At 43.0% G+C, this 72,089-nt stretch overlaps 2 protein-coding genes across 2 annotated transcripts; one reads left to right on the top strand and one right to left on the bottom strand.

The window, feature by feature from the left end:
• Nucleotides 1-27,701: 27,701 nt before the first annotated feature.
• Nucleotides 27,702-28,520, bottom strand: LOC125554802 (protein NEN4-like). The gene has a single exon (XM_048718214.1). It carries the CDS (start codon nt 28,518-28,520, stop codon nt 27,702-27,704), a length of 819 nt encoding a protein of 272 aa, XP_048574171.1.
• Nucleotides 28,521-32,705: 4,185 nt separating this feature from the next.
• On the top strand, nt 32,706-37,035 carry LOC125552057 (jasmonate-induced oxygenase 2-like). The gene is made up of 3 exons (XM_048715522.1): nt 32,706-33,257; nt 33,367-33,700; nt 36,531-37,035. The coding sequence occupies exons 1-3, from the start codon at nt 32,749-32,751 to the stop codon at nt 36,792-36,794; spliced, it is 1,107 nt and encodes a 368-aa protein (XP_048571479.1). The 5' UTR covers nt 32,706-32,748; the 3' UTR covers nt 36,795-37,035.
• Nucleotides 37,036-72,089: the final 35,054 nt, after the last annotated feature.

The raw sequence follows: 72,089 nt of genomic DNA, 5'->3' as shown, positions 1-72,089 counted from the left end.
CGATGGTAACAGGAGACAGGGGACACGATTTTTTACCCAGGTTTGGGCCCTCTCGATGGAGATAATACCCTACATCCTGCTTGATTGATCTTGATGAGTATGAGGATTAGAAGAGTTGATCTACCACGAGATCGTTGTGGCTAAACCCTAGAAGTCTAGCCTGTATGATTGTGATTGATTCTAAGGACTAAACCCTTCGGTTTATATAGACACCGGAGGGGCCTAGGGTTATACTAATTCGGTTACAGAGAAAGGAAATAATACATCCGGACGCCTAGCTTGCCTTCCACACAAAGGATAGTCCCATCCAGACACGGGAGGAAGTCTTCTATCTTGTATTTTCATGGCCCAATAGTCCGGCCCATGTCACACAGGCCAGACGCCCGAGGACCCCTTAATCCAGGACTCCCTCAGATCTCACGAAGGTTTTGTTAAGTTTTGTGTGATTGAAGTTTTTAAGTTTTGGGTGAGATCACAATGGATGAAGGAATAAGGAGTGAAAAGAGCCTAAGCTTCGGGATGCCCATGGCACTCCAAGGTAATATTTAAGGAGTACCAAGCAACTAAGCTTGTGGGTGCCCCGGAAGGCATCCCCTCTTTCTTCTAACGACTATCGATAATTTTACTTGGAGCTATATTTTTATTCGTCAGACATCATGAGTTTTGGTTGGAGCGTCTTGTATTATATGAGTCTTTGGTTGTTTTTATTTTTAGTTTGTAAAAATCATTGTTGCAGGATACACCTACTTGAGAGAGCCATAATGATGTTATGATTTGTTAGAATTGCTCTATGTGCTTCACTTCAATTTTTTTGAGCTATGGAATTGCTCTAGTACTTCGCTTATATCTTTTTGAGCATGGTGGTGGTTTAATTTTTTAAGAAATAATATCATGCTTCACTTAGATTATTTTGAGGGTTGGTTAAATTTTTAAGAAATGCTCTCATGCTTCACTTATATTATCTTGAGAGTTAGAAAATTTTGAATAAATATCCTCTCATGCTTCACTTATATTATTTTGAGAGATGAAAATTTTGAAGAAATATTTATGCTCATGTGCTTCACTTAAATTTATTTGAGAGCTTGTTATTAGCAATGGTAATTTTCTGAAGATATGAATTTGGTCCCAAAGTGATAGATATTCAAGAGGGATATAATAAAAACTTTCATAGAGATCATTCAATATTAAAACTTGATTCCTTGCAATAGTTTTTTGATATGAACATAGTAATATGTGAGTCATGTTGGTGAATAATTATGCTTCGGGAAGAATATTGATGTTAAGGTTTGTGATTGCCTATGCAAGCACGAAAGTCAATAGTTATACAACGAAGTTAGATCCTACTTGTGGTGCATTATTCAGTGTTAGTTATGTTCAATGCTTGTTTATGATCATTTTTTTGTTTTTTGGTTGGTTGTTTCTCAATCTATTTGCTAGCCTTCCCTTGTACTAAGCAGGAATACTGCTTGTGCATCCAAATCCTAAACCAAGTTGTGCAAAATGAGTCCACTACGTACCTATATGCAGTATTTTCATGCCGTTCCAAGTAAATCTCTATGTGCAAACTCTAATTTTCAAAATGAATTTCCTTTTGGTGTGCCCGTACCGCTCATGAAGCGGCAGGGGGTGGCCAATATTTTCTATGGTAGGTAAGTTATTCTCAAGATGAGTGTTTATTCACTTTTCGTTGCACGAGAGTGTGGCAGGTAATAGGGATGCCTAGTCCCAAAATGATTTTTTATATATGTTGTTCATAATAAATTCCTTGGAAAGTGTTGGTATGGAGGCCACCAATGGATACGACTAGTCATGGATTGTGAAAGAATGGTGGAAAAGGAAATAAACTTTATTTTATGTTTGGGAACCGCCTATGATTTACCTACCATGCATGGAAGATATTGGGAATTCTCGGTCATTTTTTTACAAGAAAATCATGCCTCTGAAAACAATTTTATCTCTCAATTTAAGCTTTGAGCTCTAGCACCTCTACAAATCTCTGATTCCTCTGCAAAGGGCCTATCTATTTACTTTTATGAAATTTTTATTTTTGTTGAGTCTCCATCTTCTCTTATAAAGCACCAAACTAGGGAACAATATTATCATACTTGTGCATTGGATGTAGCTAATATTTGAGTGTGTTTCATGAATGGATCAATGATTGAGAATAATGGGCTAGGGATAGCTTTCTTTAGCGTTGATATTTCGAGAGACATGGTTGCTCGTTGATATGCTTGAGTATTGATGTCTTCATGTAAAATTATAGACTATTGCTTTGAATCACTTAAAGTCCAAATGTCCATGCTATAAAAGAAAAGAATATATGATGATTATGATATGTAGAATTCAACACCAAAAATTCTGTTTTTACCATTTACCTACTTGAGCACGAGCAGGAATTAAGCTTGGGGATGCTTGATATGTATCCAACGTATCTATAATTTTTTATTGTTCTATGCTATTAAAATATAAATCTTGGATGTTTCATAAACATTTACTAACAACTTTATATCATTTTTGGGACTAACCTATTAACATAATGCCCAGTGCCATTTGTTGTTTTGTGCTTGTTTTTTTTACTTTGCAGAATATCAATACCAAACGAAGTCCATTTGCCAAAAAACGTTTTGGAGATTTTTTTCTGGTGATAAGAGACCCTGGAAGGTTCTGGAGTACAAGAGAGGAGGCCTGTGGGGCCCACTAGACACCAGGGCGCCAGGGGCCTGTAGCACCCTGATGGGTAGTGGGGACCATAGGCTTGACCTACCTTTACCTCTACAAATACTCTAAAATCCCAAAAAAAACCTATGGGAGTCGACAAGATACTTTTTTCGCTACCGCAAGTTCCAAAACCACGAGATCCAAAGTAGAGGCCTTTTCCGGCACTCTGCCAGAGGGGGCAATGATCATGGAGGGGTTCTTCATCATCCGTGTTGCCCCTCTGATGATGGGTGAGTAGTGTACCATAGACCTATGGGTCCGTAATTAGTAGCTAGATGGCTTCTTCTCACGTTTTGATCTTCAATACAATGTTCTGCTGATGTTCTTGGAGATCTGTTTGATGTAACTTTTTTGGCGGTGTGTTTGTTGGGATCTAATGAATTGTGAGTTTATTATCAGATCTATCCATGAATATTATTTGAGTCTTCTTTGAACTCTTTATACATGATTGTTATAGCCTCATATTTATTCTCCAATTTATTAGTTTGGTTTAGCCAACTAGATTAATTTATGTTGCCATGAGAAGAGGTACTTTGTGATGGGTTCGATCTTGCGGTGCTCAATTTCAGTGACAGAAAGAGACATGAAAAGCATCTATAGTTTCTATTAAGGGTAAAAAGATGGGGTTTATTCAGACGTTAGTTTATCTTGTCTACATCATGTCATCTTGCCTAATGCATTACTCCATTTTTCCATGAACTTAATACACTAGATGTATGCTAGATAGCGGTCGATGTATGGAGTAATAGTAGTAGATGCAGAATCATGTCAGTTTACTAATCTTGGATGTGATGCCTATATACATGATTATTGCCTTGGATAATTAACTGCTTTTCTATCAATTTCCCAATAGTAATTTTCTTGCCCACCGTATGCTATTTTCTCGAGAGAAGCCTCTAGTGAAAACTATGGCCCCCGAGACTATTTTGTATCATATATAAAAACCAAAAATACCTTGCTGCAATTTTCTTTTATTTATATTATTTTGTGTTTTAGTTAGATCTATTTATCAAATCTCATACAATTTAATCTATCTCAATATTGTTGAGGGATTGACAAGCCCTTTACGCGTTGTGTTGCAAGTATTTGTTGTTTGTGTGCAAGTGTTGTTTACATAGTGTTGCTTCGTTCTCCTACTGGATTGATAACTTTGGTTTCATAACTGAGCAAAATATTTACCTCTTTTATGCTGCATCATCCCCTCCTCTTCGGGGCAATACCAAGGCATATTACAAGTAGCAATAAACCCCGTATTTTCACCCTTAATAGCAATGATACATGTGTGTCATGTCCCCTTTTGTCACTGTGATTGAGCACCGCAAGATTGGACCCACTACAAAGCACCTCTCCCATTGCAAGAAAAATCAATCTTGTTGGCCGAACCAAATCAATAGATCAGAGAGAAATACAAAGCTATAGTAATCATGCATAAAAGAGTTTAGAGAAAACTCAAATAATATTCATGGATAGATCTGATCATAAACTCACAATTCATCTCATCCCAACAAAAACACCACAAAAAGTCATTACATCGAATGGATCTCCAACAACATCGAGGAGAACATTATATTGAGGATCAAATAGAGCGAAGAAGCCATCTAGCTACTAACTATGGACCCATAGGTCCGGTGTAAACTACTCACGCATCATCGAAGGGCCAACAATGATGATGTAGAGCCCCTTCGCGATCGAATCCCCCTCCGACAAAGTGCCGAAAAAGGCCTCCAGATGGGATTTCTGGTTCTGGAACTTGCGGCAGAGAAAAGAGTATTTCGTGGACTCCTCTGTTGGTTTCACGATTTTAGAGAATTTATAGAGGCAGAGTTAGGTCAAACGGAGCATCATGGGCGCCACAAAGTGCCAAAGCACGCATACCCCCGTGGGCGTGCCCTGGTGCCTCGTGGGCCCACGGTTCATCATATGGCCCTATCCTGAAGCTTATAGTGTCTCTTTTGTCCAAAAAATTCGCTAAAAAGTTCTATGGCATTTGGACTTCGTTTGGTACTGATATTCTGCAAACCAAAAGCAAGCAAAAAAACAACAACTGGCACTGGGCACTAAGTTAATAGGTTAGTCCCAAAAAATGATATATAATTGCTTGAAAGTGTATATAGAACAACCAAGATTGAAAATATGATAGCATGGGACGATAAAAAATTATAGATACTTTGGAGACATATCAAGCACCCCCAAACTTAATCCATGCTCGTCCTCGACTAGGTAAATGATAAAAATAGAATTTTTGATTTGGAATGCTTCCTAAAATATTCATCATATATTCCTTTCTTTTGTAGAATGGATATTTGGACGTGAATGATTCAAAGCAATAGTCTATGATTTGACATGAAGACATCAATACACAAGCATACTAACAAGCAACCATGTCTTTCAAAATATCAACACTAAAGAAAGTTATCCCTAGCCCGTTATGCTCAATCATTGATCCATTAGTGAAACACACTCAACATTAGCTACATCCAATGCAAAAGTATGAAAATAGTGCTTTCTAGTTGGTGCTTTATAAGAGAATATGGAGACTCAAATTTAAAATAAAAATTGCATAAAAGTAAATAGATAGGCCCTTCGCAGACGGAAGCAGAGATTTGCAGAGGTGCGAGAGCTCAAAGCTTAAATTAGAGATAAAATTATTTTGAGAGGCATGCTTTTCTTATCGGCGAAAACGACCAAGAATTCCGAATATTTTCCATGCTAGAAAAATTATTGGTGGTTCCCAAACAGAAAATAAAGTTTATTTCCTTTCCAACATTCTTGCGCAATTCATGGTTAGCTGTATCCACGAGTGCCTTCCATATCAACATTTTTCAAGGAATTTATTATTCTCATCATATTATTTATTTTCATTTCGGGACTGGGCATCCCTATTACATGCCACACTCTCGTGCAATGAAAAGTGAATAAACACTCATCGTGTGAATAAAATACTTAGCATGGAAAATGTTGGCCACCCTCGGGAGCTTCATGAGCGGTACAGGCACAAAAACGTAAACTCATTTTGAAAAATTAGAGTTGGCACATGCAAATTTACTTTGAACGACATGGAAATACCGCATATAGGTAGATATCATGGACTCATTTGGCACAACTTTGGGTTTATGGAGTTGGATGCACAAGCAGCATTCCCGGTTATTACAAATGAAGGCTAGCAAACAGATTGAGAAGCGACCAACCAAAAAGCAAAAACGGTCATAAGCATGCATTAAAAATAACTAACACTGAATAATGCACCATAAGTAGGATATAACTTTGTTGCATAACTATTGACTTTATGTGCATGCATAGGGGAACACAAACCTTAATAGAAATATTCTTACTAAAGCATATTTACTCACCAACATGACTCACATATTACTATCTCCATATTGCAAAACTATTGCAAGGAATCAAGTTTATCATATCCAATGATCTATATGAAAGTTTTTATTATATACATCTTGCATACCCATCACTTTAGGAACAAATTCATACCTTGTGCAAATTACCTTTGCTACTATAAACTCTCAAAAAGATATAAGTCAAGCATGAGAGTGCAAATATTTCTTCAAAAGTTCATCTTACCAACTCACAAAATAATATAAGTGAAGGATGAGAGTGTATTTCTCTATAATTTAATCTTATGAACTCTCAAAGTAATATAAGTGAAGCATGAGAGTTTATGTATCTCTTTAAAATATAACCACCGTTGTGCTCACAAATATACAAGTGAAGCACTAGAGCAAAAGCCTAGCTCAAAAGATTTAAGTGAAGCACATAAAGTATTCTAGCAAATCATGATAAGTGTGTGGCTCTCTCAATTAAGTGTGTTTAGCAAGGATGATTGTGACAAACTAAAAGGAAAACAAAGCAAAGGCTCATATAATACATGACGCTCCAAGCAAAAGTCATGATATGTGACGAATAAATATATAGCTCTGAGTAAAATTACCGATAGTTGGTTGAAGAAAGAGGGGATGCCTCTGGGGCATCCCCAAGCTTAGTTTCTTGGGATTCCTTGAATATTATCTTGGGGTGCCTCGGGCATCCCCAAGCTTGGGATCTTCCCACTCCTTATTCCTTCATCCATCGTGATCTCACCCAAAACATGAAAACTTCAATCACATAAAGCTCAAAAAACCCTCATGAGAACCGTTAGTATAATAAAGCAAATCACTACGTTAAGTACTGTTACAACCCCATTCATATTTTGTTTCTGCATTATATCTATTGTATTCTAACTTCTCCATGGCTTACACCCCCTATACAATCCATAGTTTTATCAAAACAATGCATCAAAAACAAAATCTTTCCAAAACAGAACAGTTTCTAGTGATCTGAACATTGACCATACTTCTGTAACTCCAAAAATTCTGAAAACTTAGTACAACATGGGAAATTCGTATATAAATCATGTGTAAAGAATTCATAAATTTATCACGCTCCAGCAAATCACATAATTCTGCTACTGGACGCAAAAGTTTTTGTTTTTGTACATAATCAAAGCAACTATCAACCAAATCATCCCAAAGGCTTTGCTTGGCACAAGCACTAATTAAAACGGTAAAAACACAATAATAACAGTAGCATAATTGTGTGCTTATTGAAAAATAGAAAAGTTACAAAAAATTAAAAGATAACTGTTGGGTTGCCTCCCAACTAGCGCTATTGTTTTATGCCCCTAGCTAGGCATAATGCATAGTTTCAAGTGTTGTCGTCTTTGATTTTTGTTCCATAGGTGGCCCTCATGATTGACTCATATCGTGGATTAATTCTAGTTCTAGGGAAGTGCTCCATACCCTTCTTTAATGGAAACTGAAGTTTTAATATTCCCTTCCTTCATGTCAATAACAGCACCTATAGTCCGTAAGAACGGTCTACCAAGTATTATGGGGCAAAAAGGATTCAATCAATATCAAGTACAATTAAATCAACGGGCAAATAGTTCCTATTTGTAAGAATAACAACATCATACATCCTAACCAAAGTCTTTTTAATAGTAGAATCTTCCAAGTGCAAATTAAGAGAACATTCATCCATATTGGTAAAACTTAACACATCACACATAGATTTTGGAATTGTGGAAACACTAGCACCCAAATCACATAAAGCATTGCACTCATAATTTTTAATCTTGACTTTAATGGTGGGTTACCATTTATCATATAATTTTCTCAGAATTGAAATCTCTAATTCTAGTTTTTCTTCTAAAGCTTTCATCATCGCTTCTACAATATGTTTAGTAAAATCTTTATTTTGCTCATAAGCGTTGGGTGAATTTATCATGGATTGTAACAAAGAAATGTATTCACTCAAAGAACAAATATCATAATTAATGTCTTTGTAATCCAAGAGAGTGGGCATATCACTAGTTAGAGTTTTTACCTCTCCAACCCCACTTTTATCACATTTTTCAACAAGATTTTCACCCTCTGAATTATGGAGACACCTTCTAGCTAAAGTTGACTCTTCTTTAGTCCACTTTCCATCAATTTTTATATTGCTAAACAAGGAATCAATAGATGAAACACCAATCATTTTAATATCTTCATCATCACTACAAAAGAAACCAAGAGGAATCGCTTTTTCTAAAAATTCTCGTTTAGCTCTTAGCGTAGCGGTTCTATCCTTACTCTCATACATAGAGACATATAAAGCTTTAATTGACTAATTAATATCAATCCTGGGTGGCAAAATTTTAGCTTTAAGATTTTCCACATGATGAATAATTCTAGCAATGCTCCTAGACATATCATCAAGTTTACTGAATTTTTCTTCTATCATAGTTTTGAAAACTTTTTGAGTATTGATAAATTATTTAATATTACTTTCAAGATCATAGGCATCATATAATTCTTATTATAGGAATTATCATAGAAATTTCCATAATTATTAGAGGAATTTCCAGGAAACAGACTTGGATTAAAATTACCTCTATAAGCATTACTATTAAAATTGTTTCGCGAGACAAAATTCACATCTATGGGATCATTATCTCTCTCAATCAAAGTGGACAAAGGTACATCATTAGGATCAATAGGAGAATTTTTACTAGCAACCAATTTCATAAGTGCATCAACTTTATCACTCAAAATACTAATTTCAACAGAATTCACTTTTTTACTAGTAGGAGCTCTTTCAGTATGCCATTTTGAATAATTTGCCATAATATCATCAAGAAATCGAGTAGCTTCACCCAATGTAATTTCCATAAAAGTACCACCTGCGGCGGAATCTAAAAGATTTCTAGAAAGAAAATTAAATCTCGCATAAAAAAATTATATGATCATCCACAAATTTAAACCATGAGTAGGGAAATTTCTTATCGTTAATTTCATCCTTTCCCAAGATTGGGCAACATGTTCATGCTAAAGTTTCTTGAAATTCATAATTTGATTTCTAAGGGAAATAATTATCGTGGGAGGAAAATATTTAGTAATAAAAGCATCTTTGCATCTACCCCAAGAATCAATACTATTTCATGGCAAAGATGAAAACCAAATTTTTGCACGATCCCGCAAAGAAAAAGAAAATAATTTTAATTTCAAATATCATTGTCCACATCTTTTTTCTTTTGCATACCGCACAATTCTACATAAGTGTTTAGATGGGACGCGACATCTTCACTAGGACTACTAGAAAATTGTTCTTTCATGACAAGATTTAGTAAAGCAGCATCAATATCACAAGTCACTGCAATAGCGGCGGGAGGAGCAATCAGAGTACTAATAAAATCATTATTATTAGTATTGGAAAAATCACACAATTTTGTATTTTCTTGAGACATCAGGACTATGCAAACAAGATTACATGCAAGCAAAGAAGCAAACAAGAAAAAGGCAAACAGAAATATTTTTGTAAAAAACTTTTTAGAAGTGGGGGAGATGAAAGCGAGAGGCAAATGGCAAATAGTGTAAATGCATGGAGATGAAAGCTTATGCGTAGGTACTTGATAGCTGTTGATGATGTGTCCACGACAACGGCACTGGAAATTCTTCCTGCTACTTGTGAGTTGCGTTGGGTTTTCCTCGAAGAGAAGAGGATGATGCAGTACAGTAGAGATAAGTATTTCCCTTAGTTAAGAACCAAGGTTATCAATCCAGTAGGAGAACCAAGCAATGACTCATTAACAACACCTGCACAGAAACAACAAATACTTGCAACCCAACGCGAACAAGGGGATGTTAATCCCTTGACGGTTACGAGAAATATTAAATTGTATAGTTTTTGATAGATAGAACGGAAAAATACAAAATAAAAGAAAAACGTAGCAAGGTATTTTTATTTTAATATATGATAAAAGATAGACCCGGGGCCATAGTTTTCACTAGAGGCTTCTCTTGAGAAAATAACATGCGGTGGGTAAGCAAATTATTATTTGGAAATTGATAGAAAAGAAAATAATTATGATGATATCCAAGGCAATTATCACATATAGGCATCACATCTGAGACAAGTAGACCGAAATGATTCTACAACTACAACTATTACTCCACACATCGACCGCTAGCCATCATGCATCTAGTGTATTAAGTTCATGGAAAAACGGAGTAATGCCTTAAGCAAGATCACATGATGTAGACAAGATAAACTCATGTACGGATAAACCCCATCTTTATACCCTTAATAGAAACGATACATGCGTGTCATGTCCCCTTCTATTACTGGGATTGAGCATGGCAAGATCGAACCCATTACAAAGCTCCCCTCCCGTTGCAAGAAAAATCAATCTAGTTGGCCAAACCAAATCAATAGATCAGAGAGAAATACAAAGGTATAGTAATCATGCATAAAAGAGTTTAGAGGAAACTCAAATAATATTCATGGATAGATCTGATCATAAACTCACAATTCATCGCAAGCCAACAAACACACCGCAAGAAGTCATTATATCAAATAGATCTCCAATAACATCGATGAGAACATTATATTGAAGATCAAATAGAGATAAGAAGCCATCTAGATACTAACTGTGGACCCATAGGTCCGTGGTAAACTACACATGAATCATCGAGGGGCGGCAAGGATGATGTAGAGCCCCTCCGTGATCAAATCCCCCTGTGATAGAGTGCCGAAAAAGGCCTCCATATGGGATCTCGTTGTTCTGGAACTTGCGGCAGCAGAAAAGGTATTTCGTAGACTCTGTTGGTTTCACAATTTTATAGAATTTAAAGAGGCGGAGTTAGGTGATAACCCACAAGTATAGGGGATCGCAACAGTTTTCGAGGGTAGAGTATTCAACCCAAAATTATTGATTCGACACAAGGGGAGCCAAATAATATTCTCAAGTATTAGCAGCTGAGTTGTCAATTCAACCACACCTGGAAACTTAATATCTGCAGCAAAGTATTTAGTAGCAAAGTAATATGATAGTAGTGGTAACGGTAGCAAAAGGTAATGATAACAAAAGTAATGTTTTTGGTATTTTGTAGTGATTGTAACAATAGCAACGGAAAAGTAAATAAGCGGAGAACAATATATGGAAAGCTCGTAGGCAATGGATCGGTGATAGAGAATTATGCTGGATGCGGTTCATCATGTAATAGTCATAACATAGGGTGACACAGAACTAGCTCCGATTCATCAATGTAATGTAGGCATGTATTCTGAATATAGTCATACGAGCTTATGGAAAAGAACTTGCATGACATCTTTTGTCCTACCCTCCCGTGGCAGCGGGGTCCTAGCGGAAACTAAGGGATATTAAGGCTTCCTTTTAATAGAGTACCGGACCAAAGCATTAACACATAGTGAATACACGAACTCCTCAAACTACGGTCATCACCGGGAGTGGTCCCGATTATTGTCACTTCGGGCTTGCTGGATCATAACACATAGTAGGTGACTATAGACTTGCAAGATAGGATCAAGAACTCTCATATATTGATGAAAACATAATAGGTTCAGATCTGAAACCATGGCACTCGGGCCCTAGTGACAAGCATTAAGCATACCAAAGTCATAGCAACATCCATCTCAGAACACAGTGGATACTAGGGATCAAACCCTAACAAAACTAACTCGATTACATGATAAATCTCATCCAACCCATCACCGTCCAGCAAGCCTACGATGGAATTACTCACGCACGGGGGTGAGCATCATGAAATTGGTGATGGAGGATGGTTGATGATGATGATGGCGATGGATTCCCCTCTTCGGAGCGCCGAACGAACTCCGGATCAGCCCTCCCGAGAGGTTTTAGGGCTTGGCGGCGGCTCCGTATCGTAAAACGTGATGATTTCTTCTCCTTTATTTTTTTCTCCCTGAAAGTGAATATATAGAGTTGGGGTTGAGGTCAGAGGAGCTCCAGGGGGCCCATGAGGTAGGGGGCGCACCCCCCACCCTCGTGGCTAGGGTGTGGGCCCCCTGGCCTTCATCTTTTGCCAGTATTTTTTATTATTTCCAAAAAGACGCTCCATGAAGTTTCAGGTCATTCCGAGAACTTTTGTTTCTGCACATAAATAACACCATGGCAATTCTGCTGAAAACAGCGTCAGTCCGGGTTAGTTCCATTTAAATCATGCAAGTTAGAGTCCAAAACAAGGGCAAAAGTGTTTGGAAAAGGAGATGCGACGGAGACGTATCAACTCCCCCAAGCTTAAACCTTTTTTTGTCCTCAACCAATTCAGTTGACAAACTGAAAGTGATAAAGAAAAACTTTTACAAACTCTGTTTGCTCTTGTTGTTGTAAATATGTAAAGCCAGCATTCAAGTTTTCAGCAAAGATTATGAACTAACCATATTCACAATAACGCTTAGGTCTCATGTTTACTTATATCAATGGCATAATCAACTAGCCAGCAATAATAATAAATCATGGATGACAACACTTTCTCAAAACAATCATAATATGATATGACAAGATGGTATCTCGCTAGCCCTTTCTGAGACCGCAAAACATAAATGCAGAGCACCTTTAAAGATCAAGGACTAACTAGACATTGTAATTCATGGTAAAAGAGATCCAGTCAAGTCATACTCAATGTAAACTAACAGTAATGAATGCAAATGACAGCGGTGCTCTCCAACTGGTGATTTTTAATAAGAGGATGATGACTCAACATAAAAGTAAATACATAGGCCCTTCGCAGAGGGAAGCAGGGATTTGTAGAGGTGCCAGAGCTCGGTTTTGAAATAGAGGTGAATAATGTTTTGAGTGGTATACTTTCATTGTCAACATAACAACCAAGAGATGGCGATATCTTCCATGCTACACACATTATAGGCGGTTCCCAATGAGAATGGAAAAGTTTATACTCCCCTCCACCAACAAGCATCAATCATGGCTTTCTCAAAACAACGAGTGCCTCCAACTAACAAGAGTCCCAGGGGGGTTTGTTTGCAATTATTTTGATTTAGTTTGCATAAAGCATGGGACTGGGCATCCCGGTGACTAGCCATTTTCTCGTGAGTGAGGAGCGGAGTCCACTCCTCTTGAGAATAACCCGCCTAACATGGAAGATACGGACAGCCCTAGTTGATACATGAGCTATTCGAGCATGCAAAACAGGATATTTATTTGATGGTTTAGAGTTGGGCACATACAAATTTACTTGGAACGGCAGGTAGATACCGTATATAGGTAGGTATGGTGGACTCATACGGAATAACTTTGGGGTTTATGGAGTTGGATGCACAAGCAGTATTCCCGCTTAGTAGAGGTGAAGGCTAGAAAGAGACTGGGAAGCGACCAGCTAGAGAGCGACAACAGTCATGAACATGCATTAAAATTAATCGACACCAAATGCAAGCATGAGTAGGATATAATGCACCATGAACATAAATATCGTAGAGGCTATGTTGATTTTGTTTCAACTACATGCGTGAACATGTGCCAAGTCAAGCCACTCGAATCATTCAAAAGAGGATACCACCCTATCATACCACATCACAACCATTTTAATAGCATGTTGGCACGCAAGGTAAACCATTATAAGCTCCTAGCTAATTAAGAATGGCATAAGCAACTATAATCTCTAATTGTCATTGCAAACATGTTTATTCATAATAGGCTGAATCAGGAACGATGAACTAATCATATTTACAAAAACAAGAGAGGTCGAGTTCATACCAGCTTTTCTCATCTCAGTCAGTCCATCAAATATCGTCATAATTGCCTTTCACTTGCACGACCGAATGATGTGAATAATAATAATAGTGCATGTGCATTGGACTAAGCTGGAATCTGCAAGCATTCAATAAACAGGAGAAGACAAGGCAATATGGGCTCTTTTGTCAGATCAACAATAATGCATATAAGGGCCACTTCAACAATTTAATTATGGTCTTCTCCTATCGACCCCCAAAGAAAAGAAATAAAACTATTTACATGGGAAAGCTCCCAACAAGCAAAAGAAGAACAAGAAATCTTTTTGGGTTTTCTTTTTAATTACTACTACAAGTATGGAAATTAAAAGTAGCTAAAAGCTACAACTAATTTTTTTTGTTTTTCTTAAGGTTTATTAAGCACACAAGAAGAAAGCATAAAAAATAAAATAAACTAGCATGGATGTTACAATGAAAAAGTATGAGCACCGACATCTAGCAATGAGTGTGTGAACATAAATATAATGTCGGTGGGAAATACGTACTCCCCCAAGCTTAGGCTTTTCGCCTAAGTTGGTCTACGGCCACGGTTGGCCTGGCGGATATCCAAAGTAATAGTTGGGGTCGTACTGCGAAGAAGACGACTCTGATTGCCGCTGGGTGGCAATCATCTCCAGATCCCACTGGTAATTAGACTGTCGTTGAGGATCAACTTGTGGTTCCGACTCTGGCTCTGTGGATGATGTAGGGTTCCGGTAAGCGTGAATGTCCTCCGGTGAGACGAGGTACTGGCCTGTAGATAAATCAAACAAGGAAGGAGCAGGCAATTTGATAGTCTCAGGATGACGTTTATGAAAGAAAAATTTGTATATAAGCTCCCCTTCCCTATTCTTTATAATAAAATCATGCGCTACCATACTCTTATAATCTAAATAAACAGTAAGCAGCAATTTTTCTTCTTTTTCAAAGTGCCTAATGGGTATGTTATAATATGCAGCAAGGCGTGAAGCATAGATACCACCAAAGATGGGGCCCTTTGTACGGTTCAGACTTAACCGTTTAGCAATAATACCGCCCATACTAACAGAGTCGTCACGGAATAAACCATGGAACAAAATAAAAATATCAGGAACACTAAGGTTTCCACAGTTTCCGTGACCAATTAAGCAACGACTAGCAAATATTGCAAAGTAGCGTAAAACAGGAAAATGTATGCTAGTGATTCTTGCATCGGAAACCCTCCTAGTTTCTCCTACAGTGATAGTGTCAATAAACCCATCCACGTATTTACGATGTGGTTCCTCTAAGCTACCCTCAAAAGGTATTTTGCAAACTCTGCAAAATTCATATGGTGACATCTTCTTAACCACATCATATAAATGAAACTCTACTGGAGGAGGTGATTCCCTAGGGTAATAGTAGAAGTTTTGCACAAAAGTATCGGTGAGTAAGAGATACTATTCACGTTGGTCGCGGAGGAAGTCGGTGAGGCCTGCATTCTAAGCCAATTCATAAAAATCCTCATAAATCCCGGTTGCTCTCAAGAAAGCATCGGAGGGCCATTCACACGGCTGAACCTCCGCGGTGCGAGGCGGATTATATTTGGGCTTCTTTGCTTCTTCATTTTGCTTTTCCTTCGAGCTTCGGCTCAATGAGCCCCTCAAAAATCTCTTCATTATTTTCTGAAAAATTCTGAAATTTTTAGTAACTTCAAAATAAAAGTGAACCAAACCCAACAAAATTGATAGCAACTACTCCTACAAGTGCCTAGAGCTCATATCATGCATTAGAACTACTTGGAACCATATAAATTTGACATGCAAGCTCGAGAACAGGGTCACCTAAGCAGCAAAAATATGCAATGAATAAAGCACTAGAACAAACACTAATTGGACTAATGGAGGAGTCACATACCAAGGAATAATCCCCCCAAGCAGTTTTGTGAGAGGTGCTTTGAGCAAGGAGATCGAAAATGGCAGCAAAATGAGCTTGGACTCGGGTTTGAACTGGATAATGGTGTTTGTGGGAGGAAGAAGGAGTGTGTGGGTGCAGGAATAAGTGGAGGAGGTCCACCGTGGGCCCACGAGGCAGGGGGCGCGCCCTCCACCCTCATGGCCAGGTGGATGCCCCCCTGCTATGTTCTAAGTGCCAACTATTCTCAAATATTTCAGAAAAAATCATATTTAAATTACAGGGCATTTGGAGAACTTTTATTTTCGGGGTATTTTTATATTGCACGGATAATTCAGATAACAGACAGAAAATACTATTTTTATTTTATTTAATATAAATAACAGAAAGTAAGAGGAGGGTACAGAGAGTTGTGTTTTCTAAATTCATCCATCTCATGATCATCAAAAGGAATCCATTAACAAGGTTGATCAAGTCTTGTTAACAAACTCATTCCGAATAACATGGAACCGGAGAATTTTCGAATAACACTAGGTTACCTCAACGGGGATATGCACATCCCCAACAATTAGAATATCATATTTCTTCTTGACAGTAGGAAGAGGAAATTCAAAACCTCCAAAAACAATCGATGGAATTTTTCCAATAGAATTGATACTGTGGACTTGAGGTTGTTTCCTCGGAAAGTGTACCGTATGATCATTACCATTAACATGAAAAGTGACATTGCCTTTGTTGCAATCAATAACAGCCCCTGCCGTATTCAAAAAGGGTCTTCCAAGAATAATGGACATACTATCGTCCTCGGGAATATCAAGAATAACAAAGTCCGTTAAAATAGTAACGTTTGCAACCACAACAGGCACATCCTCACAAATACCGACAGGTATAGCAGTTGATTTATTAGCCATTTGCAAAGATATTTCTGTAGGTGTCAACTCATTCAAATCAAGTCTACGATATAAAGAGAGAGGCATAACACTAACACCGGCTCCAAGATCACATAAAGCAGTTTTAACATAGTTTCTTTTAATAGAGCATGGTATAGTGGGTACTCCTGGATCTCCAAGTTTCTTTGGTATTCCACCCTTAAAAGTATAATTAGCAAGCATGGTGGAAATTTCAGCTTCCGATATCTTTCTTTTATTAGCAACAATTTCTTTCATGTACTTAGCATAAGGATTCATTTTAAGCATATCAGTTAATCGCATACCCAAAAAGATAGGTGTAATCATTTCAGCAAAGCACTCAAAATCCTCATCATCCTTTTTCTTGGATGGTTTGGGAGGAAAAGGCATGGGTTTCTGAACCCATGGTTCTCTTTCTTTACCATGTTTCCTAGCAACAAAGTCTTCTTTATCTTAACGTTGATTCTTTGATTGTGGGTTATCAAGATCAACAGCAGGTTCAATTTCTATATCATTATCATTACTAGGTTGAGCATCAACATGAACATTATCATTAACATTATCTCTAGTTTCAGGTTCATTACCAGATTGTGTTTCAGCATCAGAAATAGAAATATCATTTGGATTCTCAGGTGTTTCAGTAATAGGTTCACTAGAAGCATGCAAAGTCCTATCATTCTTCTTTTTCTTCCTTTTAGAAGGACTATGTGCATCTATATTATTTCTCTGAGAATCTTGCTCAATTCTCTTAGGGTGGCCTTCAGGATACAAAGGTTCCTGAGTCATTTTACCAGTTCTAGTAGCCACTCTAACAGCAAAATCATTATTCTTACTATTCAATTCATTGAGAAAATCATTTTGAGCTTGAAGTACTTGTTCTACTTGAGTGGTAACTATAGAAGCATGTTTACTAATAAGTTTAAGTTCACCTTTGACATTAGCCATATAATCACCCAAGTGTTCAATCATATCAGCACTGCGTTTTAATTCTCTACCAAAATAAGCATTGAAGCCTTCTTGATTAACCATAAACTTATCAAACTCATCTAAGCATGGGCTAGCAAACTTAGTAAATGGGATTTCAGCTTTATCATATCTATAGAGAGAATTTACCTCTACTACCTGTGTCAGGTTATCAAGACCATGTATTTCTTCAATAGGCGATGGATTAAAATTATGCATTTCTTCGACAGGCGGTAAATTAAGACCATGTATTTCTTCAATAGGAGGTAAATTCTTAACATCTTCAGCTTTAATACCCTTTTCTTTCATGGATTTCTTTGCCTCTTGCATATATTCAGGACTAAGAAATAGAATACCCCTCTTCTTCGGAGTTGGTTTAGCAATATGATCAGGAGTTGGCTCAGGAAGTGTCCAATTATTTTCATTAGTCAACATATTATTCAATAGAATTTCAGCTTCATCCGGTGTTCTTTCCCTGAAAACAGAACCAGCACAACTATCCAGGTAATATCTGGAAGCATCGTTTAGTCCATTATAAAAGATATCAAGTATTTCATTTTTCTTAAGAGGATGATCAGACAAAGCATTAAGTAATTGGAGAAGCCTCCCCCAAGCTTGTGGGAGACTCTCTTCTTCAATTTGCACAAAATTATATATATCCCTTAAAGTAGCTTGTTTCTTATGAGCAGGGAAATATTTAGCAGAGAAGTAATAAATCATATCCTAGGGACTACGCACACAACCAGGATCAAGAGAATTAAACCATATCTTAGCATCACCCTTTAATGAGAACAGAAATATTTTCAGGATATAAAACTAACGAGTTCTCTCATCATTAGTGAACAGGGCTATATCATTTAATTTAGTAAGATGTGCCACAACAGTTTCAGATTCATAGCCATAAAAAGGATCAGATTCAACCAAACTAATTATATCAGGATCAATAGGGAAATCATAATCCTTATCAGTAACACAGGTAGGTGAAGTAGCAAAAGCAGGGTCAGGTTTCATTCTAGCATTAAGGGATTGCTGCTTCCATTTAGCTAATAACCACTTTAGATCATATCTATCATTGGAAGCAATAATAGCTCTAGCAGATTCTTCATCCATTACATAACCCTCAGGAACAACACGCAATTCATATTTATTAGGGGAGAGTCTTCATCATCACTTTCATCAATATTATCAGTTTCAATAATTTCATTCTCTCTAACCCTGGAAAGTTGTTCATCAAGAAATTCACCAAGTGGCACAGTAGTATCAAGCATAGAAGTAGTTTCATCATAAGTATCATGCATAGGAGAAGTGGCATCATCAATAACATGCGACATATTAGAATGAATAGCAGAAGCAGGTTTAGGTGTCGCAAGCTTATTCACAACAGAAGGTGAATCAAGTGCAGAGCTAGATGGCAGTTCCTTACCTCCCCTCGTAGTTGAGGGATAAATCTTGGTTTTTGGATCTCTCAAGTTCTTCATAATGATAAACAGATATAAATCCCAAGTGACTCAAGGAATAGAGCTATGCTCCCCGGCAACGCCACCAGAAAATAGTCTTGATAACCCACAAGTATAGGGGATCGCAACAGTTTTCAAGGGTAGAGTATTCAACCCAAATTTATTGATTCGACACAAGGGGAGCCAAATAATATTCTCAAGTATTAGCAGCTGAGTTGTCAATTCAACCACACCTGGAAACTTAATATCTGCAGCAAAGTATTTAGTAGCAAAGTAGTATGATAGTAGTGGTAACGGTAGCAAAAGGTAATGATAACAAAAGTAATGTTTTTGGTATTTTGTAGTGATTGTAACAATAGCAACGGAAAAGTAAATAAGCGGAGAACAATATATGGAAAGCTCGTGGGCAATGGATCGGTGATAGAGAATTATGTCGGATGCGGTTCATCATGTAACAGTCATAACATAGGGTGACACAGAACTAGCTCCAATTCATCAATGTAATGTAGGCATGTATTCCAAATATAGTCATACGTGCTTATGGAAAAGAACTTGCATGGCATCTTTTGTCCTACCCTCCCGTGGTAGTGGGGTCCTAGCAGAAACTAAGGGATATTAAGGCCTCCTTTTAATAGAGTACCGGACCAAAGCATTAACACATAGTGAATACATGAACTCCTCAAACTACGGTCATCACCGGGAGTGGTCCCGATTATTGTCACTTCGAGGTTGCCGGATCATAACACATAGTAGGTGACTATAGACTTGCAATATAGGATCAAGAACTCTCATATATTGATGAAAACATAATAGGTTCAGATCTGAAATCATGGCACTCGGGCCCTAGTGACAAGCATTAAGCATAGCAAAGTCATAGCAACATCAATCTCAGAACATAGTGGATACTAGGGATCAAACCCTAACAAAACTAACTCAACTACATGATAAATCGCATCCAACCCATCACCGTCCAGCAAGCCTACGATGGAATTACTCACGCACGGCGGTGAGCATCATGAAATTGGTGATGGAGGATGGTTGATGATGACGATGGCGACGGATTCCCCTCTCCGGAGCCCCGAACGGACTCCAGATCAGCCCTCCCGAGAGGTTTTAGCGCTTGGCGGCGGCTCCGTATCGTAAAACATGATGAATCCTTCTCATTTATTTTTTTCTCCCTGGAAGTGAATATATAGAGTTGGGGTTGAGGTCGGAGGAGCTCTAGGGGGCCCACGAGGTAGGGGGCGCACCCAGGGGCAGGCGCGCACCCTGCCCTCGTGGCTAGGGTGTGGGCCCCCTGGCCTTCATCTTTTGCCGGTATTTTTATTATTTCCAAAAGGACGCTCCGTGAAGTTTCAGGTCATTCTGAGAACTTTTGTTTTTGCACATAAATAACACCATGGCAATTCTACTGAAAACAGCGTCAGTCCGGGTTAGTTCCATTCAAATCATGCAAGTTAGAGTCCAAAACAAGGGCAAAAGTGTTTGGAAAAGCAGATACGACGGAGACGTATCATTAGGTCAAACGAAGCCTTGTGGGGCCCACAAGCCACCAGGGCATGCCTTGGTGCCTCGTGAGCCCACCATTCATCATATGGTCTTCTCCCGAAGCTTCTAGTGTCTCTTTTGTCCAGAAAAAAATCTCCAAAAAAGTTACATGGCATTTGGACTTCGTTTTCTACTAATATTCTGCAAAATCAAAAAAGCAAAAAACAACAACTAGCACTACGCACTACGTTAATAGGTTATTCCCCAAAAATGATATATAATTGCTTGAAAGTGTATATAAAACATCCAAAATTGTTAATATAATATAATGGAATAATAAAAAATTATAGATACGTTGGAGACGTATCAGTGAACAAATTACTGTTGGGTAATTGATAGAAAAGCGCATAGTTATGACGATATTCAAAGCAATGATCACGTATATAGGCATGATGTTCGAGACAAGTAGACTGACTCCTGCTTGCATCTACTACTATTGGTCCACCAATCGACCGCTATCCAACATGCATCTATGGTATTAAGTATAAAAAAGAGTAATGTCTTAAGCAAGACGACATGATATAGACAAAGTAAACCCAATCAATATGAATAAATCCCGTCATTTTACCCTTAATGTCAACAATACAAATATGTGTCTTGGCCCTTTCTACCACTGAGATATAGAGAACCGCGAGATTGAGCCCATCACAAAGCACCTCTCCCACAAAAGATAAATCAATCTAGTTGGCCAAACCAAACAGATAGATCGGAGAAAAATACAAAGCTATAACAATCATGCATAATAAAATTCAGAGAATAATCAATTAATATTAATAATCTGGTCATAAACCCACGATTCATCGGATCCCAACAAACACACCGCAAAAGAAGATTACATCTGATAGAACTCCAAGAACATCGAGGAGAACGTTGTATTGAAGATCAAAGAGGGAGAAGAAGCCATCTAGCTACTAGCTATGGACCCGTAGGTCTGTGGTGAACTACTCACGCATTATTGGAAGGTAGCAAGGATGGTGTAGAAGCCCTTCGTGATCGATTCCCCCTCCGAAAGAGTACCGGAAAAGGCCTTCAGACGGGATCGCGGAAGAAGAGAAACTTACAGTGGAGAAAAAATATTTTGGGTGGTTGTCTGTTGGTTTTCCGATTTTAGAGATTTTATAGAGGTGGAATTAGGTTGGACGGAGCCAGGAGGAGCCCACAAGGCATTAGGATGCGCCTACCCCCTGGGCATGCCCTGTTGCCTTGTCGTCTCCCCATTTCCCTTCTGGTCTCCTCCTGAAGCTTCTACGGTCTCTCTTGTCCATAAAACATTCGTCAAAAAGTTTCATAGCAGATGGATTCCGTTTGGTACTGATTTCCTGGAAACCCCAAAACAGGCAAAAACAGCAACTGGCACTAGGCACTGGGTTAATACTTTAGCCCCAAAAAATAATATAAAATAGCATATAATTGAATGTAAAACATCCAAGATTGACACTATAATAGCTTGGAACAATCAAACTTATAGATACGTTGGAGACTTATCAGTCCTCGCAAGATCTCTAATTATAAACCCGGTCTGGAGTCGGCTGAGTGGATTGAGAGCTATGAGTTACTAATGGATATGCTGGAAGTCAGTGATGTGGTATGTGCTCGTTATCTGACCATGATGTTAGGGGGGCCAGCACGCACGTGGTTGAAAAACTCCCGCCCCCCCCAACTCAATCAACACCTGGGAAGAGCTGAAGGAGCGTTTTATCAAGAATTTCCAGGGAACATGCAAACGCCCAACAATGATTGTTGATCTAGAGCACGGCGATCAGCATGACGAGTGCACACCGTTGGTCTCATCGTGTTGCAGATATTATTCATTCTTTATACAGCATCACAGTTGCTCAAGCTATCCTTATTCTGGAGAAGAATTGTCGTTTCCAGCCTTTGGTTCAGAAACTCAGACGTTTTAAGCGGAAGGTGAAAGATATGGGTGATCTCATGGATGTTTTGACTCGATATGCAGCAACAGTCAAATTCCTCGAGAAGTTGATTTTCGCTTGGGGTACCCACGCAACATTATCACTGACATGTAATTTCCTTGCTATTCTAGGGAACACTATGGAGCCTTGTCAATAAGTTCTTGGCGTAATACTATCTTGCCATAACTCCTTGATGTACTACTTGTACTTGTTTCCTTGTGGTTACATATTAAGAAATCCTTGCTCTAGTCTTTGTCAAAATTTAAACTTGCTATATTGCTTATTTGTTTGCCCGTGACACCTCGAATGTGAATGGAACACTCACAATAACACTCGCATGTGCACTTTACACTAGTGCAGAATCGGGATTTAGCACTGGTTCGTAAGGGCCTTTAGTGCCGATTCTGTAACCGGCACTAATGGGTGGGGACTAAAGGTCCCCCCCCTTAGTACCGGTTCGGCACGAACCGCCACTAAAGTGCCACCACGTGGCATGAGCCAGGCCCGGGTCCGCGGCGAGCATTAGTACCGGTTGGTAACACCAACCGGTACTAAATGTTTGGGGGGTTTTGGTTTTATTTTTATTTTTCCTTTAATTTTGTGTTTTCAATTTAATTTATAGATTGTTTTTACATTATAATGAGTTTTTAAATCATTAGGTGAAAGTACCGCAGATTAGTTTCAACTGGATGGATCCTAGCTAATTAAGTGATCAAGTATATGCCACTCGATATGGCATATACTTGATCACTTAATTAGCTAGGATCCATCCAGTTGAAACTAATCTGCGGTTTCTTTCATAAATGATATAATAATTCATCATCATCATATTAATATAAAAACTCTTAACATCATATCATCACCAACAACAGTATAGTAGCTAGCTAGCTAAAAATCATCATAGTCGTCATTACCACCATTTAATCATCATAGTCATTACCGCTATTAGCACTAGCTTAAATAAGAAACATTCACTTGTACCAGAAGCAAAGATATCATCGAGTTCAACATGATCATGACATTATAATTAAGCATTCATAAGACCACAAAAGCAAATCGCTCTTTGAGATTAAGTTCAGGACAAAGAACACAGACATGAGAGGACAAGTACTAAGAGCATGAGCTAGCTAGCTAATCACTCCTGCTGCTCTCTCTTAGGTAAAATAGCATAGAACATGTATAGCTCTCCTGATTCATCATATTGGAGCATGCAGATGAACATGTCTCCTAATCGTGGGTTGCGCTTCTGATTGCTTCCCCCTAGTACTTCTCTGCGATCGTTAACAATTTTGCTCCAATATTTCACTATTAAGCATTCCTCGCTTTTAGAAATCCTGAATGCACTCATGTGCATTGTAGGATGTCTTGGCCGTAAGCTAACCATTGGCATACGACCTTTAGTACCGATCCACTGAGGCACAACTGTCATCGGGAGTCCCTATTGAAGAACATCGTATAGTAACATTACTTACCAACATGAAGTTTAGCTTGAAAAATAATGTATGCAAAAGATGCACTAAGGACAAGTAGTAAAAATCTTACCATCTTTCCTAAATAGAGGTGACTGTGGTTCAATACGATCACTATTGTTCGCACATTTTGAGTACTAAGATTTTCAAATTCAGGAAAATAATTTGTCTTGACAGCATCAAGATCCTCAATCCATGAAACATAATGACTTATCTGCTCGCAGTTTAGTTCAGCCCCGGGACAGTGGACAGTCCTGTCTACCAAGCGCCGGACATGTTTGCTTGAATGGAAATAAGTTGTCAATAGAAATTAGTTGTAAACTATTTTTGAATAAACAATATCGAATACATAAATATGGTTGAGAAACTCACATAATGGTAGAACTGGAGGCGTCTGCACATCGACCCAAATGTCTCTATTACCTTCAATATCATCTTCGGAACGAATATCGAAGGTGATAAACATATCAGGCTCAAATGCATAAGCTTTGCATAGTGCTTGCCAAGTTTTGCTTTCAAAATAGGTGTAGATGTCTCCATTATATAATTTGACGTTGAAGGTATAACTATGCTCGGTCTTCAAGTAAACTTTCTTTACCTCCATAGTTTTGTTAGGACTGAAACGTATCTTATCCAAGACAAAAATTCTTGCATGGCAGGGGATACGCTAGTAGAATAGTGAAAATTTAAAATTATAAGTTGAAGCACTTGAAGCATAAGTCATGCTTAATTACGAAAGAAGGCTTGTCATTGTGACTTACTGTATCCACTTCGAAGTTCTCATCCAGCTTGATGCTGAAGTGCCTATCATCAACTAGGAAATTTCTGTCGCACAGGCCGCGCTGGTCTTCGCAGTATTCGCACATAATGAAATCGTGTTCGTCGTCAGACGACATTCCTATGTTCATAGGTGAAACATTAAACACTTATTAGTTCTATTAATTCAACTAATTCAACTAGTTCTATTAATTCAACTAGTTCAGCTAATTAATTCAACTAATTCAACTAAGCACTTACTAAAAAATATACCTAAATAAAGTAGCTCAACTAATTCAACTAACTAGTTAAACTAATTAATTCAACTAAACTAGTTCTATTAATTTTCTTACTAAAAATAAAGTAGTTAGTTCTATATAGTAAAATTTTAATTAGATGATCAAATCTCATATAACTAAATTAAATATATATCGAACATATAATTTCTATCTAATTCATCTAACATTTGACATTAATATCTAACATATATTTCTATATATCTAATTCTTCATCTAACATTTATATAAAATAAAAGTATAATGAACTAAAAAACAGAAAACAGGAAAAAAATATGTTGTTTACTTTGTGTGTGTACTGTGTGTGTGTTACCGGGGCGGCGCGACGACGACATACGGGCCGGGGCGGCGATGACGAGGGGGCGACGCGGGTGCGGGCGGCGACGACGGCGAGGGGCTGGGGCGACGATGACGGGGGCGGGGACGACGGCGTGACGGGCCGGGACGGTGCGCGACGCTCGCGGGCGGGCGATGATGGCGACGGGCTGGGCGGCGATGACGGGGGCGGCGACGACGGCGATGGGATGGGGGCGGCGATGACGGGGCGGCGACGTGGGCGGCACAGGGACAGGCGCGCAACGAAGACGGCAACTAACTGAAAATTTTCGTAAGCGTTGTTTATATAGGAGAGGCCTTTAGTACCAGTTGGAGCCACAAACTAGTACTAAAGGTCAAAATTGGCAGCCCGAGCGGCGGGAACCGCACCCTCTTTAGTACCGGTACAAGGCTCCAGCCGGTACTAAAGACCCCCCCCTTTATTACCGGTTGGAGCCACGAACCGGTACTAAAGAGGGTGCGCTCCCGTTCCGCGGTGCACAAAGTTTAGTCCCACCTTGCCGAGCGAAGGGCAGCCGCACTGGTTTATAAAGCCAGCTGCGGCAGCTCCTTCGAGGTCCTCTCTAAAGCAGGCTTCTGGGCCTAACTTTCCCGCGCTTCCTTGTGAGCCTGCTCGGCCTTATGGGCCTGCATATCCACGCCCAAGGCCGAGCAGGCCCACTGGGCAGCGCCGAAATAATTTTTTATATAGTTATTTTCTTTTCTGCTTTATATATTTTCTTCTATTTATTTCTAAGTAGTTTTTTGTTGTATTTATAGTTTCTTTGTGAATACTTTAAATAGTTTAAATTTGAATTATTTGAAATTTTTGTGAATCACTAATTTGTGAATAACTTAACTTTAAAAATAGTTTTTCAATGATTATTTTTTCTTATGTTTAATAGTAGTGTGTTTTATCATTATATTCAAATTGATAATACGTCCGGAGTTGTAATACCATGCCAAGTTCCAATCTTTTCAAAGTTCATTTGTAGAGCTTTTCAATTTCGGGGCCATTTAACTCAAAACAAATCTGTAAATGCATAAAAAATAGCAAATTGTGTCAGAAAGGGTTGAAAGTTGATGACGTGGCTTTGAATGGTGCATGCTGAATGCAAAAAACGTCCGGAGTTGTAATAAGTTATTAACAATTTGAATTGTCGGTGTAACAGATGAGTTTTCGTCCGAAACCCTGATACTTCGAAAGAGATTGTCCAGTTTGTACACGAAGTGCATCCAGTTTTTGTCGTGACCCTCTCTACTTTTTTGCACATGCTATGCGGGTGAAATGATGATATCATGCCAAGTTTCAATCTTTTCAGAGTTCATTTGTAGAGCTTTTCAATTTCAGGGTCATTTAGCTCAAAACAAATCAGTAAGTGCATGAAAAAAACAAATTATGTCAGAAAGGGTTGAAAGTTGATGACGTGGCTTTGAATGGTGCATGCTGAATGCAAAAAACGCCCGGAGTTGTAATGAGTTAATAAAATTTTGAATTGCCGGTGTAACAAATGAATTTTCGTCTAAAACTCTGATACTTCGAAAGAGATTGTTCAGTTTGTACACGAAGTGCATCCAGTTTTTGCCGTGGCATCTCTACTTTTTTGCACATGCTATGCGGGTGAAATGATGATACCATGTCAAGTTTCAACCTTTTCAGAGTTCATTTGTAGAGCTTTTCAATTTCATGGTCATTTAGCTTAAAACAAATTAGTAAATGCATGAAAAATAGCAAATTATGTCAGAAAGAGTTGAAAGTTGATGACGTGACTTTGAATGGTGCATGCTGAATGCAAAAAACGTACAGAGTTGTAATAAGTTATTAAACTTTTGAATTGCCGGTGTAAACATGTAAAAATATACATAAAAATACATTGATCATTAATGATCTTTTTGTGTACAATCCGAATTGTCAATATGAGTCATCAACGGTTTAGAAACCGGTGAAGACTCATATTGCGACCACAAATTCTACACATAGAGTTCAGTAAAGACCAAGTGCTTGTGATAGTTTCAGAAGTAACATATTTAAGGTGATAAAAACCCTTTTAGGGGAGCGAGGTGGGACTAAAAACAGGCTTTCACAACCTCTTTAGTGCCGGTTCATGCGAAGAATCGGTACTAAAGGGGCTGGTCGGGCCCCAGCATGACGACAACTAGCCACTGCCTCTTTAGTACCAGTTCGTGACATGAACCGGTACTAAAGATTCGCCAAGAACCGATACTAAGAGCATCTCCACCCGTCTTCCCAGGAAGGCCCACAAGAGCACTTTTCCAGCGCCGGCGGTCAAAAAAGTTTCCACTCGCGCCCCCAGGAGCACAAATATCGCCGGATTTGGCCAAAACTACGGCCGACGCTCTCATCCCATTCCCAGGATCCCAGGGGGCAGCTGGGGGAGGAGAGAGACTACTTTAGTTGCTTTGGGCCCATTGTCAGCCTCCCACTCCCTCTCTCTCCTCGCTTTTCCTTCGGGCCCACCCACGTGATCTCTTTTCTATTTCTCTCCCCCACCAACTCCTGCCCGCACAGAACGCCTCGCCGACGACGTCCAGCTGCGCCGGACCCGCCGAGCTTGCCGCCCCGCATCCTCCTCGCGCTTGACCCTCGCTGCCGCCGCCGCTGTCCCCGCGCGGGCGCGGGGGGCCGCCGCCGCCGTGGAAAAAATTCCATTCCTTTGTGGTGTCCCAGCACCTCGAGGCTCACGCGCGCGCCGTCCAGGCACCGGAGCCCCCGCGCCCGCCGCGCGCCGATCCCGAAGTGCTCCGCCAGGGCCGCCGCCTCCTCGTCCTCCTCCTGGCCGTCGTCCCCGGCGGCGGCCGGCCCGAAGCACCCATGCGCGCCCTGCGCGAGGAGCACGTCGAGCGAGTCGACGACACCCACGGGCTCCGGCGCGCCCAGGCCGAAGGCGGCGAAGGCCTCGCGCATGCGCGGGCAGCCGGCGCGCCGGATGCCGTGGCCCGCCCACACGCGGCTGTCCAGCAGCTCGAAGATGTCCGGGAAGACGTCCTCGAACAAGGGTGCGCTGGAGGAGGCGGAGAGGACGCCACCGTCGGCGCCGGCGTCGTCCGGGCGGATGAGGGTGGAGTAGCTGGAGACCTCGACGAGGCGGCGTGGGCAGACGAGGATGGCGGCGAACTCCAGCAGGCTGCACTCGCCGGGCAGCGGCGGGGACTGCGCAGCCTCCACGTCGAAGAACACCATCTCCCTCTTCTTGGTGGTCGCCATTGGTTCCGGCAAGCAACTCGGTGGTGGTTTCTTGGCGATGGAGCTCTGTTTGTTTGTTTCTTACTTGAAGGAATGGAGGAGAGGAGGGATGGGAGAATGGATGATCCCTGTCTTGTCGGAGGAGCCTGTCAATGGAGCTCTGGGGGCGCAACGAGTGGAAAAAATTCCACCCCCAGGCCGAAGTTTTTGCCGGCAGCCCCCCAGGAGGCGGAAAAAATGCCTCCTGGGGAGGACGGCTGGAGATGCTCTAATGAGCGCCGACCGCCTAGCCGTTGGAACCGGCACTAATGGTCACATTAATGTCGGTTCAGTTGCAAACCGGGACTAATGTGCTTCACATTACGCCCTTTTTCTACTAGTGTTACTGGGAACGATGTACAAACTGAGATACTATTTTTCATGAAAGTCTGCTTCGACCAGCTGTGTAAAAAGAGCCAACTTCGGAGCAAGGCAAAGGAGAACCGATGTTGTATTTGGTGAATTCCAAAGGAGCGACGTCAAGATGATCTCTAATGAAGAAGCAACCTGGAAGTCATTCGTCTCGTTGAGATAAGACCTTTGGTTTTTTGGTCATTTTATTAAGTTGTGGTAGTACGTAAAAGTTAATGTCAATATACTTAACCAGCGAGCTTGGGGTAGAGGACAAAACACAAGCTGGGCATTGGTACGACTATACGCAGTCGTATCGCTGCTCGTACCACATGGTAACGACCGTGGAAACGCCCAAATCTTCTCCATACAATCGCCATTTTTGGCACCATTTCATGCGTTTGATAGTGGGAAGATAAGAGACACACTAAAGACCTCAAGAGCACCTACTATCCCTTAGAACAATTTTAAAGCTATAATGGCTGTAAATGTTACGACTGTTAAATTTAGGCAAACGTAAAATATTACGAAAGTTTATTTTCCTAATATTTTATTAAAAGTTAAATTCAGGACTACATTTGTGGGAGATACATCATGCATGACGTTCACAACTCTAGAGAAGTTATTCTTTAATCAGGGAATATACATGTGATAAATCAAATATTGTCCACCCAAATTAGCAAAAGAGAAAATTGTGGGGCTGTATATCGATCTATATACTCCATAGATTTTGATTTTGACATGGAGTACAACATTTACTAAATTTTGCTAGATCCAAAAAAACCTTTATTATTAGACCACGTGGAGGAGAAAGAGAAATCTAACCAAACATCTAGGCTACTGTACAACAAAGGAAAACGATTAATCTCGAGAGGAACAAAAAGTCAGCAATCAGTTCATGTGCCTGCCTAAATTAACCTAGTTTTTTCTTGAGGGAATAAATCAACCTAGTTGAATATTGTTGCATTGTCAGTGTCTGCAAACGAAAGCATCTTATTAGCACACACGATGCCTATGACATGTGTAGCAGTATAGCTACTCTCTTCAAAGAACAATTCAAGGCCACATGTGTTACTCGTCTTTGAAGGCACTAGCTGTGCTGGGACAAGAAAAAAGGTTGCTAGATTAAACTGATTACTGCACTAGCGTTATTTGCGGGTGGAGTGATGATCTCCCCGGTGTGGAAGGTAAAATATTTATAAGAAGTACAAAGGCCTCAAACTTAACAAAAACTACATCAAGGGCTCTAGACCGTCGAATGACCACTACCGTCGCCAGAACGAGTCATCGACGTGTCGCTATCACCGCTCCCCTACCAGAGGCAGCTTAACCTTGTCGATGACAACTAGGAAGTCTTGGAGCACGTGCCCTAAGGACCAGCCCCTGGAGTCGTAGTCGTCGTCGTTCAACCCTTGAATATATCTGAAGCAACTAACACCAAATCTCGTCATCGCACACGCACAACGAGAAACACTAACCTCGCCGCCCCAAGGATGCGACAGGAATCTACGCCGGAGGTCCATCGAATATGTCCAGATGGACGAACTCAAGGAGGGTCCGAGCCTGGAAGACAATCTCAAACAAGAAGCACTGCGATCCGCCCGAGCAGCGCACCTGCAAGGATTAAGAAACCCTAACCTAAAGTACTAACAGGAGGGGAGGCACTAGGATTCCCCTCCCCGCAACGGGCCATCGGAGTGGCAGGTAGAGGGGAGGCGAATAGAAGGGCTCGTCAGCGAAGTATGGAGGGGATGCCTTCTCAAGAACATGAAAGAAAGATGAAGATCTAACACACTAGTATCGCAGGAGGTGGATTTGCTAGTGTGTCCTATCTCGTATTTTGTCCTTTGAATAAAATTTTGTTGCTTTCTACTACATGATTGGAGGGATGTTATTTGTACAAAGGGAATAGGTAAATACATAGGTTATTTTCGGTTGCTTCCTACGTGGGTTATTTACGCTGGACCAAATGAAGTACTGACTGTTGTTTAAAGGGGTGTGTATATGATTGAAGTGGCTGGCCAGGAAGGTTTCACCAACAATGGGTGACATCATAATCTACTGATAGGGGTTCACCACCTCCATCGACATAGACATCGTGTCGGTAACATATAACTAAAATGTTGCCCATCTATCATTCATATCCTTCTTCTTTTAAATTGTTGATTCTGGATGTGTGCATCTTAATTATGCAGATGCCTGGTGTCACTCATCAAGTTCTGCATCTGCTTGATGCTACGCATTAAGTTTTTTTTGGAAAAGGAGGTTAACCCCCTACCTCTGCATCAGATTGATGCATGCAACCATAATATGAAAACAAGTACGAACACAAGTCTGTAGTGCAAGTCTGACTCACAAATGGAGCAAAGCAAAATGAAATAAAAAGATGCCACATCCAGCGAAAATAGCCAAAGGCCACGATGCCTACACACCTAGTGCCTACACACCTAGTCTATTAGTAGCTCGCCATCCAAGCGACTGTCTCCCATCGGTTGCACGCAGTATTCAAACGCTCCTTGGAATCCGCATGGATGAGTAACGACCACGTACGGATCCAAGCAGTAGCTTTATGGATAACCTGCAAAAAGTTGATAAAGTTTTTCCGGTTAAGATTATGTCATTCCTAATGTTCCAGATAGCCCATAATAACGCGCATACTCCTATCCAAATATGACTCATTATGTTTGAATCCACTCCATTTAACCACGTTCCAAATAATGTGTTCATACAACTTGGAGGGTACACATTAAGTTAATAAAAATGTTCTCGCAAAAAAGTTAATAAAAATGTATATTATTAAAAAATTAAAATAAAAGATAAATACATAGGTCGCGGTGTGCAACAATCAATTGCAGAGTCCACCGTTGTACTCTCTATTGAAATGAATCTATACTTTTAAGGATCCCGCTAGTTGGCGAACGGTCTCCGGCTAGGGGTGGGCATGCGAACAACCTGAGTGTCATTTTATGTATATAGGGTTGGCAGTTTTGAAAACTGTCATGCCAGTTCCTACTTTTAGTCTCTCTTTTTTTTTGCGGATTACTTTTAGTCTCTTTAGGGTATTTCTTGTAGAAAACGGCCACCCTTAGATCCAAATGGAAGGGCTCCGGGGGCGTTCGCCAGAAATTGCTCCCTGGGACGTCAGCCAGATAAGATTGCCGATTTTTAATAATAGAAAAGTTTATCTTTTGGCCAGTATCCGCATCCGAGAGGCATGCAACCAACGGTTGGCTTCCTAGCTACTACCGTATACATATATACATGCGCGGGAAAAATTGTATACTAACGATTTCTTTTTTCCTTCAAAAAAAGATTAGTCAACACTATACAGATTAATACTAACACACATGTCACAAATAAGCACTGTTATTCATTCTCGATGTGACTTATAGACAATTATATACGTAAGGTATGGTCTTCGAAAGCTGCAAGTGATCAAAGAGAGCTATAGCACGCTCAAATGCTCATGACAAGGCGCAAGAATGCAGAAAACGTGCATTGTTTTGCTCATGATTGTTAAGTTTCACTGACCTAGCTAATAAAAGTAGTATATATAATATAGGATGGGTATAGAGTCCACAAAAGCACTAGCATAAAGTATGTCCACACAAGAACCCTAGCCACACAAAACAATATATACTACTGTACTAGTTAATGTTAATCCCATGCTGTAGCTACTTTTAATCTTTGCAACACGTGTTTGTATTATCCTATATACGTTGCTTTCATGCCCTAGCAAAGCACTAGCTCAATTGGCTCAATAATGACTATCTCTCCCTTATCCTCTGCTTCCTTTATAAAAGGCGCTTAGTGTTGGAGCGCCTTAACACTACCCGCCTCAAGCTAGGTACTAGCTCCGATGAGTAGCTGCTTCAACGGTGGCGCCGGCTGGCCGGAGCCCGTGGTGCGCGTGCAGGCCGTGTCGGACACCTGCGGCGAGACAATACCCGAGCGGTACGTCAAGCTGCCGTTGGATCGGCCGTCGGCGACGACCCTCCAACCGGCGGTCTCACATGGCGGCGGCAGCCTAAACATCCCGGTAGTGGACATGTCAATGCCGGACTCGGACGAGACAGTCCGTGCCGTGGACGCCGCGTGCCAGGAGTGGGGGTTCTTCCAGGCGGTGAACCACGGCGTGAGTCCTGAGCTGCTGCGGCGGGCGCGCTCGTCGTGGCGCGGCTTCTTCAGGCAGCCAGCCGAGGTGCGCGAGCGGTACGCCAACTCGCCGGCGACGTATGAGGGCTACGGCAGCCGTCTCGGTACCACCAAGGGTGGACACCTCGACTGGGGCGACTACTACTTCCTGCACCTCCTCCCGCCGTCGATCAAGAGCCACGACAAGTGGCCGTCCCTTCCGTCCACCCTACGGTACGCACACAGGCACCTAGGTCTACCTACACGCACTCGCGTCGCATGCTCGTCGATCCAATTAATTCACAAGTTATTTAGCTGGCCGATGTGTATGCATGCATGGCAGGGAGGCGACGGAGGAGTACGGCGAGGAGGTGGTGAAGCTGTGCCGGAGGGTATCAAAGGTGCTGTCCAAGGGGCTGGGACTCGACGGCGGGAGGCTGCAGGCAGCGTTCGGCGGGGAGGGCGGCGAGGGGGCATGCATGAGGGTTAACTTCTACCCGAGGTGCCCGCAGCCGGAGCTGACGCTGGGCGTGGCGGCGCACTCGGACCCCGGCGGCATGACCATGCTGCTCGTCGACGACCACGTTCGGGGGCTGCAGGTGAAGAAGGATGGCCAGTGGATCACCGTCGACCCGGTCCCTGACGCCTTCATCGTCAACGTCGGAGACCAGATCCAGGTATATACACACTTGCCGCGTACTACGGAAGTACGTTACGTGTATGTGGCAGGGACGCGCATACGTACAGGCGACAGCGTACACATATGGTATACGCACCCGTGAGTTGATAGAACCAAGTAAAATTACCATACCATCCATGCAAACAAAAAGTAAAATATCATTCAAAAAAATACTATTATAGAACCAAGTAAAATTGTAGAAAAGGTGCAACGAAAAGAAAACAAACAAATTAGGCAACCAGTCGTGAATCATTACACGCACCGAAAAGGTACAACATGTACAGTATCTATGTACTACGTGCAATCGTGGTGTACTACGTTGCACTTGCACCTATTCTACTTGAGTGCAACCCGGGAAAAGGCCGGGAACGAAAACAAAACCGGTTGTGGGGGTCCGGGACGGTAGCCTCAGCTGTCGACACGTATCAGTGGAACTGCATTGAAAAATTGGACAAGAAACTGCTTCTCCAAGTAACAAAGCGTAGGCGTATCCTATTGATTGTTTCCCGACATAATGACGAATCCACGTGAAAGATATGTTTCCATCACATGAATTTACCTCATATTTGTTTGTTCTCTTCTTCTGGTGTCTGTGATTCCTGTGTTTTTCTTACATGACATCCAATTCATGGTTTCGGGGATTTTTCTGGATATATGACATCTCAAGTCTCGCGTTTTTTCTATTCCTATGTTTTGAATTCATGTGTTCCTTCCCGCAAAAAGAAAAAAAAAGAAAAAAAGAGAGTTTATGTGTTTGTTATCTGCGAAAATATTCACCAAAAGCATGATATTTCTTTGTACATAGACACGAATCCTGGAGCGAAAATAGGACCAAGGGTTTTAAATTTTGATTTTTTATGACAATTTTGTTAATTTTCAGTTACCTGTTTTTTTAAATCTTAATCATAAAATTTTTGTACACTATTTTGGATTCTTTTTAAGAGTGGTTAAATAGTTATACACTAGTTAACCTAAAAGTACATCATTGAACTTTTTGGTGTATGGTTTATGTCTAGAGTGAGGTGAGATGCGAATGATTGGATATTAGTCCAAGACTAAATATTTCAAAAAAAAATCCAAGACTAAAGAAACTGTTGATAGACAATTTGATTATATAAGGATTACAAATATAGTAATATTACTTTTTGAATATGGTAAAACTAAATATATGCATATCATTTTCACTTTTCCAATCTACATAGTTAGAAATAAAGTTAGTGGTAAGTATAGATTCCATTTTTTTACGTTCATGTGAGTAAGAAGTAACTTTAAGTTGATTACACATATGTCTTTTTTTAACATAGTTCCCACATACACGAACATACATTCATCCCTACTAACACATGCATGCACATTTTATTCGTATGAGCACCTTAGAGATACTATACATCCTGAGGTTGACGAAGCCATCACATCATAGATGTCTCATAGTCGATAAGGAGTATCAGTGCCAAGTGTAGGACTTCAAATCTGATGGGTTGGTTCCATCACAAAGAACCTAACCATCTAAGCTACACTCAGTTTGCTACACATACGTCTTTTGATGTGTAACTCTACTTTGTTGTACTCCCTCCGGTCCTTTTTACTCCGTGAATTAGATTTGTGTCAAATCAAACTTTGCAAAGTTTGACCATATATATATTAAAAAGTATCAACATCCACAATACAAATATATATATATATAGTTATAGTTATAGTTATAGTTATTCTTCATCCCCTCTATTTTACCATCAATGCATCGTAATTTTACGTTCAGTAAGTTTTGTCTTTTCTCCGACGCAAAAAGGGACCGTAAAAAATATATAATCACCGTAAAAAATATTTTTTGTTATGTAAAATTGCAAACGTAAAAACATAGTTTAAAATACACATAAACTATAAATTTTCTTGTCTTATGACCTATATTTTTACTTTCTTATGTCAAATTTTACGTAGTGAATCAATAGGAATGTAACTATTTAAATTCGAAACGTAATTTAATTATGAAATGATCGTAAGATTACCTCGGGTGAAGAATAACTTATTCTGCACCTGGATGATGAATAGTAACAACGAAACTATTTAATAATAAACCTAACAATATTGATTTGACATTGTAAATGTTGATACTACTTTTTTAGATATGTTTGGTCAAAGTAGTTCGGACAAAACTCATATGCAAAAACTAAAAAAGACCGGAGGGAGTCACGTACTACGTGCTAACCTTTGTGAGCACGCTGTGCAATAGCAAAATGAATGAAAAGGTGCTATCTTTGCGAGCACGCGCTTCTATAACGAAAAAATGCTATGAAACAACATTGAAAGTTCAAAGATCGACGTGGAATTATTTCTGTCACACAAGATAGTACTCTCTTGTGTTATTTTCCTTGGCTTCTGGGGTCAATTTGGCTTCTGTAAAAAGGCTACTACTTCTAGCTAGATTTGGACCTTGGGTAGGCGTAGGCACTAACAAGGCGGAAATTCAATTTGATGGTGGAAATGACATATTTCTCTTCTTTCATGTGATATTCCTCTATAGGCATATTAGAAAATGGTTCAGGTGCAAGTGACACCTACTCAGTAGCTATAGCCAGAGGCGTGTCTAATCGGCCTACGCCTTTGATTATTTTGCATTTGATGGTGCCACAGTGCCGGAGCTATCACCCATCAAGTCTATTCCGCACCTGAGCTCCCTCAACGTGTGACACCAATAGCCTCTCGATCGAATTGATTGTAAATGGTGTATTGTTTACGACTCGGAAATGAACTGCAAAAACGTCTTATATTAACGTATAGAGAAAATATATAAATGGTGTACTACTCTTAACTCTGTGTGCTTACGTACGCAGGTGCTGAGCAACGCGGCGTACAAGAGCGTGGAGCACCGGGTGACAGTGAGTGCAGCGGAGGAGCGGCTATCGCTCGCCTTCTTCTACAACCCGCGGAGCGACGTGCCGGTGGCGCCCATGGCGGAGCTGGTGGCGCCGGGACGCCCGGCGCTGTATCCGGAGATGACCTTCGACGAGTATCGGGCACACATCCGGCAGCGGGGCCTCAGCGGCAAGGCGCAGCTACAGTCTCTGCAGAACGCCAACAGCAGCGTCGCCTCCTGACACTAGGAAAGGCCAGCCGGCCGGCCGGCCGGCCTACTACTCCCTTGTCATGTGCATGCGCATCACTCCGTTGTATTCGGAGATGTGTTCATGGCCGGTACATATGTATGTATAATATAGACGTTTCCGCTAATAAATATACACGGGATAGTCTCGTACGTATGCCATTCATGTTAACTTGATCAGTTTGTTTACTCTGTATGACGTATATAATTAATGAGACTGCTCATTTGTTATGTTCCTTACTTGATCTTCTGGCATATTGCTTTTGGGAACGCCTCTGTCTTTGCCCGCTCAGATTTTTTTGATGAAAATAGGAAACATTTCCCTGGCCAATACGTGTGATACGAAAAAGTAAAGGAGACAAAAGAGGCCAACATCTATTTCAGAAGAAAGAAAGATTATAAAAAGCCCTCAGCTGGCTCATAATTGAATCAACAATTCCAAAAATGTGTTCATAAAAAGGTATAAATATATTCATCATGGTGTAATTTTTTCATATAATTAATAAAAATATATTATCCTAGTTGATTAAGAATTAACTCAATGTAGAAACCACAGTCATGATATTTCTGAGATCCCTCCAAGGGATTTAGAGCCAATCAGGTTTTGGCCCCTCTCATCGGCGGCGCTATCGGTTCGCCCCGCCCCTGATGGCACTATCGATCTTGAAGGTGCGGCTGATTGCGTGTGGGAGGGTTCGTTGGGGGGGGGGGGGGGGCATAGGGACGTATCAGAGTTAGAATAGTGTCCCCCACATCCTATTCATGCTTGGGAGGAGACACTTGGAGGTTCTCGCGTATCTACTTGGGTTCAGTCGTTGTTGGTCTTTGACAGAACTACTTAAATCTGCTATGTTGTCTCTGATGGATTCATGTGGATTTGGCGGGCGCTCATGGTTGTTGGTGTGTTTGTCGATACAGTCGTTCTAATCAATGTTTTTCTTTATGGGTGACGTTTGTTGTTTTAGTGTGCTGGCGCTTTAAGCCTTAGTTTCACGACTTTTTGACTTTCAACTACAACAAGATTTGTCGGCTCTTTTGAGGTGGGCGATGACATCCGTGCACATTCGACTTATTCTAGTGTTCATGGTCATTGCTAGGGTCCAGGGACCTGCTTGTTATTTTTGTTACTTATAGGGAGTATTATTAATAAATAAGAATTTTTTGGGAAAATAATAATTAAGGATGAACACTTTCCTAGTCATTTTTATAAATACATCCACAGGCCGAAAAGATTCACGAGTTACTACACTACAGAAAGTCTTAATTAATTTCTCGTGGGACACATGTGGGACGAGCTGTGTGTAGATAACGGGACGAAAATGGTTGGAGCGACATGACAACCACTGCATGTTATCAGATATACTCACTCGGTTTCTTGAAGGTCTCTGCGTCTATACTATGTTAAAAAAGAATATGCCGGTACCGCCACCCGCCACCAGCTTTACCCGTAGCCAGAAGGGGGCCGGAGGAGAGAGAAAGGCCGCAGGTAGTCGGTGGTCCGGCCGCGCAGCTTGGTGGGGACTCTGGAATCTTCCGTTGCTCGATTCGAGTTAAATCGCCCGGCTTTCCATGATTGGGTTTAGTTTCTGATCGAGGGTCAGAAGGTTATCTTGTCTCGAATTATACAGGCCAAATGAGACCGGCAACCTCTTGCCGTGTATCTCTGTTGTCGTCGTCGGTGGGTCAGGTGTGTGGAGGGCCATGGATTGTATATCTCGCCGCGCGCGTCACCGGTGGCGACTGACAGCGACGTTTTGATGCAGGTGCAATGCGTGCTTGATGCCTTGATGGGTGACAGCCTGCCAAGATCGTGTGTGGCAATCGTGTATATTTGTGGAGTCGTGTGGTTAATCGTGTATATACGTTCTTTAATTAATTAATTATAAGTAAAATAAATGCTCCATGGTCCATGTACGTAATCGGTGGTTTGATGGTTAGATGGACAGTGGTATCTTCAGTCCATCCGGGTTCATGTTTTGGTGCTCGTATTTATTTTAAATTTAGTTCAGAATTTCCGGCGATGCGCGTTCAATGGGAGAAGATGTTTTCGTCCATTATGAAGCGCCTACAGTGACTTTATAAAATCTCAAGATGATGTGTTGGCTCAGACTCTTACAAATACTCATAAGAACAGGGTGTGCATATTTACATTCATAGGAATAAGTGTATGCGTATATATACAACCGCTTGCGTCTGTATTATATTAAAAAAATATTGTCTTTTTTGCCGGGTGGGAATTGGTGTTTGACTGCCTACTGGAATTTGGTAAAAGGAAAAACAAGCATACGCAAGTAAGCAGTATGAGAAAAAGAAATATAGTAAAAATCATGGTTTCATATTGATGTCGACCGGTTGGATTGTTTCTCGGAGATAGCGGACGAATTCGGTGCTTGTTTGGTGAGCTCGGGCGTATGTGATGCAGTTCCACATAATTTCTCATGTTACGGTCAAACAAATTAGCTACGGTCAAATCAACAAGTATTTTCTTTTTCGTGAACCAATATATTGTTGGATGGTTAGAGAGACTATGGTATTCCTAGCTCATCAGGATGCTCATGGGGTAAGATATGCGTGTAGATTCATAGGGGTGAGTGTATGCGTGTATATATAAACGCTTGTGTCTGTACCGTGTTAAAAAATATTTTCCTTCTCTATTTGCAACGGAGGAAAAAATGCTTCGTTGACTAATTAAGAAGAAGAAAAAATTGTTCAATTAACAAAAGGCGAAAGAAAACTATTATAAACTTACCATATGTGTGGATTTATTTTCAAAAGAGAAAAATTCACTATAGGTTATAAAACTTGAGCCAGTTGACACTTTAGTACCACTACTTCAAAATACCCGAACTACGGTCCACGTACTTGCCCACAGGGTTCACTTTGGTCCGTATGTTCGATTTCGTCTATGTATTCGCTGACTTAGCCGAGTCAGCGGCCGCCAGCTCAGCTTTGACCGCCACCTGGTCGTGTCTGGGTCAACACTAGTCCGTCCGGGTGGTTTTTGCAAAATCGTCGTGACCATTAAACCAGCCCACCTGGTCGGACCGCACCAGCTCGCTGTCTCCTCTGCTCCCGCACCCTCTCTGCTCATCGTCGCTGCCGAGGTCGTCCTCTGAGCTCGTCGGCAACGACGACGGCTCCATGAGCACGTCGTCGGACGCTGAGCCGCCGCCGTCCGCGTCGTTCGGGAGGGGCTTGCGCGACGTCCCTCTTGCTCCTTCGCGCCGCCGTGATGATGTCTCGTCGCCCCTGTACGGTACGTCGTCGTCGCCAGGAGCTCCGTTGCTCGATCTGTCCAATTTAGCTTCGGTAAAGAGTTCTTGGTCGCATCAATTGCGCATACGAGCTAGGGTTTGGGCGTTCGTTTAACTTTCTGACGGATTGGGTGTGGGTGGTAGGGTTTTAGCAGTTTCTTGATGAACTTAGTGGCATGCCAAAAATAGGGTGTTAGGATGGAGGGTTCGCAGTTGTTGCCCATGTTTGCAGAGATCTGGAGTGGTTAGGGTTCTTTCTCCCCCAATTTGTCATGGGTCCGGGGGTCTAGGGTTTAAGCAGTAAAGGTTGATTTTAGTGTCAGAGTTGACTTGGTGTGCAGAATTGTTTTAATTTGCAATTACATTAGGTCTGATTTACCAAAAATGGTTGCTCTATGACCTGTAAGATCATACATTTGTTAATTGGAGGCCAGGAATATCTGCTTTTTTCTGAAAAGGTCTGAATTTTGTACTGTCTGAACCTCTCTGTAGTCTAAAATGCATGAACTTTTTCAACTTGATTGTTTTGCAGGACCCTTAAGCAACCACTTCTCTGTTGAGGTCATACATGGTGGCTATTTTCTATGTGCTGGCAAGCATAGGGATTATCACAAAGGTCACTCCATTTGGTATGATTACTGTGACATAGATAATTGGACACCTAATGTTGTTGCCAGTCTAGTGGAGGAAATTGGATATGAGTTTGAGGGAAGGATCAGGGCTTATTGGTGTGTTCCTGGATTGATAGTGTATATGAATGTATTAAGAGAGATTATGATAGGGACAACACTATGACAGAAAACATGAAGGATTGTGTTCTGAATGGCAACCACTTCCAACTGATTTTCCATGATCATGATTGTTGGGGAACGTAGTAATTTCAAAAAAATTCGTACGCACACGCAAGATCATGGTGATGCATAGCAACGAGAGGGGAGAGTCGTCCACGTACCCTCATAGACCGTTAAGAGGAAGCGTTATGACAACGCTGTTGATGTAGTCGTACGTCTTCACGATCGACCGATCCTCAGTACCGAACATACGGCACCTCCGCGTTCAGCACACGTTCAGCTCGGTGACGTCCCGCGAACTCACGATCCAGTAGAGATCGCGGGAGAGTTTCGTCAGCACGACGGCGTGGTGACGATGTTGATGAAGCTACCGTCGCAGGGCTTCGCCTAAGCACCCCTATAGTATGACCGAGGTGGATTATGGTGGAGGGGGGCACCGCACATGGCTGGGAGAGATCAATGATCAACTTGTGTGTCTAGAGGTACCCCCTGCCCCCGTATATAAAGTAGCAAGGGGGAGAGGCGGCCGACGAAGGAGGGCGCGCCAGGGGGGGTCCTACTCCCATCGAGAGTAGGACTCCTCCTTTCCTAATAGGAGTAGGAGAGGGGGAAGGAAAGGGAGAGGAGGAGAAGGAAAGAGGGGGCCGGCCCCCCTTACCCTAAACCAATTCGGTTTGGGCCTTGGGGGGGCCCACACTCCCCTTACCGCCCTCTATTTCCACTAAGGCTCATGTAGGCCCATTAAGCCCCTGGGGGGTTCCGGTAACCCCCCGTACTCCGGTATTTATACGGTAACCCCCGGAACCCATCTAGTGTCCGAATATAACCTTCCAATATATCAATCTTTATGTCTTGACCATTTAGAGACTCCTCATCATGTCCGTGATCACATCCGGGACTCCGAACTACCTTCGGTACATCAAAACATATAAACTCATATTACCGATCGTCACAGAACTTTAAGCGTGCGGACCCTACGGGTTCGAGAACAATGTAGACATGACCGAGACACCTCTCCGGTCAATAACCAATAGCATAACCTGGATGTTCATATTGGTTCCTACATATTCTATGAAGATCTTTATCGGTCAAATCGCATAACAACATATATTGTTCCCTTTGTCATCGGTATGTTACATGCCCGAGATTCGATCGTCGGTATATCAATACCTAGCTCAATCTCGTTACCGGCAAGTCTCTTTACTTGTTCCGTAATGCATCATCCTGCAACTAGCTCATTATTCACATTGCTTGCAAGGCTTATAGTGATGTGCATTACCGAGAGGGCCCAGAGACACCTCTCCGACAATCGGAGTGACAAATTCTAATATCGATCTATGCCAACTCAACAAGTACCATCGGACACACCTGTAGAGCACCTTTATAATCAACCAGTTACGTTGTGACGTTTGGTAGCACACAAAGTGTTCCTCCGGTAATCGGGAGTTGCATAATCTCATAGTCATAGGAACATGTATAAGTCATGAAGAAAGCAATAGCAGTAAACTTAAACGATCAAGTGCTAAGCTAACGGAATGGGACAAGTCAATCACATCATTCTCCTAATGATGTGATCCCGTTAATCAAATGACAACTCATGTCTATGGCTAGGAAACTCAACCATCTTTGATCAACGAGCTAGTCAAGTAGAGGCATACTAGTGACACAATGTTTGTCTATGTATTCACACATGTATTATGTTTCCGGATAATACAATTCTAGCATGAATAATAAACATTTATCATGATATGATGAAATAAATAATAACTTTATTATTTCCTCTAGGGCATATTTTTCCTTCAGTCTCCCACTTGCACTAGAGTCAATAATCTAGATTACATAGTAATGATTCTAACACCCATGGAGTCTTGATGTTGATCATGTTTTGCTCGTGGAAGAGGCGTAGTCAACGGGCTGCAACATTCAGATCTGTATGTATCTTTCAAATCTCTATGTATCCCACATGGATTTGATCCCAGATGGAATTGAAGCATCTCTTAATGTGCTTGGTTCTCTTGTGAAATCTGGATTCCTTTTCCAAGGCAATTGCACCAGTATTGTCACAAAAGATTTTCATTGGTCCCAATGCACTAGGTATGACACCTAGATCGGATATGAACTCCTTCATTTGCTGCTTCCGAAGCAGCTATGTATTCCGCTTCACACGTAGATCCCGCCACGACGCTTTGTTTAGAACTGCACCAACTGACAGCTCGTCCGTTCAATGTAAACATGTATCCGGTTTGCGATTTAGAATCGGCTGGATCAGTGTCAAAGCTTGCATCGACATAACCATTTACGACGAGCTCTTTGACACCTCCATAAATGAGAAACATATCCTTAGTCCTTTTCAGGTATTTCAGGATGTTCTTGACCGCTGTCCAGTGATCCATTCCTGGATTACTCTGGTACCTCGCTGCTAAGCTAATAGCAAGGCACACATCAGGTCTGGAACACAGCATTGCATACATGATAGAGCCTATTGTCGAAGCATAGGGAACACTTCTCATTTTCTCTCTATCTTCTGCAGTGGTCGGGCATTGAGTCTGACTCAACTTCACACCTTGTAACACAGGCAAGAACCCTTTCTTTGCTTGATCCATTTTGAACTTTTTCAAAACTTTGTCAAGGTATGTGCTTTGTGAAAGTCCAATTAAGCGTCTTGATCTATCTCGATAGATCTTGATGCCCAATATGTAAGCAGCTTCACCTAGGTCTTTCATTGAAAAACTCTTATTCAAGTATCCTTTTATGCTATCCAGAAATTCTGTATCATTTCCAATTAGCAATATGTCATCCACATATAATATCAGAAATGCTACAGAGCTCCTACTCACTTTCTTGTAAATACAGGCTTCTCCAAAAGTCTGTATAAAACCATATGCTTTGATCACACTATCAAAACGTTTATTCCAACTCCGAGAGGCTTGCACCAGTCCATAAATGGACCGCTGGAGCTTGCACACTTTGTTAGCTCCCTTTGGATCGAAAAAGCCTTCCGGTTGCATCATATACAACTCTTCTTCCAGAAATCCATTCAGGAATGCAGTTTTTACATCCATTTGCCAAATTTCATAATCATAAAATGTGGCAATTGGTAACATGATTCGGACAGACTTAAGCATCGCTACGGGTGAGAAAGTCTCATCGTAGTCAACTCCTTGAACTTGTCGAAAACCTTTCGCAACAAGTCGAGCTTTGTAGACAGTAACATTAACGTCAACGTCAGTCTTCTTCTTGAAGATCCATTTATTCTCTATGGCTTGCCGATCTTTGGAAAGTCAACCAAAGTCCACACTTTGTTATCATACATGGATCCCATCTCAATTTCATGGCCTCAAGACATTTTGCGGAATCTGGGCTCACCATCGCTTCTTCATAGTTCGTAGGTTTGCCTTGGTCAAGTAACATGAACTCCGGAATAGGATTACCGTACCACTCTGGTGCGGATCTTACTCTGGTTGACCTACGAGGTTCGGTAGTAACTTGATCTGAAGCTTCATGATCAACTTCGTTAGCTTCCTCGCTAATTGGTGTAGTTGTCACAGGAACCGGTTTCTGTGATGAACTACTTTCCAATAAGGGAGCAGGTACAGTTACCTCATCAAGTTCTACTTTCCTCCCACTCACTTCTTTAGAGAGAAACTCCTTCTCTAGAAAAGATACATTCTTATCAACAAATGTCTTGCCTTCAGATCTGTGATAGAAGGTGTACCCAACAGTTTCCTTTGGGTATCCTATGAAGACACATTTCTCCGATTTGGGTTCGAGCTTATCAGGTTGAAGCTTTTTCACATAAGCATCGCAGCCCCAAACTTTAAGAAACGACAACTTTGGTTTCTTGCCAAACCACAGTTCATAAGGCGTGCATGCAGCTGTCTCTAAAGCATAACCCCAAAACGATAGCACTAAATCAGTAAGAGACATCATAGATCGCACCATATCTAGTAAAGTACGATTACGACGTTCAGACACACCATTTCGCTGTGGTGTTCCGGGTGGAGTGAGTTGCGAAACTATTCCGCATTGTTTCAAATGTAGACCAAACTCGTAACTCAAATATTCTCCTCCACGATCAGATCATATAAACTTTATTTTCTTGTTACGATGATTTTCCACTTCACTCTGAAATTCTTTGAACTTTTCAAATGTTTCAGACTTATGTTTTATTAAGTAGATATACCCATATCTGCTCAAATCATTTGTGAAGGTGTAAAAGTAACGATACCCGCCGCGGACCTCAATATTCATCGGACCACATACATCAGTATTTATGAGCTCTAACAAATCTGTTGCTCGCTCCATTGTTCCGGAGAATGGTGTTTTAGTCATCTTGCCCATGAGGCATGGTTCGCAAGTACCAAGTGATTCATAATCAAGTGATTCCAAAAGTCCATCAGTATGGAGTTTCTTCATGCGCTTTACACCAATATGACCCAAACGGCAGTGCCACAAATAAGTTGCACTATCATTATCAACCTTGCATCTTTTGGCTTCAATATTATGAATATGTGTATCACTACAATCGAGATTTAATAAAAACAGACCACTCTTCAAGGATGCATGACCATAAAGATATTACTCATATAAATAGAACAACCATTCTTCTCCCCTTTACCCTTTTTCTTGAAACTGGTGGTCTTGTTGACCATCAACACTTGATGCTCCTTCTTGATTTCTACCTCCGCAGCCTTTAGCATTGCGAAGCTCGGGAATTGTCTTATCCATCCCTTGCATATTATAGTTCATCACGAAGCTCTTGTAGCTTGGTGGCAGTGATTGAAGAATTTTGTCAATGACACTATCATCCGGAAGATTAACTCCCAGTTGAATCAAGTGATTGCAGTACCCAGACATTCTGAGTATATGTTCACTGACAGGACTATTCTCCTCCATCTTGCAGTTGTAGAACTTATTGGAGACTTCATATCTCTCAATTCGGGCATTTGCTTGAAATATTAACTTCAACTCCTGGAACATCTCATATGCTCCATGACGTTCAAAACGTTGTTGAAGTCCCAGTTCTAAGCCGTAAAGCATGGCACACCGGACTATCGAGTAGTCATCAACACGCGACTGCCAGGCATTCACAATGTCTGCAGTTGCCGGCGCAGGTGGTACACCTAGCGCTGCTTCCAGGACGTAATTCTTCTGTGCAACAATGAGGGTAATCCTCAAGTTACGGACCCAGTCCGTGTAATTGCTACCATCATCTTTCAACTTTGCTTTCTCAAGGAATGCATTAAAATTCAACGGAACTACAGCACGGGCCATCTATCTACAACAACATAGACAAGCAAAATACTATCAGATACTAAGTTCGTGATAAATTTAAGTTCAATTAATCATATTACTTAAGAACTCCCACTTAGATAGACATCCCTCTAATCATCTAAGTGATCACGTGATTCAAATTAACCAAACCATGTCCGATCATCACGTGAGATGGAGTAGTTTTCAATGGTGAACATCACTATGTTGATCATATCTACTATATGATTCACGCTCGACCTTTCGGTCTCAGTGTTCCGAGGCCATATTTGCATATGCTAGGCTCGTCAAGTTTAACCCGAGTATTCTGCGTGTGCAAAACCGGCTTACAGCCGTTGTATTTGAACGTAGAGGTTATAACACCCGATCATCACGTGGTGTCTCGGCACAACGAACTTTCGCAACGGTGCATACTCAGGGAGAACACTTATACCTTGAAATTTAATGAGGGATCATTTTATAATGCTACCGTCAATCAAAGTAGAATAAGATGCATAAAGGATAAACATCACATGCAATCAATATAAGTGATATGATATGGCCATCATCATCTTGTGCCTTTGATCTCCATCTCCAAAGCACCGTCATGATCACCATCGTCACCGGCGCGACATCTTGATCTCCATCGTAGCATCGTTTTCGTCTCACAAACTATTACTTATACGACTATCGCTACCGCTTAGTGATAAAGTAAAGCAATTACAGGGCGATTGCATTGCATACAATAAAGCAACAACCATATGGCTCCTGCCAGTTGCCGATGACTCCGTTACAAAACATGATCATCTCATACAAAAATACATCATCACGTCTTGACCATATCACATCACAACATGCCCTGCAAAAACAAGTTAGACGTCCTCTACTTTGTTGTTGCAAGTTTTACGTGGCTGCTACGGGCTGAGCAAGAACCGTTCTTACCTACACATCAAAACCACAACGATAGTTCGTCAAGTTAGTGATGTTTTAACCTTCTCAAGGACCGGGCGTAGCCACACTCGGTTCAACTAAAGTTGGAGAAACTGACACCCGCCAGCCACCTGTGTGCAAAGCACGTCGGTAGAACTAGTCTCGCGTAAGCGTATGCGTAATGTTAGTCTGGGCCGCTTCATCCAACAATACTGCCGAACCAAAGTATGACATGCTAGTAAGCAGTATGACTTGTATCGCCCACAACTCACTTGTGTTCTACTCGTGCATATAACATCCACGCATAAACATGGCTCGGATGCCACTGTTGGGGAACGTAGTAATTTCAAAAAATTTCCTACGCACACGCAAGATCATGGTGATGCATAGCAACGAGAGGGGAGAGTCATCCACGTACCCTCGTAGGTCGTTAAGAAGAAGCGTTATGAAAACGCGGTTGATGTAGTCGTACGTCTTCATGATCGACCGATCCTCAGTACCGAACATACGGCACCTCCGCGTTCAGCACACGTTCAGCTCGGTGATGTCCCGCGAACTCACGATCCAGTAGAGCTCGAGGGAGAGTTTCGTCAGAACGACGGCGTGGTGATGATGTTGATGAAGCTACAGTCGCAGGGCTTTGCCTAAGCACCGCTACAGTATGACCAAGGTGGATTATGGTGGAGGGGGGCACCGCACACGGCTGGGAGAGATCAATGATCAACTTGTGTGTCTAGAGGTGCCCCCCTGCCCCCGTATATAAAGTAGCAAGGGGGGGAGGTGGCCGGCCAAGGAAGGCGCACCAAGGGGGGAGTCCTACTCCCACCGGGAGTAGGACTCCTCCTTTCCTAGTAGGAGTAGGAGAGGGGGAAGGAAAGGGAGAGGAGGAGAAGGAAAGAGGGGGTCGGCCCCCCTTGCCCTATACCAATTCGGTTTGGGCATTGGGGGGCGCGCCCCACACTCCCCTTGCTGCCCTCTATTTCCACTTATAACCTTCGAATATATCAGTCTTTATGTCTCGACCATTTCGAGACTCCTCGTCATCTCTGTGATCACATCCGGGACTCCGAACTACCTTCGGTACATCAAAACATATAAACTCATATTACCGATCGTCGCAGAACTTTAAGCATGCGGACACTACGGGTTCGACAACTATGTAGAAATGACCGAGACACATCTCCGGTCAATAACCAATAGCGGAACCTGGATGTTCATATTGGTTCCTACATATTCTACTAAGATCTTTATCGGTCAAAACGCATAACAACATCCGTTGTTCCCTTTGTCATCGGTATGTTACTTGCCCGAGATTCGATCATCGGTATCTCAATACCTAGCCCAATATCGTTACCGGCAAGTCTCTTTACTTGTTCCGTAATGCATCATCCCGCAGCTAGCTCATTAGTCACATTGCTTGCAAGGCTTATAGTGATGTGCATTACCGAGAGGGCCCAGAGACACCTCTCTGACAATCGGAGTGACAAATTCTAATCTCGATCTATGCCAACTCAACAAGTACCATCGGACACACCTGTAGAGCACCTTTATAATCACCCAGTTATGTTGTGATATTTGGTAGCACAAAAAGTGTTCCTCCGGTAATCGGGAGTTGCATAATCTCGTAGTCATAGGAACATGTATAAGTCATGCAGAAAGCAATAGCAGTAAACTTAAACGATCAAGTGCTAAGCTAACGGAATGGGTCAAGTCAATCACATCATTCTCCTAATGATGTGATCCCATTAATCAAATGACAACTCATGTCTATGGCTAGGAAACTCAACCATCTTTGATCAACGAGCTAGTCAAGTAGAGGCATACTAGTGACACAATTTTTGTCTATGTATTCACACATGTATTATGTTTCCGGTTAATACAATTCTAGCATGAATAATAAAAATTTATCATGATATGAGGAAATAAATAATAACTTTATTATTGCCTCTATGGCATATTTCCTTCAATGATGAGAGCATGAGATCATATATTTCTCTTGTTCAAGGTCACTCTGATGATGGGAATCCTCTAATTGTCAGGTTCAGTGGCATTAGGCCAAAGAAGGAGAAGGCACACCAGCAGCAAGAAGAGAAGACACAACATCAGCAAGAGGAGCAGGCTCAGCTCACTCTAGTGGAACAGGAACAGGCCGAGCTCCCTCAAGTGGAACAGGAGCTGCCTCAGCATGATCAAAAGCATGAGCAAAATGAAGCAGAGTCAGAAAGTGGAGCAGAGTCAGAAGAAGATGATTTCATACCAAGTCCACCCCATCCAGGAACTACTTATCTTTCATCTCAGTTTGGGTTTAGGGCCAGGAAATTGTGTAGGTTTTTGAACATGGATGCAGCAGATGCAGTTGGTTGTTCATTAATGCAGGATTCAAATGAAGATTACATTCCACAAATTGTTGATTCAGACATTGATCTGCAAGATCATGATGACTTTTTTGACAAAAATGTTGATTGTGAGAAAGGCAGAGGTAAAGAAGTCCAAGAAGAAGCTGATGATCCTACTGAATATGTGGACATGTGCTTTCCTACATATGATGAAGATGAGGTTAAGTTGAATTTTAAAAGTTTTAGAGAGGAAGACGTGACTAAACCAGAGTTTCAAGTTGGCCAGACCTTTGGATCTTTTGACTTCCCAATGAAAGCTATCAAAGAGTACAACTGTCAGGAGAGAGTTGACATTAAATGCCCCAGAAATGATAGGAAAAGACTCAATGCCATTTGTGAATATGGGTGCCCTTGGACCTTGTCTGCATCATTTGATGGGAGAATCAACTGCTTCATGATCAAGAAATACAATCCAAAGCATACATGCATAAAGAAATGGTGTGTTAAGTCATTCACTGCTCCTTTTATGGCTGGAAATATGTTGATTCTTTCAGAGCAGATGAAAACATGAATATGAAAACTTTTGCAAGGGTGGTTCAGAAAGATTGGAACATGACAGCAACAAGGAGCAAGCTCAGAAGGTGTCGTGGAATTGTCACGGCAGATGTCCATAGTGTCAGGACTTCGTCGCAAGACCAACGCATCTATGTGGTAGCTTGAGAGGGGTTGAGCGGGATGAGAGACGCGATGTTTTACCCAGGTTCGGCCCCTCACGGTGGAGGTAAAAGCCTACATCCTGCTTCATTGATATTGATGATGATGATCACGGTTACAAGAGTGCTCTATCTCGAGAGCTATTGTCTAAACCTAACTTGTCCAACTTGTGGAACTTGTCAATCTTGTCCCTCTTGGGGTGCCCTACCCCTCCTTATATATGTTGAAGGGGCGGTTTACATGACTAGTCCTATTAGGATTAGGATTACTCTATTACAAGTGGAGTCCTAGTCTTGCTTCCTTTGTAAGGGAATATTCCTTATGCTTTCCTCTTAAGCCGGCCCACCATAATACGAGCCGGCCTTCCATGAACCGTCTGCTTGGGCCACCGGGTCTTATTGCTCCTCTGCTCCACCGGCCGGGTCACCAATGAGTCACCTGGCTCGGCCGGGTCATCAGTGAGTGGAGAGATCCGGGAGGGTCACTTAGTGAGTCGCCAAGTCAGGGCGAGTCACCAGTGAATCGCCAAGTCCGGCCGGGTCATACCGCGGGGTATATCCCCGACATTAGCCCCCAGTTTAATTTGGATTTATCCATGTTAAACTGATCCTGCAAAATAAACACCAGAACAAATTTGACAGGTTGTGATCCGGGTTAAAAATTCTTGTAAGCCGACACCTGGTCATCTTTAAGTCCTTGTCATTTCCTTCTTGATATCTACATGTCCATGATCTCATAGCAAATCTCCCTTAGTAGATATGTTTCGACTTTGTCAATGTAAAAAAAATCCAGATACTTCTTTTGAGAAATCCAGGTCAATAGGCCAGCTTCAGAGTCAATTTGCTGACATTGGTCTCTTGTAGAGAAATATTGTGAGAAATAATGCACTTGAATCGGTTTCCAAAGCGCCGGCTTAAAAATATTTGTCTTGAAAAAACTCATTCGACTTTCAGCCGGCTTGTAGAACTTGCCGGTTTATCATTGCCAAAATATCCGGTTTGTAAATATTGATAACACTGGGTCATAATTGTTGCCAACGCCGGGTCATAGTTATTGATGACGCCGGGTCAATCACGTTTTCTCAAAACTGAGAATTTGAAGATTTTTCTCCCTTATATCCATATTACCTGTAGCCCCCAAGTCTTGAGCGGAAACAAAGTGATGACTTAAGACTTGCTTCAATATAAATACTGCCACTTTGAAAAAAAATCCGTGTTGTTCATCTTAGTCACTAGTAAAGACTGAATACTCCATATATGTAGCCCCCAAGTACCGGGTTGTCATGCTTGCAGCAACCTGGGACTTGTAATTGCTTTATACTCATAAAAGCTTCAACAAGTGTAGCCCCCAAGGGCCGGGTCATTATGCAATAATGAGCAAGGACTTTATAAATGTGACCATATAGACTTTGAACAACAACGTGTAGCCCCCAAGGGCCGTCTCAGTAAGATAATATTGATCTGGGACTTTATAAATACTTCTTTTGAAAAGAACATCATATGATGTAACCCCCATCATGGGGCTTGAATCCATGTCCACAAGGTTACGGGCTTTGAGCTTTACCAACTGAGCAGTGGACCCTTCAATATAATGGAATAAAACTTGTGTACCTTGAATCGTTGACAAGAGCAATTGGTAGCCCCCAAGGGCCGGCTCATTATGATGTGATGAGTCGGGTCTTCAATAAGGCTAGTAAAATTGTCTTTGCATTAGCCCCCAAGTGCCATGGTGCATGCTGGCAGTGACATGGGACTTGCATATTTGATGTAATCTCAACTTGAATAATATAGCCCCCAAGTGTCGGGGCGTAAGCCTGCAGCGACTCGAGAATATTCCTTCCATTGTAGAATAAATTATATCCATTGATAAAATAATATCCATTGCACTGAAGCGACTTTGAAAACCTCATTCGTAATATTGGTGATTGATAACCATAATAAAAATCCAGCCATGTTGGCTATTAAAGATTTGAATAACCCGGTTTGAAAACCTCAGTCATTCAATATCATAAAAAATCCAGCCAAGTTTGCCTATTTAAAGATTCAAGTACCTTATCTGTTGACAAATAAATCCAGAGTTTTTAAATACCCGGCGGCTCTTGGCCAATGGCGATTTAATATGCCTCCGTTGTAAGCCGGAATTTTTATAACCCGGCGGCTTATAGTCTTTGAGAAAATCAAGAATTGATAACCCTTTTGAAACACCAATTTCAATCTTTGATGATGGGCTGGAACTTAATCCTTTATGTAAATCATGTTGGGGATCGTAGCAGAAATTTAAAATTTTCTACGCATCACCAAGATCAATCTCTAGAGTAATCTAGCAACGAAGGGAAGGAGAGTGCATCTACATACCCTTGTAGATCGCTAAGCAGAAGCGTTCAAGTGAACGGGGTTGATTTAGTCGTACTCGTCGTGATCCAAATCATCGATGATCCTAGCACCGAACGGACGGCACCTCCGCGTTCAACACACGTACGGTTGGGAGACGTCTCCTCCTTCTTGATCCAGCAAGGTGAGAGGAGAAGTTGAGGGAAAACTCCGACAGCGCGACGGCGTGGTGGTGATGGAGCTCGTGGTTCTCCGGCAGGGCTTCGCCAAGCACTACGGACGAGGATGAGGTGTTGGAGGAGGAAGAGGGCTGCGCCAGGGGAAGGGTGCGGCTGCCCTCTCTCTCCCTCACTATATATAGGGGGAAGGGAGGAGGGGGAGGCGCCCTAGGGTTCCCTAGGGGAGGGGCGGCGGCCACAGGGGAAACCCTAGATGGGTTTGGGCGCCCCCACCCCCTAGGAAACTTGCCCCCCAAGCCGGGAGGGGCGGCTGCCCTAGGGGTGGCGCCCCCACCTCTCCTGGTTACGTGAGATGGGGTGGGAGGGGCGCTCAGCCCCTTAGTGGGCTGATGTGCCCTCTCCCCTTGGCCCATAAGGCCCCCCAACGCTTGCCGGGCCTCCGAAACCCCTTTCGGACAGACTGGTCATCACCTGGTACCCCCGGAACAATTCTGGACTCCAATACCCTTCGTCCAATATACCGATCTTCACCTCCGGACCATTCCGGAACTCCTCGTCATGTCCGGGATCTCATCCGGGACTCCGAACAACCTTCGGTAACCACATACTATTTCCCATAACAACTCTAGCGTCACCGAACCTTAAGTGTGTAGACCCTACGGGTTCGGGAACCATGCAGACATGACCGAGACAACTCTCCGGCCAATAACCAACAGCAGGATCTGGATACCCATGTTGGCTCCCACATGTTCCACGATGATCTCATCGGATGAACCATGATGTCGAGGATTCAATCAATCCCGTATACAATTCCCTTTGTCCAGCGGTATTGTACTTGCCCGAGATTCGATCGTCGGTATCCGATACCTTGTTCAATCTCGTTACCGGAAAGTCTCTTTACTCGTTCCGTAACACATCATCCCGTGAGCAACTCCTTGGTCACATTGTGCACATTATGATGATGTCCTACCGAGTGGGCCCAGAGATACCTCTCCGTTTACACGGAGTGACAAATCCCAGTCTTGATTCGTGCCAACCCAACAGACACTTTCGAAGATGCCTGTAGTGTACCTTTATAGCCACCCAGTTACGTTGTGATGTTTGGCACACCCATAGCACTCCTACGGTATTCGGGAGTTGCACAATCTCATGGTTTAAGGAAATGATACTTGACATTAGAAAAGCTTTAGCAAACGAACTACACGATCTTGTGCTAGGCTTAGGATTGGGTCTTGTCCATCACATCATTCTCCTAATGATGTGATCCCGTTATCAACGACATCCAATGTCCATGGTCAGGAAACCGTAACCATCTTATTGATCAACGAGCTAGTCAACTAGAGGCTTACTAAGGACATGGTGTTGTCTATGTATCCACACATGTATCTGAGTTTCCTATCAATACAATTCTAGCATGGATAATAAACGATTATCATGAACAAGGAAATATAATAATAACCAATTTATTATTGCCTCTAGGGCATATTTCCAACAGTCTCCCACTTGCACTAGAGTCAATAATCTAGTTCACATCGCCATGTGATTAACACTCACAGGTCACATCGCCATGTGACCAACATCCAAAGAGTTTACTAGAGTCACTAATCTAGTTCACATCACTATGTGATTAATACTCAATGAGTTCTGGGTTTGATCATGTTATGCTTGTGAGAGAGGTTGCAGTCAATGGGTCTTGCCATATTCAGATCCCTATGTATTTCGCAAAACTTTATATCATAGATGCTGCTACCACGTTCCACTTGGAGCTATTCCAAATTATTGCTCCATTATACGTATCCGGTATCTCTACTCAGAGCTATCTGGATAGGTGTTAAGCTTGCATTGACGTAACTCTTTATGTCGAACTCTTTATCACCTCCATAACCGAGAAACATTTACTTATTCCTCTAAGGATAATTTTGACTGCTATCTGGTGATCCACTCCTAGATCACCTTTGTACCCTCTTGCCAGACATGTGGCAAGGCACACATTAGGTGCAGTACTTCAGCATGGCATACCGTATAGAGCCTATGACAAGAGCATAGGGGACGACCTTCGTCCTTCTTCTTTCTTCTGCCGTGGTCAAGCTTTGAGTCTTACTCAACTTCACACCTTACAACTCAGGTAAGAACCCCTTCTTTGACTGATCTATTTTGAACTCCTTCGAAAACATGTCAAGGTGTGCGTTCTTTGAAAGTATCATCAGACGTATTGATCTATTTCTATAGATCTTGATGCCCAATATGTAAGCAGCTTTATCCAGGTCTTCCTTTGAAAATCACTCTTCAAACAACCGTTTATGCTTTCTAGAAATTCTACATCATTTCGAATCAACAATATGTCATCCACATATACTTATCAGAAATGTTGTAGTGCTCCCACTCACTTTCTTGTAAATACAAGTTTCTAGCAAACATTGTATAAACCTAAAAGCTTTGATCACTCCATCAAAACATATATTCCGATTCCGAGATGCTTGCTCTAGTCCATAGAAGGATTGCTGGAGCCAGCATACCTTTTAGCATCCTTAGGATCGACAAAACCTTTTATTGTATCACATACAACTTTTCTTACGAAAACTGGTAAGAAAACTTGTTTTGACATCCATCTGTAAGATTTCATAATCGAAAAATACAGCTAATGCTAACATGATTCCAGCGAACTTAAGCATCGCTACGGGTGAGAAATTCTCATCGTAGTCAACTCCTTGAACTTGTGAAAAGACTCTTTCCCACAAGTCGAGCTTCATAGATGGTAACATTGCCGCCCACGTCCGTCTTCTTCTTAAAGATCCATTTATCTCAATGGCTTGTCGATCATCGGGCAAGTCCACCAAAGTCCATACTTTGTTCTGATACATGGATCATATCTCGGATTTCATGGCTTCTAACCATCTGTCGGAATACGGGCCCACCATCGCTTCTCCATAGCTCGTAGGTTCATTGTTGTCTAACAACATGATATCTAAGACAGGATTACCGTACCACTCAGGAGTAGTACATATCCTTGTCGACCTACGAGGTTCGATAGCAACTTGATCCGAAGCTTCATGATCACTATCATTAACTTCCTCTTCAACAGATGTAGGCGCCACAAAAAACATCTTTCTGTGTTGCATCACTCTCTGGTTGAAGTAAAGGTTCGAGAACCTCATCAAGTTCTATCTTCCTCCCACTCAATTCTTTCGTGAGAAACTCCTTCTCGAGAAAGGACCCATTCTTAGCGACAAACAATTTGCCCTCGGATCTGAGATAGAAGGTGTACCCAACTATCACCTTTGGGTATCCTATGAAGATGTGTTTGTCCGCTTTGGGTTCGAGCTTCTCCGGCTGAAGCCTTAAGCATCGCAGCCCCAAACATTAAGAAATGACAACTTTGGTTTCTTGCCAAACCAATGTTCATACGGCGTCATCTCAACAGACTTATATGGTGTCCTATCTAAAGTGAATGCAGCTGTCTCTAATGCATAACCTCAAAATGAAAACGGTAGATTGGTAAGAGACATCATAGATCGCACCATATCTCATAGGGTTCGATTACAACGTCCGGACACACCATTACCTTGTGGTGTTCCAGGTGGCTTCAACTGTGAAACAATTCCACAATGTCTTAAGTGATTGCCAAACTCATAACTCAGAAAATCCCCTTTTGGTCAGATCGTAGGAACATGATCTTCTTTGTTATGATGATTCTTAACTTCACTCTGAAATCGCTTGAACTTTTCAAACTTTTCAGACTTGTGCTTCATTAAGTAAATATACCTATATCTACTCAAATCGTCAGTGAAGATGAGAAAATAGCGATATCCACCGCACGCTTCAATTCTCATTGGATCACATGCATCAGCATGCATGATCTCCAACAAGTCACTTGCCCGTTCATTGTACCTGCAAACGGGGTCTTAGTCATCCTGCCCATGAGGCATGGCTCGCATGTGTCAAGTGATTCAAAATCAAGTGACTCCAAACATCCATCGACATGGAGTTTCTTCATGCATGTTACACCAATATGACTTAAGCGGCAGTGCCACGAGAAAGTGGTACTATCATTATTAACTCTACATCTTTTGGCGTGAACATGTGTATTACCACGACCGAGATTCAATGAACCATTCACATAGGGTGCATGACCATGAAAGGTATCATTCATGTAAAACAGAATAACCATTATTCTCTAACTTAAATGAATGACCGTATTGCAGTGAACATGATCTAATCATATTCATGTTCAACGTAGACACCTGATAACATGTATCTAGGTTCAATACTAATCCCGAAGGCAGATGGAGCGTGCGATGGTGATCTTATCAACTTTGGAAACACTTCCAACACACATCGTCACCTCGCCCTAGCCAGTCTCCGTTTAGTCCGTAGCTTTTGCTTCAAGTCACCAATAATAGTAACTGTACCGGTATCCAATACCCAGGTGCTACCAGGAGTACTAGTGAGGTACACATTAATAACATGTATATACTTTGTTGAAGTTTCCAGCCTTCTTATCTACCATGCATTTGGGGTAATTCCGCTACCAGTGACCGTTCCCCTTACAATAGAAGCACTTAGTCTCGGGTTTGGGTTCAACCTCGGGTTCCTTCACTTGAGCGGCAACTGTTTTGCCATCCATATGAAGTTTCCCTTCTAGCCCTTGCCCTTCTTGAAACCAGTGGTCTTGTTAAACCATCAACACTTGATGCTCCTGCTTGATTTCTACCTTTTGTGGTCTTAAGCACCGCGAACAGCTCTGGGATCAACTCCATCCCTTGCATGTCATAGTTCATCACGAAGATCTAGTAGCTTAGTGATAGTGTCTAGAGAACTCTATCAATCACTATCTTATCTAGAAGTTTAACTCCCACTTGATTTAAGTGATTGTAGCACCCAGACATTCTGAGCACATGCTCACTAGCTGAGCTATTCTCCTCCATCTTGTTGGCAAAAGAACTTGTCACAGGTCTCACACCTCTCAACACGAGCATGAGCCTGAAATCCCAATTTTAGCTCTTGAAACATCTCATATGTTCTATGGCGTTCAAAACGTCATTGGAATCCCGATTCTAAGCCGTAAAGTATGGTGCACTAAACTATCAAGTAGTCATCAGGATGTGTCTGTCAGGTGTTCACAACATCCACAGACGATGTTGTAGGGGTTTGCACATCGAGCGGTGCATAAAAGACGTAAGCCTTCTGTGTAGCAGTGAGGACACTCCTCGGACTACGGACCTAGTCCGCATCATTGCTTACAATATCTTTCAACTTAATCTTTCTCTAGGAACGTATTGAAACAAGGAGCTACAACGTGAGCTATTTATCTACAACATATTTGCAAAGACAATTTAGACTATGTTCATGATAATTGAGTTCATCTAATGAACTCCCACTCAGATAGACATCCCTCTAGTCATCTAAGTGAAACATGATCCGAGTCAACTAGGCCGTGTCCGATCATCACGTGAGACAGACTAGTCAACATCGGTGAACATCTTCATGTTGATCGTATCTTCTATACGACTCATGCTCGACCTTTCGGTCTTCCGTGTTCCGAGGCCATGTCTGTACATGCTAGGCTCGTCAAGTCAACCTAAGTGTTTTTGCTGTGTAAATCTGGCTTACACCCGTTGTATTCGAACGTTAGAATCTATCACACCCGATCATCACGTGGTGCTTCGAAATGACGAACCTTCGCAACGGTGCACAGTTAGGGGGAACACTTTTCTTGAAATTTTAGTGAGGGATCATCTTATTTAAGCTACCGTCGTTCTAAGCAAATAAGATGTAAAACATGATAGACATCACATGCAATCAAATAGTGACATGATATGGCCAATATCATTTTGCTCCTCTCGATCTCCATCTTCGGGGCTCCATGATCATCGTTGTCACCGGCATGACACCATGATCTCCATCATCATGATCTCCATCATCGTGTCTTCTTGAATTTGTCTCGTGTTACGCCCTCGATGCGGCTATATCTCCCACGTGTCGAAGCATGACTTAGAGGCATAACCGCATTGAAAGCAATGTCGCAAGTGAGGTAATCTTCACACAACCCATGTAATGCATAAGGGAAAGAGATACATAGTTGGCTTACAATCGCCACTTCACACAATTACATGAATAAAACATTACATCATCTAGATACAATCAGGGCCCGACTACGGAGCCAAAATAAAAGAAGAACCCCAAATGTGACACGGTCCCGATCGACCCCAACTGGGCTCCACTACTGATCAACTAGAACGAAACAACACAAAGGACAAGATCTTCAGCGAGCTCCTCCTGAGCTTGGTTGCATAATCTGCACGGACTCATCGGCACCTGCAAACTAGTTTTGGAAGTATCTGTGAGCCACAGGGACTCAGCAATCTCGCACCCTCGCGATCAAGACTATTTAAGCTTATGGGTAAGGTAAAAGGTATGAGGTGGAGCTGCAGCAAGCGACTAGCATATATGGTGGCTAAACATACGCAAATGAGAGCGAGAAGAGAAGGCAAAGCACGGTCGATAAAAGTATGATCAATAAGTGATCCTAGAACAACCTACGTCAAGCATAACTCCAACACCGTGTTCACTTCCCGGACTCCGCCGGAAAGAGACCATCACGGTTACACACGCGGTTGATGTATTTTAATTAAGGTCAACTTCAGGTTTTCTACAACCGGACGTTAACAAATTCCCATCTGCCCATAACCGCGGGCACGGCTTTCGAAAGTTCAAATCCCTGCAGGGGTGTCCCAACTTAGCCCATCACAAGCTCTCACGGTCAACGAAGGAATAGACCTCCTCCCGAGACATTCCGATCAGACTCGGTGTCCCGGTTCTACAAGACATTTCGACAGGGTAAAACTAAACCAGCAACACCGCCCGAATGTGCCGACAAATCCCGATAGGAGCTGCACATATCTCGTTCTCAGGGCACACTCAGATGAGCCAGACGTCGGGTAGGCCAGCCCAGAGTTGCCCCTGGTAGCCCCGGATATCGCTCAGTTGGACCAACACTCAGAGGAGCACTGGCCCCGGGAGGGTGGTAAAATAATGATGACCCTCAGGAGCGCGACTCCCAAGGGAAAAGAAAAGGCTAGGTGGCGAATGGTAAAACCAATGTTGGGCATTGCTAGAGGAGTTTTACTCAAGGCGAACTGTCAAGGGGTTCCCATAATAGCCCAACCGCGTAAGGAACGCAAAATCCGGAAACATAACACCGATATGACGGAAACTAGGGCGGCAAGAGTGGAACAAAACACCAGGCATAAGGCCGAGCCTTCCACCCTTTACCAAGTATATAGATGCATTAATTAAATAAGAGATATTGTGATATCCCAACAAGTAACTAATGTTCCAACAAGGAACAACATCTCCATGTTCCAACAAGGAACAAACTTCAATCTTCACCTGCAACTAACAACGCTATAAGAGGGGCTGAGCAAAGCGGTAACATAGCCAAACAACGGTTTGCTAGGACAAGGTGGGTTAGAGGCTTGGTTCAACAATATAGGAGGCATGATAAGCAGGTGGTAGGCATCGCAGCATAGGCATAGCAGAAGAGCGAGCAACTAGCAAGCAAAGATAGAAGTGATTTCGAGGGTATGATCATCTTGCCTGAAATCCCGCAAGGAAGAAGAACAAGTCCAAGAAGAAGACAAACGGACGTAGACGAACGGGTCCTCACAAACGCGACGTTACCGGTACCAACCCGAAGGAGCAAACACCGGAAAGAAGCACACAACATAGTAAACAAACCACACATGAACATGATATGAAATGCGGGATGCGGTATGCGATGCATATGCATGATTTGACAAGGAATGCATGAACCTGTCCTCAACTTGGAAATCCAAGTGTGCCACTGGAAAGGTGAGATGAAATCCTTGAAAACGATATAAAGATCACCGGAATCGGAGTTACGGTTTGGAAATGGCAAGCAATTCAAATATGGCACCGGTCTGCGATATACAGTAAGTAGCCATCTAAATGCAACAAGATGAGCATGCTACGGTACTCAAACATGGAAACAAAATACATGGCAGAGATCCATTCATGATGCTTAACAAAAGATGAACACTGAGCTATGGCCAATTCATCCACTAACATGTTCTAACAAGCGTGGCAAAAATGCAAACGGCAAACCGATCTCAGACTTAGTGAAATTAACACAAGCCTGGAATATCATATCAGATAGCACACTTTGGAGCATGAAAACTATATGCTACAGGACCTGAACATGGCAAAGCAAGGCATGGCATGGAGCTACTCAAAGAGCTTAACAAAAGTCCCTTAGTGACCTTGAGCCAAAAGGGATCAGAAAATACAATTGCAAGCATGTGAACATGGCAAAAACATAATCAGTTCTCAGACTTAGTGAAAACTGGAGCATGCTGAAACATATATCAAGTAGGCATCTTAACGAGCTCGATGCACTCACTACAGAGCAAGGCATGACAATCTAAGCATACACCCATCAAGAATGCACATTATACAAGCTAGACATGGCAAGAATAATAACATAGCATGCGCGGATCAACTACAACATCCTCGGCAAAATCGCTAACAAGTAGACAATCTGCCCAGATTCACGAAATAGCAAAAGTAGAGCTCGATTGACTCAAGCTAGGGTGCTCCATAATTGCAAACAAAGACATGTATGGATAGAGCACTACAATATCAATAAAACATCCTTACTGATCATCCTCAAAAGAGGCACGGATCACTAGGAAACAACATGAACATATGGCCATATGAGATAAACAGTCCAAGGACTTAGTGGAAATGCTAAGTCCCTGAAATCAGCATTAACGAATGCCTCACTTTGCAAGCTTGTGCTAGTCACCACACACATCACAAAAATACATGGGTTGCACCTTTGGAAAGATGGCAAAACCCTTAACAAAACATATGTAGAGCTTATGGGCATATCATGCACACAATAATCATGGCAAAAATGACGAATATCTAAATGGAGCAGCAGATCTGACAAATAACTCAAGTAGCACTCTTCTAACAGCATTTCGGGCATCAAGATGAACTCAAATGAAAATGATGCAATGGAATGAAATGATGTACTCTCTGAGACGAACATTTTGATATGCTATATGCCCAAAACGGAGCTACGGATGCGGAGTTACGACATGATGAATAAGGGCATATGGATCTGGGAATTTCGGGGACTTAGTGAAATTATACCTCCACGAAAGTCAACGCGGGACTGAGGGATCCGGGACGGAGCGGTGCAGATCTGAGACGGGACGTTTGGTTCGGGGAGTGGTGGATCTGGTCCCGATCCATGGGAACTCGCCGCAGACGATGGAGATGACCAGAATTTGAGCTTGGGGCGGCGCCGGTCGAGGCAAGGCGGAGGGGGCGGTGTAGGTGGCCGAATCCGGCGGCCGGCGGCGTGCATGTGCGGTGGCGGGGTCCTCCGAGGCGGGGCGAGGCGGGCGCGCCGGCGAGTCCGGCGACGAGCCATGGCGGCTCGCGATGCCAGGAGGAGGCGCACGGCGGCGTTCTTCGGCGAAAGGCCGTGGCGCGCAGCACTCGGGCGGTGGCGCGGGAACGCCCAGGCGCGGGGCGTGGTCGGGCCAGGCAGGCCGGCCGTGGGCCCGCAAGGCTGCGGCGGCGCGGGGGAGAGAGAGGAGGTGCGGTGACGGGCACGTGGCGCGCGGGGGTTGGAGGAGAGCAGCAGCGGGGCGACATGGCGCGATGCGATTGGCCGAGCGACGTGGCGGCGGCGCAGACATGTCCGGCGACCGGATGGACATGTCCGGTGATGCGAGAGGAGCGGGGCTAGGGTTCATCCGCGAAAATATCGGGGATGGCCACATATATATAGGTAGAGGGAGCTAGGAGAGTCCAAATGAGGTGCGGTTTTCGGCCACGCGATCGTGATCGAACGACCGAGATGATGGAACAGGTTTAGGTGGGTTTTGGGCCACTTTGGAAGGGTGTTGGGCTGCAACACACACGAGGCCTTCTTGGTCTCTCGGTTAACCATTGGAGCATCAAACAAAGTCCAAAAGATACGAAACTTGGCAGGCGGTCTACAGGTAGTAAACCAAGGCCGCTTGGCAAGTATCGGTCCAATCCGGAAATGTTTAACACCCGCACACGAAAAGAAGGTAGAAAAGACCACCGGAGGAGAACGGAGCGCCGGAATGCAAAACGAACAACGGAGAAAATGCTCGGATGCATGAGACGAACATGTATGCAAATGAAATGCACATGATGACATGATATGCAATGCATGACACGCAAGCAATGACATGGCAACAACAGCGAATAACTAGACGACACCTGGCACATCGGTCTCGGGGCGTTACACGTCATCTATTACTTCTACTACTATGGCAAACGCTTTAGCAATAAAGTAAAGTAATTACATGACGTTTATGTTGACACGCAGGTCATAAATAAATTAAGACAACTCCTATGGCTCCTGCCGGTTGTCATACTCATCGACATGCAAGTCGTGATTCCTATTACAAGAACATGATCAATCTCATACATCAAATATATCATTCATCATATCTTTTGGCCATATCACATCACAAGGCATATGCTGCAAAAACAAGTTAGACGTCCTCTAATTGTTGTTGCAAGTTTTTACGTGGCTGCTATAGGTTTCTAGCAAGAACGTTTTTTACCTACGCGAAAACCACAACGTGATATGCCAATTTCTATTTACCCTTCATAAGGACCCTTTTCATCGAATCCGATCCGACTAAAGTGGGAGAGACAGACACCCGCTAGCCACCTTATGCAACTAGTGCATGTCAGTCGGTGGAACCGGTCTCACGTAAGCGTACGTGTAAGGTTGGTCCGGGCCGCTTCATCCCACAATGCCGCCGAATCAAGATAAGACCAGTAACGGCAAGTTAATTGACAATATCGACGCCCACAACTACTTTGTGTTCTACTCGTGCATAGTAACTACGCATAGACCTAGCTCTGATACCACCGTTGGGGATCGTAGCAGAAATTTAAAATTTTCTACGCATCACCAAGATCAATCTCTGGAGTAATCTAGAAACGAAGGGAAGGAGAGTGCATCTACATACCCTTGTAGATCGCTAAGCGGAAGCGTTCAAGTGAACGGGGTTGATGGAGTCGTACTCATTGTGATCCAAATCACCGATGATCCTAGCGCCGAACGGACGACACCTCCGCGTTCAACACACGTACGGTTGGGAGACGTCTCCTCCTTCTTGATCCAGCAAGGTGAGAGGAGAAGTTGAGGGAAAACTCCGACAGCGCGACGGCGTAGTGGTGATGGAGCTCGTGGTTCTCCGGCAGGGCTTCGCCAAGCACTACGGACGAGGATGAGGTGTTGGAGGAGGAAGAGGGCTGCGCCAGGGGAAGGGTGCGGCTGCCCTCTCTCTCCCTCACTCTATATAAGGGGAAGGGAGGAGGGGGAGGCGCCCTAGGGTTCCCTAGGGGAGGGGCGCCGGCCACAGGGGAAACCCTAGATGGGTTTGGGCGCCCCCACCCCATAGGAAACTTGCCCCCCAAGCCGGGAGGGGCGGCTGCCCTAGGGGTGGCGCCCCCACCTCTCCTGGTTACGTGAGATGGGGTGGGAGGGGCACTCAGCCCCTTAGTGGGCTGATGTGCCCTCTCCCCTTGGCCCATAAGGCCCCCCAACGCTTGCCGGGGCCTCCGAAACCCCTTTCGGACACGCTGGTCATCACCTGGTACCCCCGGAACAATTCCGGACTCCAATACCCTTCGTCCAATATACCGATCTTCACCTCCGGACCATTCCAGAACTCCTCGTCATGTCCGGGATCTCATCCAGGACTCCGAACAACCTTCGGTAACCACATACTATTTCCCATAACAACTCTAGCGTCACCGAACCTTAAGTGTGTAGACCCTACGGGTTCGGGAACCATGCAGACATGACCGAGACAACTCTCCAGCCAATAACCAACAGCGGGATCTGGATACCCATGTTGGCTCCGACATGTTCCACGATGATCTCATCGGATGAACCACGATGTCGAGGATTCAATCAATCCCGTATACAATTCCCTTTGTCCAGCGGTATTGTACTTGCCCGAGATTCGATCGTCGGTATCCGATACCTTGTTCAATCTCGTTACCGGCAAGTCTCTTTACTCGTTCCGTAACACATCATCCTGTGATCAACTCCTTGGTCACATTTTGCACATTATGATGATGTCCTACCGAGTGGGCCCAGAGATACCTCTCCGTTTACACGGAGTGACAAAGACACTTTCGGAGATGCCTGTAGTGTACCTTTATAGCCACCCAGTTACGTTGTGACGTTTGGCACACCCAAAGGACTCCTACGGTATCCGGGAGTTGCACAATCTCATGGTCTAAGGAAATGATACTTGACATTAGAAAAGCTTTAGCAAACGAGCTACACGATCTTGTGCTAGGCTTAGGATTGGGTCTTGTCCATCACATCATTCTCCTAATGATGTGATCCCGTTATCAACGACATCCAATGTCCATGGTCAGGAAACCGTAACCATCTTATTGATCAACGAGCTAGTCAACTAGAGGCTTACTAGGGACATGGTGTTGTCTATGTATCCACACATGTATCTGAGTTTCCTATCAATACAATTCTAGCATGGATAATAAACGATTATCATGAACAAGGAAATATAATAATAACCAATTTATTATTGCCTCTAGGGCATATTTCCAACAGATCATAGCTCTATAAATCCTGCACATAAATAAATCACAAGATCCAATGGCGGTTTACCACAGGGCGGATCATAATATCCCACATATAACCACTATGATATTTAATTTGTACTGCCGGTTTACCTGACCTGTGCAGTAAGGGTGATAACCCAATCCTTAGAAGCCAAAACTTCCAAATATATGATGATTGTCATATGCTGGCGACTTATCATTTAAAGCCAAGCCGGGTTTAAACGAAACCACACTTATATGCTTCAGATATGATCAAAAAAATATCAAAAACCCAAAAGATTGTTTGCAAAAACTTAAACCAAATAAAAATCGAGGTTTCTGATTCGAATACGATCAGTAAACCGTTCCAAAGGGGTTAAGCTATGATTCGAATACGATCATGTAGCCCCCAATGGCTTTGGCGTTGCGCCGATCAAGAGTGTACCGACAGCTATGTTCTCTTTGGTTCGAATACGACCTATGTTTGAACAGGAAGCGCCCAAATAACCTTGAGAGGTTTTTAAAGACCCTGATTCGAATACGATCCAAGTCGGACCCAAAAGGGGTTAAGCTATGATTCGGATACGATCAAGAAGCCCCCTAGTGAGTTTGTCTTTGCACTGATCAAAAGGGTTACGACAGCTATGTTCTCTTTGGTTCGAATACGACCTATGATTGAACAGGAAGCCCCCAAGTGACCATATAAATTTTGGCATCACGCCGATCAAAAGGTTTACGACAGCTATGCTCGATGAGCAGGAAGCCCCCAAATGACCATAATAAGGTAAGTCGTAAGGCAGGATACCCATGTTTGAACCGCGCATCATGGCAGCAAGTTCTCTTTGGCAACCTTTAATTTTTCTGAGACCTCGAATCTTGCGAGAGATTAATTCTTCTTGAACCGGAACTTTAAACCGGATTTGAAAGCTTCCAAACTTTGTGGGAGACAGATTGTCCTTAAGCCGGATGTTTGAACCGGATTGAGAGCTAGAAAGCTTTGTAAAAGACAAATTTACCTTGAGCCGGATGTTTGGACCGGATTTGATAGCTTCAAAGCTTTGCATGAGAGAGCTGTCTCTTGAACCGGATTTTAAACCGGAATATTTATTTGGAACCGGAAATTTTCTGACGGCCTTTTAAGTTTTCACCAATATGGCGGTAGCCTCCAGTACCGGGTTATCTTCCCTCCAATGACCCGGGGTCTTAAATCTCACGATATTTGCTAAGTCATGTCATCGTAGCCCCCGAGTTTTAAGGTGACTCAAGGAGTTGTCTTGACATTCTCCATATTTGACCGTGATGTAACCCGGTATGAGTCATTCAACAACGCAGCGATATAACTTATCCCGCATTGAAGAACTTGCAAGCCAGAGCAATTGCTCTTTTAAAGAAAAGCAATATACAATATAAAAATATACTGGATGGATTTCACCTGATGCGTCAGGTCAGAAATTATCACCACGGAGTTGATGATCACAATGATGAAACTGAGATCAATCACAGCCGAGCCGACCGCAGGTACTGGCAGATCTATTGGCCACGGCGTTTTAAACCGGTGTGGACGGGAGAGTCGACCGCGGCGTTATAAACCGGTATGGACGGGAGAGTTGACCGCGGCGTTTGTAAACCGGTGCAGTCGCGAGAGACGACCACGACGTTGTAAGCCGGTGCAGTCGCGAGAGACGACCACGATGTTGTAAGCCGGCGCGGCCGCGAGAGACGACCACAACATTGTAAGCCGGTGCGGGAGTCCGTTGAGTAACGACGATCACCGGTGCCGAATGATATTGGCGCGCCTCCATCTTCGCAGTATAACGCCACTTTGTGATGGATAATTCTCCTGCATATAAGATACAACAGGGCAAAGTAGCTTTGCTCGGATGAATTAATCTATGCTTAAAATAAGGTAAATAGCACCTGGTTTTTGTCGGAGGTTGATCCAGTTGTGATAACAAGGCGACCATAAAAATCAGCCGGTAGGTATGGTCAGCCGTGGCATTGCAAACGGTGCAGACGGAAAAATCAATTAGAAGCACAATAGGTCGTGCGGACGGCGAGTTAATCGCGGGCACGATCCTAATTAGTTGATGTAAACTGGGTCACAAGGACGACGACTCGCACACATTCGTCCACCGGGTAGTATGGCACGAACGAAACGCTGGTACAAGAACATTGCCAGTGCGCTCCATACCTGCAGTATAACACCTCATCTGAGGTGAACAATTGTCCTGATGTTTTTTATCCGGACAACGGATGATCCGTTCATCGCGACAGAGGCGGTTTAAGCTGGTCGGCAACTCAATATGGTCCTGATGGTTCAAGCAGAAAATCCTCCGGGTTATCCTCCGGGTCTTTGAACACCCAACACGAGCAGTGCAGATGTATACGTCGCCTCCTGACGCTGACGCTGGCGCACGAGGACCGGATCATGGGACAGTGTAACCCAAACGAGCCATGGGCCCATGGCAGAAGCACGCAATGGCGCCGGCGATTCAGAAGTGAAAACAAGCAATGGCGCACGCGGCCCAGACGCAGCTTCCCAAGGCCCCGGTGGCGGCTCAAGGCGTCATTGCCACGGTACTCAACCAAAGCACAAGGTAAATGCTGCGGCCTCAGCGGCAGAAGCGGTCGGCGTTTTTGAGACGGACAGTGGCGTTTTGCAGCAGAAGCAGCCGACGGCTCAAGGCACGGCAAGCCATGGTGGCGGCAACTGATGAGACAGCGAAGGCGGCCCTAGGCGCGGACGACGGAGGTGAGTCAGGCGGCCGGCCTGCCGAGGCGAGTGAGACGGCACAAGACCACGAGCCCGGGCGGCTCAAAAACAGCGCGGCGGTAGTGAACGGGGTCGCTTGGGCGACTGAGTCCCGCCGGCAAGGGGTCCCGGGCGGCTCTGAAGCAGCACGACGGCGCAGAAGATGACCTGGGCGGCGGCGGCTCAGGGCGCGGTTGGAGGCGGGTCGCGCGGAGGAGTGACGTGCCGGGTAGCAAGGCGGAGTCGGCCCGCGGGCACTGCAAGCCCGGAGGTGATTGGAGACCGGGGCGGCTCAGCAGAGGCGGGCGCCTCAAGGCATGGACGCGGGCGGAGACGACGGCCGAGTCCGGGTCATGGCCGGCCTCGAAGTAGTAGCTCGGCGACTCAGCGCGTGGCAGCTCAAGCAGAGCTGCAGAGGTGACGGCGACTCGAGGCATTGGGTCACACTGGCGAAGAGCAGCGGCAAGAGCGGACGACACCACGGTGGCTCAGCAAGAGTTGCTCAAGGCGGCTGACGACGGCGGGTTGGAACCTCCAAGGCGCCTCAGCGGGCCGCAGCCAGAACAGAGACGACCGTCGGCGGCGACTGACGGAGGTGCAGAGTCCGAGTCCAATCCCCTTGTCCATGTCCTTGTTTGGGTCGTTGGATATAAATGGCTCCAGTCCAAGCGAAGCGAGGTCGTGGCACTCTAGGTCAGTGGTAGAGGATTTGACCGTGGCTCGGTAGGTCAAAATCGTGCCACGCTGGCGACTCGAGGCCGCTTGAGGCGTTTGCAACAGAGGCGTGGCCGTTGTCAGCGGGGGCGCCGGCGTCAGACAAGGGCAAGGTAGACTCGGCGTGATGCCGCTTAGACTCGGTCAACAGAACAATCTCCTTCCTTGTAGCTAGCAAATAATTCCTTTATTAATCTTCCCAAACAGTGTCCGATCCATAGTCTGATTTATAACTCGATTGGGACTCGACGGCGGCTCATCGTGTCTGCTGATCTGCACCCTTCTGATCTAGTAAACCAATGCCGAACAAAACGGAGCTCCGACCACATGATTCACAGATCAAGATTTACCCAGCCGACGAAAATAGATTGTAGTGAAAAAGGATGGTGTTGGCAACTCCTTGATCTGATTGCTTACTTGGACCAGCGATGACTGGTTTTCTTGAACTAAATTCCGTGCTGCTAGCTCCAAAATTGACCAGCGAATTTTAACCATCCAACTAGATCGCGGACTTATTGATCCCTAAAGATTTTCCTCCAAAAACTCAACACCACCGTGCGCAAGCCCCACGGTGGGCGTCAACTGTAGTGGAATTGTCACGGCAGATGTCCTAGAGCAAGGACTTAGTCGTAGGGCCATCACACTAGGAAGCTTAAAGGGGTTAATCGGGACAAAGGACACGGGAGAGTTTTATACTAGTTCGGCCCCTTACGATGAAGGTAAAAGCCTACGTCTAGTTGGGTTTGGTATTGTTGAGGTTTCGATCACCAAGAGGCTTAACTCGCCGTCTTGGTTATCGACTTGTTGTTTCTTGCCCTAAACCGTCACCGGGTCGTCCCCTTATATACACGGGTTGACGCCAGGTGGCCTATAGAGTCCCGGCCGGCTCATAATCGTGTCCGGCTCGGTGACTTTTTTTACATGTCTTTCTGTACAAGTATTTCCGTTCCTATGGCGGTTTACAAATAACGGGCTTTTAAGCCGGCTCGATGCCTTTGGGCTTTCTATATATACTAATCAACTATCATCTTGACTGTATATTGGGCTTCTTATGTAATCCGCCATTAAGGCTGACCCGGCCCCTCCTGGACGGGTCTCAGCTGATAATAATATCCCCAACAGAAGGGCTAAGAGGCTAGTGAAGAAAGAGATTGAAGGAGATGAGTTGGAGCAGTACAGCAGCATGTGGGATTGTGCACAAGAATTTAGAAGATCAAACCCAGGCAGTTCTTTCTATGTCGGTGTCAGTGATGGCATATTTGCAAATTGCTATTTCTCTCTGGATGCCTACAAAAAGGGTTTTATGCAAGCCTGTAGGCCTGTCATTTGTTTGGATGGATGCCACCTGGAGACAAAGTATGGAGGTGTTATGATGTGTGCTGTTGGTATGGATCCTAATGACCGCATTTACCCTATAGCTTTTGCAGTTGTTGAGGTAGAGAACACTGACACATGGAAATGGTTTCTGTCAAATCTGACGAGTGACTTGGGAATTGTAAACACAGAGCCATGGACTATAATGTTAAACAAGCAAAAGGGCGTGATCAAGGGTGTGAGGCAGCACTTTCCTGATGCAGGGCACATGCACTGTGTTAGGCATATATGGCAGAATTTTTAGCAAACACACAAAGGAGATATTCTTAAGAACCAATTATGGAAGTGTGCAAGGAGCACAACACCAGAACTGTGGGCTGCAAGCATGGAGGAAATGAAGGTCATCAGCCTAGAAGCATACAAATGGCTTGAGCAGCTACCACCCAACACTTGGGTTAGGGGCTTCTAAAGAGAATTGGTCAAGTGTGATATCCTTCTGAACAACAACTGTGAGGTTTTCAACAAATGTATTCTTGAGGCTTGGGAGATGCATCTTAGATCAATGATAGACAAGATCAAAACACAACTCATGGTTAGATTCTACAAAAAAAGAAAGGAGGCAGAGACTTGGCCTGGCTCAATATGCCCAAAAATTAGAAAAAGAATTGAGAAGAATATAGAGCTTTCAGCTACATGCATGGTTTCAGGGGCTGGTGATGGCATATTTCAGGTTGACAACAGGAACATGACATACATTGCTGACATGGAGGAAGAAAGTTATACATGCAAAAGGTGGGATCTTAGTGGAGTTCGATGTCACCATGCAATTGCATGCTGCAGACATGAAAGGATTGATTCTAAGAGTTTGGTGCACTCCTGTTAATAGTATAGAAGCATTCAAGCTAGCATACAAACCCATTATCAAGTCTTGCAGAGATAGGAGTGAATGGCAGAAGATGAATGGTTGTGAAATCAAGCCACCTGTCTATGAAAAAAAGTAGGGAGGCCTTCAAACAAGAGTAGGAGAAAGCAACCTTATGAGATTGAAAAGAACGATGGAACCAAGGTGATGAGCAGACATGGAATCACAATAACATGTTCATACTGCCATGAAACAGGCCACAGCATCAAAGGATGTAATTAAAGAAAGGCTGGCATTTTGCCAAATCTAGCAGAGAGAACAACAACAAGGGTCCAAGGGCCATTTCTGATGATGTGTCAGATGATGAAATTGTTTTGGCACAACAAGATGATGGCCAAGGCACACAGAAGGAGGTTCATGTCACACAATATGATGGTCAACTTACACAGGAGGAGGTCCATGTTGATGACCAAGTTACACATGAGGAGGCCCATGTTTATGGCCATGATACACATGAGGAGGTTCATGTCACACAAGATGATGGTCAACTTACATAGGAGGAGGTCCATGTTGATGGCCAAGTTACACATGAGGAGGCCCATGTTGATGGCCATGATACATACGGGGAGGTTATTGTCACACAAGATGATGGAGCAGATACACCAGTTGTTTTTCAGGCAAATTCTCCACTTTTGTCCCTTCATTTTGACCACTTTTGTCCAATCCTTTTTGTTGTACTGATGCTAGCATGTGATGATTGTTTTGTACAGGTGCAAGACTTCGGATTTACAATGCTTCATATGATGCAACAATACAAACATGTTCCTAGAGAAGACCTGAAAGAATTTTGCCAGATTCTTCATTCATCTCACTGGAAGCAGGTTCTCACACTTCAGCACAGACAACAATAGCTACAAATGAAGGCAACCAGACCATGAAGTTGTTGAAGATGAAAAGAGAGAAAGAAAGACAGATGGCATCCAGGAGAGATGCAGCACTTGAGGCCATGAATGAGATGGCAAAGAAGAAAGCAGAGGAGGCAGAAGCAAAAAGGCAAGAAATTGCAAGGAGGAAAGCAGAGTCTTTAGCAAGAAGAAGAAGAAGAGCAGCACAAGAGAAGAAAGCTATGGAATCTGCAGCAAGGCTGGAAGCTGCAGCAGCAAGAAAAGCTGCATTGCAAGAAGATAAGGAGGCCAGAGCCCTT

This window comes from Triticum urartu, chromosome 4 (genome assembly GCF_003073215.2).
Source record: "Triticum urartu cultivar G1812 chromosome 4, Tu2.1, whole genome shotgun sequence".
In the NCBI taxonomy this organism is placed as follows: Eukaryota; Viridiplantae; Streptophyta; class Magnoliopsida; order Poales; family Poaceae; genus Triticum; species Triticum urartu.
The sequence above is the reverse complement of the archived record's forward strand: the minus strand, read 5'-3'. Positions and strand labels throughout refer to the sequence as shown.

Coding starts and splice junctions, on each gene's coding strand:
- LOC125554802 (XM_048718214.1), bottom strand. CDS start 28,520: ATGGCGACCACCAAGAAGAGGGAGATGGTGTTCTTCGACGTGGAGGCT.
- LOC125552057 (XM_048715522.1), top strand. CDS start 32,749: ATGAGTAGCTGCTTCAACGGTGGCGCCGGCTGGCCGGAGCCCGTGGTG. Junction 33,258..33,366: donor TCCCTTCCGTCCACCCTACG/GTACGCACACAG, acceptor CATGCATGGCAG/GGAGGCGACGGAGGAGTACG. Junction 33,701..36,530: donor ACGTCGGAGACCAGATCCAG/GTATATACACAC, acceptor TTACGTACGCAG/GTGCTGAGCAACGCGGCGTA.